Below are 60948 nucleotides of genomic sequence, written 5' to 3'. Positions count from 1 at the left end.
GTCATGCTGAGCAGATTTCAGAAAGAGAGTTGTTCGAATCAGCCATACACTTATTCACCGGGTCAGCCCTAAAGTGGTACATGACTCAAAGGTCCACGAACAGGCTTCTGAACTGGCAACACTTGGTGTTCGAACTTAGACATACATACATGCATCCTGATTTGGACGCGCTTATAAAGATGAAAATCTATCAGCGACGTCAGCAGAAACACGAGTCTTTCCACGAATTTTATTTCGAAATGGAAAAACTGTTTCGCAGTATGAGCGAACAGATTCCAGATTACGAAAAAATCCAAATCTTACAGCAGAATATGCGCGTTGACTATAAGCGACAGTTAGCGTTCATTCCGATTGTAGATTTGCAGACACTTGTGGCCTCGGGACAGAAGTTAGATTCGTTGAACTTCTCGGCCTACAACAAAGTTTTCGGGACCGAGAAGACGGTGAATACCGTTGAAGTACAAGAGAAGAAAGGAAAGAAGAAGGAAAAGAATAACCAGTTACAATCTCAGCCACAAGTGTCTGACGGAACTACATCAGCAGTTTCGCAACATCACAAACAAAATAGGAATAACAATACCCAGTCCTATACTCAAGATTCTTCGAATCGATCAGGTCCGTCTTCTGCTCAAAACCAGAGGTTTTCGAATTCCCACCAACCTTCAGGACCGTCGCATACTTCAAACCAGCCACAAGCGGGGCCGTCTGCTACTTCAGTTCGTCCCCAACTTACCCTAGAAGAGGTTATAAACCGACATAACCCTCCACCGATAAACACCTGCTTCAATTGCGGTAGGGTAGGCCATCACATGGCAATGTGTGACAAGCAGCGTGCTATTCTTTGCGCGAACTGTGGCCTTCGTGGATTCCCTACAAATTTCTGCCCGTTTTGTCTAAAAAACGGATCTCGAGCGAACGAAAATCGCCGTTCGCAACCCCCGAACGCGTAAATGTTTCGAAGTCTGGCTGGCGGAACCCTCCGACTTTCTAGGAGCCCGCAGTCTCGAAGTTGTACGTAAGGTCCGTCGATGTATGTCAAATTGTTTACCCATTCCCCAACGATAATCGACCTTACGCACGAGAAGTTTTTCTAGCGGCTGGTGACAGAGAATGCGAACGGGATTAGGTAACTGTTTGCTTGTTTTCGGATGTCATCATAACACAAAAGGGCCATAACGCTTTTATATCGTTTGTTTCGTAACACAAAGAAAAATACACTACATCCATCAGCATTTTTGTCCATGCAATAGAATTCCTTGGCGAACGCCGAGTGGTATCGAAAGACGGGAGACGCACTTTATTTTCATTGGCTCATTGCATTCATTGGAGAATTGCATTTTCCAACTGCTTCTGCTCTTCATTTGATTCCACCAGCTCTGTGTTCTTCGACGTAATTAGTTTTGCTTTCCTGGAACTATTTTTCATCGTCAATAACATGCATAAAAGTAAAGAAAAAATCATCATTAACAATATACTTGCCAAGAAAACGGTCCAAAATCGCCAGCACCAAACAGTCCGTGTCTACCTTAATTGTTTTTGTTATGTTTTTGTCTTACCATCAAATTCGTCATCATTGCCTTGCGACGTACTTGATCCAGTTTTGACAGATAGCAGCATACATGTTGAAGTATGTGTGCGTAGATCTGTGCGATATTATTACGCTTAGTTCGAATGAGTCAACTCTGGGTATTTTCTAGTGAAAAATTGCAATCGTGAACCGGTTGGATTTTGGAAAATACCGTTTCGAGTTACTCATTCGATTTTACTCAAATCGCTGACTCTCGTGTGAGAGTTACAGTTGATTATTAGTTATAGGGCGCCCTAGATTTAGTTGTACCGTGAATAGGTTAATAAAAGTAGAGTGTGTGAGAGTGTGTACGAGGATTTGAGTGATTGTGGGGGAGAATGAAAGGCATATAATGAATGAAAAAGTGTGTGAAAATTCTGTGGTCCGAGTAGGTACTTGAGACAGTACATGGAGTGGCGGAGATGAACAAGTTGATCTGATCTCCGTACTCATAGTAAACACTGTAGATTGCATTAATTGTGGTCAAAACTGGTTTTGACAGGATAAACTAGTTTGTGATTTCGTTCAACGCTTGTGATGATGGCTGAAACCTTTAATCTGACGCTACAAAAAAAAAATCACGATATTGACACTTGGCAGGACGTTTGATGTTTGATGGAAGGCACTATTCTTTCCGATTTTGACATTTATCCCTGCATATTGTCCGTGACAGAGAGTGGACAGGCTCACTCCTCTAAAGTCGCGTAACCAGGCCCGACGAGAGGGGGGGTCAGGGGGGGCAACTACCCTGGGGCCCGGGTCTGGTTTGGGGGCCCGCATTTTTAACTGAATTTAATTTATTTTAATTTAATTGTTGAAGTTTATTGTTTCTGTTGGCACTGCAAATATACCATAATCAACTACGTTCCAATCGTTCCAGTGGTTTTTTGAAGTACGTGAACGTAACCCTATTAGATTCATTTAACAGTGCAATTGAACCATTCTTGTTTCATTTATCGCAAGTGTTTTTAAAAGTGTTCGTAAAAAAAGGTTGAATACGCACAATACAGTATGAAGTTGTATACAATTTAACATATTCGTAGCTAACTGTTACTGATTAAAGTTGGGTATTTTCGGAATGGGATTGACGAGTAGATGACGAAAATCAATGTATGAAGCCATTTTGAAAACTAAGATGGCGAATTCCAGTTAAGATAGGGTAACCAACCAATTTTGGACCCCTAGAGAAAGTGAAATCACGTGAACGTCAAAAAAATATTTGCTTGCCTATGTTTTTAAATGCAATACATGCACGAGTCTGCTCCAAAATTACTTCTTGAAAGAAAACTGTCAATGTATGTTTTATACATTGACATAAACTCGAAAATGACATTTCTTCACAGCATGAATTTTTCACATTTCGGACCCTTCCACACTAATTTGGACAGTGTTCCAAGCATACTTTGGACACACTGAATGTGACTGAATATATTTTGGAAACAGTGAAGTTTTTTCTACTAAACTGACCTACTGACTCGTTCTCTTTGCAGTATATTTAATGCATGAAAGAAGAACATAAGCAAATCTGTGACTGCCAATCAAAAATGGTACATTAATCTTTATATGGAAGGCTGACTGCATGAAGTATTTTTTTAGTTCTATCATTTTGGGAAATAGAAAAACTTTCGGTACAATTAGGTTACTGCAAACTTAACAAAGCAGCAATAAATGTTATACAATAGAGTTAACAATAATATATTTCGTGAAACAATTCATCTGTAGCAGTATTATGGAGTAACATCCTCAAGTGAATGATAAATCAAGGTTCAAAGTTCGTCTGGAATCTTCTTGTACAATATATTATTATTTTTAATTCGTTTGTTTACGAGGTGGTTTCTTGTTATTCTTTCTAAGCTCCGTTTTTCTTTGTTTCTCTTCCTTTACTTTCCCTTTTTCTTCAGTTTTCGCCTTGTGGTATTCAACTGTTCGGCGCAATGTTAAAACAGCAGGACTACGTCGCTTGAATCGTGATGTTCCTGTTCGTGTGAGTGTTTCAGGCGATTCTAGGAATTTAGCAAGCACACTCTTATTATCATTATTTAGCTGTGATATGTCTCTTAGATTTGTCAACCTATAGCTCGTCGAATTCAACAAATTCGAACTACAAATTTTCATCAACATGGATTTCAGAAGTCCCCTCTTTGGTCATATTATAGTCTTCAATGAAATGTTCCTCAATCGTTTGATTTTCGACATCCTTTGGTTTGAACATTTCTAAATAATTTGACCAAAAAGAGCAGGCGACCTACCGTTACGAAATTTTTCACTTTGATTATTCTAACTCGATAAACAAATAGCTATCAAGAAAGAAAATCGAGAAGCGTCCAAAATAAGTTGATATAATTTTTTTAAGACATATTGTGGACACCATTTATTTAAGATGTTTTAGATAAAACATTGCGAAAAAACCTTTTCAAACACGTAACATGAATAATACCAAATCAGACAAACTAATTAAATCGATAAAAAATATTATAATTGTACATTTAAATCCAATTTGAAAATGAATCATTTCCACCGGTTCCTCTTGGTTATCGTTGAAACATGAAACGTTTTCGGTGATACTTTTGAAAACTGTGGATTCTGTTTAATTTTAAACAATTAGAGATGAACTAATGATATTGAAACTTAATAGACAACCCAAGGAATGTAATTGCTGCATCAAACCAAACAAATGCAGAGAAACTTGGCAGTGTAGGAGGCAAATACATTAACAGGGTCCAAAATATGTAGGGGTACGAATTAGGTTGGTTACCCTATCTGTATAACCTAAAATATTGACATTTTCGAAATAAAATAATCATAGCATAGACATAGATATAGTGATTTGGGATGCGGATGATATGATTATAGAAAACTTTTCTCAACCAGAAGGAACTATCTTGGCCTCCAAAAGGGCATCGCTCATTTATTCGTCAAACCCGCTTGAAAATACCTCATAGTTTATACAGAAATTGTTCGGAATAGCTCCAAGCTACCATTTCTATCATCTACTCGTCAAGCCCGTTTCAAAAATTCCCAAATTATTAGGGTTATCGAGATTATTGTTCAATCGGAAGTCTCCATCCTGGATTTCAAAAATGTACCAAATATCTATTTTCATCATATACTTGTCAAGCCCGTTTCGGAAATACCAATATTGTTGGGGCTATCGATAATGTCGCTCAACCAATGAATTTTAGTAAGAATGTAAAGCGAACTTTTTTTGCGATCTAAATCCCAAAAAACGAACACTTCCTTACGAACTAATTCAATTCACGAACCCTTGGCTTGGTTCGTAAATGGAGGTTCCAGTGTACACATTTGATGAAGAAAAATATGGGAATTTAACTAGATACTTATTCTACCCATTAGTATTCACCAAAAGTTGAAACTCTTTCTCTCACAACTCTCTGTCTCAGTCTTTTTAACAGCAGACTTCGCTGTTGGATCCCAGTCATCGCCTTCGTAATGTTTTTTCTCTGAATGTTAGCGCAAGTGTAACAACTGATTCCAAAACCGATTTTACCATGTTCAGAAACCGATAAAGAAAATTCGTTCAGGTCATAGTGACAACTGCAATAGCTGAATCCAGTACCTCAAAATCAACAGTATGTACCAACAACAAGAAACAAGGCAGCATCAGTGGTGCGAAATTTCACATTTAGTTGCTTATTTCTGATAAATTTGCCGAAACAATATTCAGTTTTAACGCTTCCCTCATTCATTCACTTCCAAACCAACTGAAATTTTATGAAGAATCGAATGGTTGAGTGCAGAGGAAATATAAATTCATTCACCAACCAAAGCATTTATTTTTTATTACATGGACAGTTTGAAGGCAGAAGTTTTTTTACATTTTCGAGCATAACTGAACTGCGAGCTAGCATAGAAACAATATTCAGTTTGCTCCTGAAACCGAACATATGCAAACATGAATGCGTTGTACCGAAAAATCGAAGGACAAGGGAAACAAACCAAACATTCGATTCATTGCGGCGGGCATGAATTGAATTTTGTTTCTCTTTCAAGCTCACGTAGGGATGTCAATTTCTCTAAGCTCTGATTCTGGACAGCATTAACGATGGTGGCATTAACGTGCGTCAAGGGAGCATGAACGATGGCGATATGGACTGTATGGCAACGCCGCAAAAAAGGATTCCAATTGCAATGGCAAGTTGGACGTAAGCCATTCTGATGGCCAGCCACAAATATTACTTTATTAATTTTTATTTTTTCCATTTATTACATGTTTATAATGCTGACGACTCTGTTAAGCCAACGTATTGAATCGTGTCAAATAAACAATTTTCATAATAAAAAAGTTTAATTGAAACGGTTGCATCCGTATAATTTCTTTAATCGATATTGAAATAAGAAGTCATATATGGTAGGGCCCGTCAGTACTTCAAACCCTGGGGCCCGGCGCGGCTGTCGACGGCCCTGCGCGTAACTCGTAGGAAAGAGATCCTCTGGCCTTTGGAAAAATCATTTTACGAGTTAAAACTGACATTGGAGGAGAAGTAGTCGCATTCAACGTCGGCAGTACAGGATGAAAAAAAACACTTCGTTTTTTTTTACCCCGACTCCGGGAAGATTGTGACCTGTGTTTCGTTGGTCACAATAAATCCGTGGTCACTGGGCCAGCTTAATATAGACCCCTAGAAATTTTGTTATATTTGTAAATATTGTCAGTAAATGTCTAAATGTGAAATAAATGTCATAGCTTCCATGTTTACATGTTTGATGGATGTTTATTTCATGTTTAGTAGTCTTCGGTTGGTGCCCGTCAGTATTTATTCATTTATTTATTTATTTATTTATTTATTTATTTATTTATTTATTTATTTATTTATTTATTTATTTATTCATATATTTATTTATTTATTTATTTATTTATTTGTTTGTTATTTATTTATTCCATATTCATTTATTTACACTATTTATTTACTCAATTATTTATATTATATGTCAGATAGTTTATTTACATTTTTTGTTCATTTGTTCATTTTGTGAAAATTATACAATGTAAAGGTTATGCATGCAACCAATCCGATCTAAAAATTCAAATAAACTTTTTATCGGGGCACCAACCCATACATGTTTGTAAATAATGTTTTGCTTTTGCTACGCGATACACGAGAAGAGGTCATCGATCGCGAGTGGAGATGGTTTCCGGGAGCACGGGGAAATAAAAAGGGCTTCCCGCGCCGAAAACGGGATCAATCACTAAAGTTCGGTCCGTGGAGTGAAGAACCGCGGCAGCGTCGTCCCATCGCAATACCGGGACTGTGCGTTTCATCCGTTTTGTAGTTTGCACAAAAAGTGGGATCAGACAGATCCGAAGAACGATCCCCCCGTTATTTTTCGGTACGGCTTAGGATCCCAGTATAGTGTTTTGCTGGCAAAGGCAAAAAAACCACAAGCGACGCGAGTGCACTATTGGTCAAAAGATGCCACAATAGGTGTCGAAAAGTGCGCGAAAGTGTAGAGCCATTGTACCACTCCCGGACCATTATCGAAACGCAGGCCACACGTTACACGGCCGAGTTGCCGCCGCATCTGGATCCCGACCGACGGAAGCACCCGGTCTGAACACTCGTCTGCAGTTCCAGTACCAGTTCGTAGTCCCCGGAAACCCATCGCAGCAGCAAGTCGACCAACGTTCGTCCTGGCCGCAACGATATTCCACACAGCTAAAGTGGAATTAATTGTATTATGCGCAAGTATTTTGTGTCTGTCTAAATAAAATGTAAGGTCTTGTCCATATAAGCTGTTTTTGTATAATTAGTGACGTCCTTGAAGTGAATTAGTCTGCTATTTTGTTCAGTTTGATAATTATACTTTGCCCAGAGACCATCGGTAGGGTTGAAAGTCCACCCGTGTGAAATTCTCCAGGAGACCGCGGTAAAACGACCCAAATGCTCGTGTTTTAGTGTACCGTTAAATATAGTGAAATGTGAGTCCGCGTAGAAGTCGTAAAACAAGTTGTAACAGTAGTGAAATTATTTAACTCAAAAACTGTCCTACTATAAATTTTTTGAACTTCATTTTCAGGTTCAGCATACGATTTAACATTGAAAATGATCACCAGCCTTTTAATTTCGAAAATACTCAAACATCAATAATTTTTAAAAAGTAACGCTGTTTTATTTACTGAAAAATGTACTATCAAAGAACTATAACTTTGATGTTATAAAATCGTTGCTACGTCCAAAAAAAACGTTCAAAACTTGAACATTAAAATTAAAATGGCTGAGAAACACAATGGCATAATAATTTTCAAAATAATAGTATAGGCATTGGGAGAAAAATGTCGTTTTAGTTTTAAATTGGAAATGGCAACACTGGAACTAAAAATATTATTCTGAAATGCATCTCACCGATTGTTTCTAGACGAAATAAAGCAGAAGATATCAATAAAAGATAATAATTAATGCTTTAATTTTGTCGATAATTTTCCATGCACAGTCATGACAAGTCGTACAAATTTTATCAATACACACCTATGACACGTGTTTGTGCGATTTTTGCTTACAAGTTAGTAAAAACTCTTAATATAGTCAACCGATATTCGTAATATTTGAGAGAAGCATCATTTGACTTCTTTGAATTGTTTCAACCTTTTATAAGTTTCAAGATATTTAACATCAAACTTTGAAAATCGTTTTTCTCGAAACGTGCTAAATGACGTTTGTCATAAGATAACACGACAGTGACGATGTGCCTACCGACTCAGCTCAACGATTTGGGACAGTGTGTTTGTGCGTGTGCTTACTTTACAGTAAGGTTTCAAAAGTTGTACATGCCTGTTATGTAGTGTGTTGGTACTCACTTTCGTGCGTAATCATTAAAATCAATCCTTACTTACTTCCCTGCCTTCTCCTCTCGGTATTGCTCCAATTGCGTTTTCACACTTCTTTTTATTGCTCAGGAATTTTCTCAGTTTCATCGTTTGATTTGTATTTTGCTTGTCATTCGTTACTTTCATATTGTTTAGCATATGTATTCATTTTTAACGATGGATACATTAAATCACGCAACTGCTAAGCCCAGAAATAGTGGGAAGTCAGAAGCATCCAACGAGAATCAAATCCAGCGCATCGCTCGAACTAACGCCAGCAATAACGATCGTTTTCAGGACCACCATCATTTTCTAAAAGAGTAATTTTAAAAATTACACTGTGTAACCCGTCAGGGTTACAATTTAGCACTGAGTGGAAATGTACCCGTTTAATTTGTAAATTTTTGTATAGTTGCGCTTTTGTGAACGGTTTTGTTCGTGCAGATAGGTTAGATAGTTTTTGTTGCGTGAATTTGTATGACATAGTGTTTAGATAGGTTGCCACAGACCACGGTGAAGAAAAGACGTCCCCGATACGCAGTTTTGGGACAGTTGACCGACACAACAATTGAGAGAAGTGCGCGTTTGTAACGGAAAGATATCCGTCGGAAAGTGCCGACCCGTGGTTTGGGCACTGATAGTGTTTCTGGTGCTGGATTGCCGTCGGGGGAAGCTGAAAAATGGCGTTTCCACTTCCCCGGCCAACCGCAAAAGATCCAGACGCACCAATCCGCCCCCGCTGGGAAGAATAAGCCGAACGAGCCTTGCTCTCCTTCCCAACTAATAGCCAAAGAGGACGAAGCATGGTGGACAAATTTCCCTCTGGGAAGTGCACTGCGGTGACTTCCGGGATCGCCTGCGGCGAGTAAGCGATCCGGTGATATATCACCACCGTCGCTAGAGAGGTTCCGACAAAGGAGCCTTGCTTTCCTCCCTAGCTAAAAGCTAAGGACCGCTGCCGTAGCAGCCAACGAAAACTGCAGGTGAACGCGGCCGTTGGGTACCCGGCCGGTCGGAAGTGGCAAGAATCCGCCAAACATTTCTGCCACCAGAAACATCCAGCAAAGATAGCAGAATGCAACGGAGGAGAGAGAAAATAAAAGTCGGTAAATCTAGTTTATTTTTTTCCTTTTTTGTTTGTTGTGTTACGAAAATCCGAAAGTCTTCGTAGAAACACCTAGGCCGCCCTGATAAGAAGGGTCCGCCGGGCAATCAGAACCCGAGTAGTGGGAAACCGCTACTTACAAATGTTCATCCGAAAATTCCGTTGATTACCAACGCATTTGAAGTATAGGCTCTTAATGTAACGAAGCATACATTAAATTAAGGACTTTAAGAAAAGTTTACTACAAGCGTACCTTCAAGTGAAATATTGAACGCATGAATTTTCCGAGTGAATCATGTTCAAATGTTCGTATGCAGTATTGGATTGAATCGGAATTTTGTATGCGACCGCACTCATAAACCCGTAACTGCAGAACCGGAAATCGGATCAGAACGAAACTCAATAGGAACGTTGTAACTTTTATTCGAGCTTAAGTTTTGTGAAAATCGGTTCATAACTTTCCAAAAAACTAATGTGAATGTCAATCTAAAATATTGCCATTTCCCCCGGGCCTCCGGTACCGTCAAACACGATCAATGTGTTCAAACAGACTTTTGTTAGCCATTATTAATCTAGACTACCATATTCAACTGCTGTTGCACCCATTTTAATAAATTTTGAATCACTTAGATATCAGTTCATATGAAATTTACAATAAGGCCGCTTTGTACCCGTAACACCGGAACCGGAAGTCGGATTGGAATGAAATTCAATAGCAGTTGATGGAAACAACGTACCTTTCATTTAAGACCCAGTTTGTTTAAATCGGTTCTACCGTCGTTGAGAAAATTGTGTGACTTTTTTTATTAACATCCATACCTACACAGCCTTTTTCCGCTCTGGACAAACTGAGTCGAATGATATCCCTAGTAACAATTGAGGTTTTATGGTAATTTTATAGCCACTCATTAAACTTAGATTGAACATATAGCGTACTATAAAACATCAAATATTACCTGGAATATGCCACGCGGCCCTCCGAGCCATGGTTGTTACTGGCTGGCATATGGCCAGCCTTTGAAAAGCCCCTATTCCCTGATCAAGCCACGGGGACCGTCTGGGGTGGACTCTCACGGTCTCTTCTCTGGCTTGCTCGATCGTGAAAGTACGAAGGCTTTCATGTTCGGCTCCGGGGCCTACTTTAGGATCAGTACCAAACCTAAGAGATCTGCTCCACATCCAGAACATAACCTTCCGGCACTCGCCCCCTTTTTATTTAGTGCAACACCTTCAGAAACTCATGCGAAATCTTCTTTCAGCACCAGCAGCTGCTCATTCGGGAGCCACTCGCGCGAGTGCCGGAAGGTTAAGAAAAATTCAAACTAGGAAATTCAATCACACGCTTGATTTCATCGACAGCTATTATCGATTGGTCAATCATATGCAGCGCGAATCCTCTGTCGGATCCCTTATATACTTTGAAAGAAATTCCAATTCTATCCGATTAAACTGCTCCAGTTTTAGATTGATGCAATGCTTGGGGGCTGGTCCGAACATCTGCCAATCATCCATCAAAAGGATAGAAGTTTAGTGTAGATTTAACGGTTGCTGTTATCATCCTAAGCTTTTCGATCTCTTCAGATTTTTTTTTTTTCGAGTGGAGAATTCAATAATGTAATTCAGAATATATTACCGGAAAGAAAATATACTTCGATGGATATCGTTTAAAAAACACGTCGAATAACACGATAAGTTAAGATTACATTATTATAGTATGTTCACACTACAGAATTGAAACAAGTTATAATAAAGTGTATTAAAGTGGGTAAATTAGAATAGTAAAAAAGTTTTTACTTGAAATCGCTTTATACAGATATTGAAAATACAACGAAAGATGCATATTTGAGCTAATTTTTAAATAAAATTCGAACCGGAACCAGTCGTACAAGTTGTCTAAATTTGCAACGTATTAAGGGGTTATATATGTTGAGAAAATTCAGGAGACCATTCATGGATATCTTTCCTATAGAACCACCCCAGTTCATACAAACTTTTAAACTGTGAAGGCCAATTCATTTTTTTTTTTCAAAAAATTCTTCACCAGAGGTTTCCTGAGACTCCAAACTATCGCCATTTTTTATCGATTTGCTCCCCGACCTTGTGTTGAACAGTACAAATCATAAAGTTCATGAGTGCTATTGAACATGAACACAAGTTATTAAATGTTACTATGGTCAAATCATGGAGCAACAATAGGCAACAATTGATTTAGTTCATGATAGGCAGAAATCTTCAGATTCACTTCAACTAAAATGATGCTTTTTTCGTTAAAAGGGTTCAAGTGTATTGGTGCCAGAGAATGATATAAATCAACCAATACGCGAGTGTGAGAGTATGAATTTGAAATCAAACGCGATGAAAAGGTTACTGTGAATCTTAGAGTGATGGTATCTTGACTTATCACGAGTGGTCCAACATGCGGCTAATAGAGTAGAATAGAGTCAAATAGGTATGGGGGTACAATAGGTAAAGGGTATTATCTTTGCTATGTTATTGCAGAGGTCGTAACCCTTTCATGCCCAACTTTTTCCTAGTGCATGTAGGGTTTCAAAATTATTTTCCCTGAAAACAGTGAGATTAAGAAACACAAAAAGCTTTTTTCATAAAGATAGGTGCTTCCCTTGCAGTTCTAGAAGCTGCTCAATTTTTACCTTCCAATGCTCAATACAATTCTCCTAGAATATTTAAATTAGTTCAATTGCCTGGAAAACGTAGCCAAAGAGAGTCTAAATTGATAAGTGTCATCAGTTTTCAAAAATATTGCACGATAACGAAGATATATGAAAAATCCATTTTCCGTCGTCAACGTAAATTGTCCCTGGCAGCACTGCTCCATAGGAATCCAATCAGACTAACTGCAATAACTTCAGTTGTAGAGCTGATCCTTATAACTGTTAATGCTCAAATACTCACAACTGACATTCAGAAATCATTACTCTCATGTTACAGCACAGGCAAATAGAAATCTCGGTTTCATTATAAGAATCGCCAAAGAGTTCACTGATCCATATTGTTTGCGGGCACTCTACTTTTCACTTGTGCGATCTGTCTTGGAAGCTTCAGCACCCATTTGGTGTCCTTACACAAGCATTTGGATCAACCGAATAGAAGCAGTGCAGGCAAGATTCCTCCGTTTTGCTCTCAGAACTCTGCCGTGGCGTAACCCAACAGAGCTACCACCGTACATCGATCGCTGTCGTCTGCTCGATATGGAAACCCTAGCCAAAAGGCGGAACACATTTAGAGCAGTATTTGTTGGGAAGATATTAACTGGCCAAATAGATGCTCCAGATATTCTCTCACAAATAAATGTCAATGTGCCCCCGAGAAGTCTCAGATCGCATAACTTTTTAAGACTCGAGTTTCAACGCACCGAGTACGGTCAAAACGAACCCATTAGGGCGATGTGTAATGTTTTTAATAGTGTTTATGGCCATTTTGACTTTTCTTTATCTTGTGATGTTTTCAAAAATAGACTAAGAAGGTTGACTTAGATTTTAAGATTCATTTTTTGTAATATTTGTATTTTTTATTTATGTAATGCTGTGTACTATGTTATTATATTTTTTTGTAGTGTGAATCCATTGTAATCAGGTGTGAATATATGAAAAGATAATGGGTTTTACGCCCATTTGAGGATTGCTTCTGAAGTATATCCTGAAATGGGCTTTTCCCATTCAACTACATTTTATGTAGACCAACATAGGTCAGATGAAAAATAAGAATAAATAAATAAATAAATAAATAAAAGGCAATAATCAACTTTCTTAGTCTTACTTGTTTTTGTGAGCAAATCTTATCTCAATCCAAAGTTATAGCTGAATAAAAACGTTGGGCATGAATGGGTTAATCAAAACCGACACGCAACCAGGAAACAGGAAAATAATCGAAGAGAAGAACGAAATTATTTGTTCCATCTAGAAAGAAAACAATAAATTGCGGTTGACGTAGGTGGTGTCAAGATACCCTAATAAAAAATATACACGAACTTTAACCCATATAGTCCTACCACAGAGAACAGACATATAAGCTAGAACAAACTTTCCCGAAAAACCTGTGTAAACATTTAAATGAAAATACGTTGAAATTCACCATCGCATACAGGTTCGCATGCGTGAATCACTATTGTACCCAAGTTTGCACACAAGTCCCGTATAGCGATTGCTGGCCGATCGAAGCGCCGTCCTGTGGCAAATTGCTACTTGCTGTTGTCATTTCAAAGCGACAGTTTTATTTCTTACACAAGTTGAAAAATTTACTTGTATGTCAGTTCTCAGTGGTCCTACGATTCCACATATTGTTTGGATGATACCCTGAACAGGTCGTTAGGCTCTTGAATCATAAGATGTTTATTAGGGTAATGTTCATCGTTGATACATGTGCAACTGAACAACAAATTGGTCGAGTTTTATATTCTATTGTATTCTATTCTCTTCTAACCCTTACACAGCCAGTATTGAAAAGCATTCTGGAAAACACTGCAGTTAGTCTGTAGTGTTTTTCTTGTCAATATTAATATTTGAAGCATATTTTCATATGTCACAAATATTAAAACGGCCAGGCCTACTGTGCAGAGTTGGGGTTTGAAGTTGATTCAAAACTAGACGGCAATTAAATTATTCATTTAATGAATAATTTAATTGATGAATTGTTTTGAATCTTAAAGGAGGAAGAGACGATGACAACCGTACCGACCGTTTCAGCTTAGAGGGAATATAATAAATCGTTGGAAGTGACTTGGCTAAGAAGGTTAATGTCATTCCGTTGGTTCTTTGGGATGGGACAGAGGTATTTACATCTTGCCCTGGCTATTAAGCCTAAGTTAAAGCGCCTTTACTCGCTCTCAAACTTATCGTGCTGTGTCAGATAATATTAACAATAATTTCATAATTCCGAAGAATTAGGAAGTAAGTGCAGATATTATTATCTTTTGACTAGAGACAGGCGATCCACGCACCTTATGGATATACTTCAGATAATGAAAATAAAAAGCAATGAAATACTTAGAAGGAATAAATCACCAGCCACTATACTGCCCATAATCGCAAATCAGTCCCATAAAGATAGAAAATCTCATAGAAAACGGAACAACTATGCGATAATGAGCAGCATAGAAAAAATGACAACAATTTGAAAGCAGAAACAATATAATCAGAAGGATCTCACCGGTAATTGCAGATACATCACACTGCGTTGTGCCCCTGTCGTAATACATTCGGACGTCTGCAGTGTCAGTTTTACTGCTGAAACTTGCTAGCCGCAAAGTATATTGCAGCCACAGCTGGGGTCTCCATCCGTACCACGCACCAGCACGCTCAATCTGCTCAAATGCCTTTCTAGTCTCCTGTACGAAGACCGCTGAGGTCACTTCTGAACATAGCCAGCAGCGGTAGACCGGCGAACGTTCCGTTCACAAGAGCAGCACAACGACGCCAAAATCGTTCCGGGAACTCTGAACTAGCTATTAACTGTATAGTACTCCGTGCTCCACAACCGAGAATTCGTCTGAAGTGGTCCAACTAATAAAAACTTCTGAAACTGCAGCAAAATAATGCAGAGAAAAAAACCGAAGGAAAAAACTGTCTCGAAAAAGACCTCGCCTACTATCCAACAAATTGGTCGAGTTTTATAGTTAAAATATTATTCGAATTTAAATTTAAAGTTAAAATATTTTTTTTTGAATTTAAAGTGCCTCTCTTTCTCGCACATGGTTAGAATAGGACATTTTCACAAATTTAGATTATCTTCGAAGATAAATAACTATCCGAATACCTGACGAACAAAGGAAAAGGAAAGCGTTGGGAGATATCAAAAGTAAGGCCAAATACAAATTACATATTTGTATTTGGTAAAGCTAAATATTCAAATATGGTGGTCATGTAGTTATTGAAAATACCACAAACGAAACAAATTGGCAACAAATTTCAATCCATATGTACTCTCATATGATGTTGAAAAGAATAAGAAAACGATTGAATATGAAAAACATGCCAACAGGAGTTGAGTAGGACAGGCATGTAAATCATTTAAAAAAACTTATTTTTTTTTTTAAATTGTAAAAGATTAAAATACTAATAAAACAAGGAAGAGATGTAGTGTCTGCAGATATGATCATTGATCATGTAGGCTAAGAAATGGATTGCTAGTCATCATTCATCGAATCACTCTGACGTCTTGAGTCAGGGCTATTACATACATCACAGACAATATCGTTGTTGGGCACAGCCTGATCAGGTCTCCTGGGTGGTCACCTCACCATGTTCCGGTTAATGTACAGAGAAAATTGATCCTTTGTTGACACTTCTGTTTCAGATACCTAATGTGGCATCCCCAGGTCATCGAACCATACACCGAAATATTTGAATATAAGGTTATAACAACCTGAGTAATAATTTGACCCGTTAATTGCAGCTGCAGTAGCGCTGGCTCACTCTTTCTTGAAAATACGACTAGTTCCATTCTTTCCGTGGAGAACTCGATACCCAACTGAAGAGCCCAAAAAGGCAAATTGTCTAAGGTATCTTGCAATGGTCCTTGCAAATCGACAGCTTTGAAACCTGTAATAGCGACCACACCGTCATCAGCAAGCTGCCTTAGCGAGCAGGAGTTGGCAAGACATTCGTCAATGTAATTCATGGGGCTTAGACATGAGCCCTGGGGAAGACCTATGTAGCTAATTCGTAATGTTGATAAATCCACATGCGAACATGCACGTGAAAACACGACAAATTTAGCAAAAAGACGGTTAAAATCGGTGAAAGACCATGTTGATGCAGGTTCTTAAAAAGAAATTTGATAGAAACTGAATCAAAAGTTCCCTTTATATCAAAAAAAAAACATGCCATCTGTTCTTTGCTACCATAGGTTATTTGAATTTCTGTTTGGAGCCACACAAGACAATCGTTCGTCCCTTTGCCTCTGCGGAAGACAAATTGTATATTTTATAGTAAACCATTTGTTTCAACACAATTGTTGAGGCGAGACAAGATCTTTTTCTCGAAAAATCCGGATACTGAACAGCACTGTAATCGACCGATACGAGTTCTGATCGGAGGCATGAGTTTTTGGATGGCGAAATTTATTAAATAAATTCAACAAGCGTCTTTTGGCAGGGTCTGACAGATTCAACAAGTTGAATTTGCTTCTGTCTCGCCCTGGGGCTTTATTGTTACATGATAAGAGAGCAAGCAGGAACTCCACCATCGAAAACGGTGTTTCGTTTGCGGTATCGGAGTGAGGTGCGACGCGATATGTCTTCTGTGCCGGGGCTGAATTCGGACAAATCTTATTGGCGAAATCGAATATCCAACGGTTTGAATATTTCACGCTCTCGTTAGTATTGTTTCGGTTTCGTATATTGGGCTGTGTCCCCAAGAGTGCTCATCGATGTTTCTCTCGTTGATCCGTCAACGAACTGAAGCCAGTAACTACGTTTCTTGGCTTTCATTAAACTTTTCATTCGCATTTCTAAAGTCACGTAGTGTCGATAGCTACCGGGTAACCCGTCTTCCCGAGAGGTCTTATATTTTACGACTTTTTCCTCGTACACGTTTGAGCCCTCTTTGCCCCAGTATGGTTTGGTCTGAGCTTGAATCGCGGTGTCGAAAATAAAGCCTGCCAGGAACCAACACTCTTTCGCCGAACGAAGCCTCTGGCCATTACAACGAAGCTTATGAGAGGAGATATTCCTCCTTTTTCTATTGCTTCTAGACACAGTAGATGTTCGCTCCTGGAGTTCATCACAGTCGCCTTCGTCAGTAGACAAGTTAGTGTAGATGTTCGTAGGATCCACTGGCGCAGCTACCTTTAGCATTTCTGTAATAGATCGCTTAGAACGTCTCTGAAGAGAACGCTTAAGTTCTCCTGGCGTTGTTTGTACGTCGGGAGATCTTGTGGACTGTCAAGGCCGTAGATCTGGGGTTGCAGCATTTGACGCTAGACGTAAAAAATGTTAAATATCTAAAAGAAACAAAAATCAGTGCGTGTCCTTTAGGTCCAATGTTCCACTTCACATGGTGATGGTTTTATTCAACATAAGATTACTGAACTGATTAAAAAACAAATGTAACATTATTACAGATTAAAATCACTTGCGAGACATGCAAAAATGGTAGGACACGATTTACAGCAAATTATTCGTTGTAGGTTTTGTTTTGAAATAATAATCACGCTTTTTATTGTATGATATTCAACCATAAGTCAATTATGCTTTCAATAGAAAATAAATTCTAATACCACTAGATTCAGAAGACACAGTTTTGTGTCATATTAACGTATCAATGAGATGAAGTTGGTTCTACAAAAAAATGAACGATTTAATGATGGAAAAATTGATTATTTCGACTATTCCGGCAAAGCAGTAGTTGGTAATAAACAGTTATTGATGATTTTTGCATCTCGGACTAGCGCCTTTACCAGGATTCTCCCGAATCATACCCGAAAAAGTATCCAAGCACTGTGATGTAGGCGATAACGTTACCGGCCAATGTTAGATAACACGCGCCCCCGTGGATCTACAAGGGATAAAACATTGTTACTAATGCTCACCGGTGGTCACACTCTCACCAATGAACTTACCACCATAGCCCGGGCCAATACAATCGGCAAAGCGAAACTGCTAATGACAATTCCGATTGTTGCAAACATGGAATGTGTGATCCGCGATTCATCGTCGTCTGATGGGTTTCGTTTGGCAATAAGTGTTGGAAGAGGGCAGATTAGATAGAACAGTACTACAAAAAAGGGCCACCAGACTCTGGAAAAAAATAACGCCAACGATGAGTCACCGAAAAATACACCATAATTCGATTAACAAAGCAGGCTCACTTGTAAGACGGAAGCGCACACGCCAAGATGATCATTGTCATTCCGATCGAGCCTAACATGGCAAGCATTACAATTCTGAAACAATTGTCAAATTATACATTATGCTTGATAGAGAAATCCTGAGAAATCAAAGTATACTTACACTGGTATTGGGTCGTCATTGGGAGTTGAAGGACAATGAAAAGAAAGCCACAATTAGTAGAGTACTAACAACATATTTTCTGATAGCATTCATAATATATATTATTAACCATCTTCTTTGGATGACTAGCTATAGGATATCCATTTCAAAACAGTGTTTACCTTTCAAAGATTCTGCCATTTTTTGCAAGTTTTCCGCAGTCTGGCGATGGCGATTGTTTTGAACTTTTTCCAATTCCTATGATCATTAACATTTGACAGTGACAAATGTCGTAATAAATAATAAAATATTTTTCCGTTGCTGTCAATGATGTGCCTAGCTGGCCAAAATTGATTTCGGCCGACAGAGCTGCCAGATGATCCAGTTGAAAACACGACTCACAGAAACGAGGCTTTCCGCATCCCTAATAAAAAAATATTATACACGAACTTTAACCCATATAGTCCAACGATTCCACATATTGTTAGGATGATACCCTGAACAGGTCGTTAGGCTCTTGAATGATAAGACGTTTATTAGGGATTGGCGATTCTACGTTGAAACCGGTCACAAATAACGCAGAAAGCAAAGTGTTGCTGATTTGATTCTGTTCTGTCATAGTGCATATATTTTCTGTAAATATTGGTAAAAAAATAACTTTTAAACACAAATCACCAATCAATTTGTTGATAATTGTTTATGAAAATGAAAGAAAACCATCATTTTATAAGATGATGAGTAAACATCTTGCGAAAAGGGTGTAAAACATAGTGGTTTCTAATATTAATCGCAGAAATGTGTGCTGTTCTGAAATGTAATTTGTTGAGCACGGTAGCCGCCGCAACATCATTTCCCGTTCCTCCTAAGTTAAGCTAAACCTTCATGAGATGGTGTAAATTCATGAAACTCTCCTGATAACGCGAGGAAAGAATATATCCGGCTAATAGGAAAGTGTTAGCTTTGTATCATACACAACGGATCCTTCTCTCTGATAAGCTTCAATGAATCTCCTACATAGTCCAAAATAGGAAGGAATTTGACATTGGTACTGATTAGGTCTCGGTTTCGAGTTGGAACTTTATTTATGGAACGATTTTTTATAACCACAATAATACCCCGATTACATTTCGAAGAAATGTATGAACCAACACGCAGAAAAAAGATTTGTAGGTTCAATAAAAATATGGATTAAATTCAATAAATAAAATTATTGGTCGGGAGACAATAAATTTATTTATTGAATTCAATAAAATTTATTTATTGTTCCAATAAAAAAGTTTATCGTTTTGATTTCTAATAAAATTTTTTATTGAAAATAAAAGAAAATTATTGAAATTAAAAATGTTTTTATTGAAAGTAAAAATACATTGTTTTTCTAATAAAAAAATATTGTTAAATTAATAATTTTGTTGGTTAAAGTGATAAACAATAATTGATTGAATTCAATAACGCATATTTTTGGTTTAAATATGCTAAATTTTTCTGCATGAAATAGTTGCCAATGGCTGTAATTTAAAAATAATTGCAAATAAAACTAAATTTCTTACTCGTTTCATTCATATTTTGGCAGTGGTAAGCTTTTTCCGAGCACAAAATGAAGTTTTTGTTGTAAGCAACGACACACTTGCGGGTGAAAAAAAGCAAACTGTATCACTTTGCCAGTTCATGAGCTGAATCATAATAATTTTGGTTTTGCCGCAAATCGCCAATAAACGAGTACAACAAATGGATTATTTTTATTATTGTTCTTGTGATTCGACAATAAACATATCATACCGTAAATTGTTTCTGTCATTTGGGGTATTGTTTTCAGCCGGATAACCATTTGGGGAATATGGCGTTAGATTATGTTACAATACAAAAACGACGATTTTTTTCGAATTTTTTTTTTCGTGAACTATACATAAATAGTCGCTTAGTTCCAAGTTTCTACTCTACTTTAGTTTTCTGGCGAAATACTATACAAATAAGAACATATAAATCTACGGTGGGATTTTGACGCATAATATTGGAAATTGATATAGTGTGTTTTTAGTATTATATGGACCATGTTAACCATAGGTTACTTTAATGCAGCAATAACACTTATTGTGAAAACATGAATGATCAATTTAGTAGAAGCGTGCAGAAACCACTTTATCGACGCTGTCAAAAGGGTAGGCAAAAATAAAGAACCTTACAATGTTGATATTTTGCGCATAGTTTATCACATTTGTAATGCTCGCGTGGGGTTTCAACTCTATCGATATTAATTAAACCCATCGATGGGACTTGATTACCTGCTATCTGGAAAGTGTCGAGTTGAATGTTGACATCAGTGGTACTGCCACTTTACCCAATTGAGCTATTTCCGCTATCGAGCAAAGAACACAATTGCTTCATATTATTATTCTGACCATTTATTTTAGCAACCCCGCATAGCTAAAAACCATTTGACACAGTCCGATGATAGTGTTGTGCCGATGCGGCATAGATTTCTGCCGATGAGGTATTGATAGGTATTGTAGGTAGGTATTGTAAAATAATAGAGCTCGAACATGACATCAATTATGTTATCATTTGTCTTAACTGTGCAAAACAACATTAACCATAACTGTCAGGAATAATGAAATTGCACGTGCCTGCGGCGCATTTTGCATATTTGTTTGTGTGCATCTACATCTACATGCATCTAAGTAACTTGTAAAATATGTTTTCCAAATACACCTTGTATACAGCCAGGATATTACGAAGCTACCCAGACACTGTCCATTTCAAGAAAATGAAAATCGTCTAGAAATGTCCGGTTCGCAACGACAGGCCATTGCCGGTTCGCGGTGACAGTTACTTTTTTCACTTTGCACGTCCAGTCCCAGGTAACCATTAGAGGTGTTGTTTTTGTATTGTTCCTACAATATAAACTTAGATTTTATTTCATGAGTATAACAATAGTTCTACAATATCCCCAATAGTAACGACGAATTGAATTGTTAAACTATAGTAAAACATTATCCAGTACCATATGTGATATTGTCCATGTTAATGGCGATGCTAATGATTCGAATGTTAAACAAACAATATCTGATATGGTTTCGCTATTGAATAAAACAGTAAATAGACATTTCGTGGAATTGTTGAGATATATTATAATGTACTAGAACATCCTCTCATGTAAACATTTAGAACATAAAGCTTATTATTTCTATTGCTATCATTTACATAAGGTTGGCCGAAATATTTTTGCAAATTGAGAGAACTACGTATTACCTGGGATTGAACTATTAGGTGAAATTGTAAATACATAGAGTACTCATGCAAATGGTTACAATAGAAATAATAAATTTATGTTCTAAATATTTACAAGAGATGGGTCCCTAACACATTATAATATATTGCAATAATTTCACATTAGGTCTATTTACTGTTTTGATAATAAATGAAACCATTTCAGATATTGTTTGTTTAACATTCGAACCATGAACATGACCATCAACATGTGCAATATCACATACGGTTACAGTACTGGATATTGTTCTTCTATAATTTAACCTATCAATTCGTCGTTATTATAGGGGATATTGTAGAACTATTGTTATATTTATTGAATAATGTCGAAGTTCAAATTGTAAGAACAATACAAAATATCAACTTAAATGGTTACTATATCCCATAGCATAGGTTTATTGTTCGGACTATGTCACAAATGGTTTTTAACTGCGGGAACCGAAATCTCTCTGGTCACCCTTTTCACCAGCTACGCGTTACCAGACTTTGGTCGATGAGGCCACTCATAGTTGTGAAACCCAACGCTCCACGGCGCTGATAGCTATGTAAATAAACAAAATTAAATAATCGATTTGTACTGACAGTTACTGTGTCTCATTTTTCTGTTGTGAATTTTCTGCTTTTGCAACTGATTTCACGTTTTTGATTTAGAAAATTTGTTCTGAGGATGGACGAGTCAACAAAGGTACTTGTACGATTAGTTTTTTTATTATTAACTACCAATAACGCCTGCTTTCGCATACAGAATCTCGACATATTGAAACGAGTGAGTGGCGTTGAGGTGGGTCGCCTTTGGCTTCTACACGATGAATCTTTTAAAGATTTTTTTGGTTGGTTTGGACAATCCGTCGACGAGGATAATTTAATAACGGACATCCTTCTAAGAGAGTGAGTAACACTAAATAATTTACCAAAGCTGATCTGCACAGGATTATAATTCAAGGTATACAGAGCTGGAGAGAACCGGCTGTGTTTTGACTGATGAAGAAGTACTAGCGGAACTCGAAATCCTCGAACAAGACTATCCAAACATTTTGGAATATAAAGAAACTGATGTCGATGATTACGAGGAACAGTTGGACCAGCTGGTAGCCATTGAAGAGCAGTACGAGAAGCTTTTAGCTGATGCGAAGAAAAGCGAAAACTGTTTGACCAGGGAACTCTCCGAGCTTGAAATGAAATTAATCGATGTCGAGTTTAATTACGGACGGGTTGCAGCTGAATGTTTGGAAAAAGCTACTTTTCTGGAAGAAATTCAGGCTGACACTCAGCAAAAGATTTTTGAAATGCACCAGTGCTATGTTCAAAGCGTAAGACACGAATGGTTTCAAAAATTGCATTTTTTTGAATATTTGTTTTTTCGTTTTCCAGCAAAACCCACCCCTTTTCATTTATCAGATGCCGATTGAACAGTTCAATATGAAATGTGACCAATTTCTTAAGTACTTGGAAATGTATATTAGGAAGCACTTTGCGGTTCGAAAAGTGGACGACTTTGATCACGATTCAGATCAGGATCATCGGGATGTGATTGTAAAACTGGAAAGCATTAAAAACCGTCTGGATGTTGGTGAAATGAAGCTGTTTGAAGTTAAGATAGAATACCACGGATTGAAGAAAATGATGGAACGTATACACGATCTCTGCTGGCAGCCGATGAAAATTCCTGCTATGAGGTGCATTTACCGATTCAGTTTCTATTGAACGAAGAAATTGAAAAGTTTTTTTTTTGTTTCAGAAAACTGTGCGCTGAGCTGGCCAGTGCCAATGAGCAAGACCGATTATGCATTGACGTGCTAAAGCAAGAGCTTGAAATGTACATGCGACAACTGAACGAGCAACGAATCGAGTGCATTCTTTATGAAAACAGCAAACTAAAAATGGATCGAGCCGTTAGCCGACTGGAATACATTAAAAAGCTGGCAGCGATAATTTCAAACACCCTTATGAATGCAGAAATGGTTTGGATTTTCATGCAACTAGATTTAGAGAAAATCAAAAACAAATTCGATAACAGCGATGAACTGAACACGGAATCGCAGCGATGCTTGAAACGAATAGAAACCTTGAAGGCCGTCGATCGTAACACTGCACAAGAAGATGCGTACGATGAATTCGTGACGCAATTTTCAGCGCTTCTAGGGTCGCTTAATTTGAATCACTCATCTGAAGATCGATCAATTAGTTTGAAAAATTGCATTCAAGACTTTGCAGACTACAAAAAGAGGGTTTTCAAAAATTTGCGCTCTGTCGTTAATGGGAAGTACTACAAAGGCATGGAGGAAACTATGACTGAACTGTAGGATTTATTTGAAGAGTGTTCAATTCAATGTACGCTATAATTTGTTTGTTTGCAGAAATCAAAACGAAAATCTGTTGAGAAAGTATGTTTACGATGGTCCGGTTAATGGACCGCAGTTTTTCGATCAACAGTATCAGGAGAGAATACAGCGACTGAATTTTGAGGTCAACCAAATTGAAAAGGAGCTGAAGGCTTTAAAGGCTGACTATCAGCAGAACATAAACGAACCGAAGGTGAGTGGCTGTTTTCTGAAATTCGACGTAAGAATTGCATAATCTAAATGATGAGGACTAATATTTCTATAATGCACTTCCGTTTTCGGTACTGACTCCGCGTTACGACTGCCTTGTACCTGCAGCACTGCCAGTCGTTTGTACTGTTGCTTGTCGGACACGTCGTTTCTCGAATCATTAACAGGATGCGTCCTCTAGTTCATCCTTTGCGCTGGTTCTCGTTGACAATCATCACCAAGTCATTCACTTTCGCCGGCTCTACTTTTCCGAACCATTTGGTTCTGTTCGCAATGGTTGGGAGGTACTCTATGATCCACCGTCTCCAAAACTGGTCCAGTAGTTATCTGGCCATGTTTCAATTTATACAAGTGATCTTCAGTGTCTCGGGTATAGGTCTGGGCGGTTGTGCGATCCCACTCTAGAGTTTACTATAGACTCCGCGATGACGCTCACTAACGTTTCCTCGCCAGGTTTCATTTGACGGTCCGCCTTGACCGATCTCACGAGACGCTCCCAAGAACCACCGAAATGGGGAGAGATGGCGGATTGAAAACCTACTTGGTGGTGCTTTCCGATCACATCGATTTCTTCCCTTAATTACCTGACGGCTCACAGGAAATTAGTCCTGTTGTCAGAGCTGATTTCAATTGGTGATCCACGGCGTGATACAAACCGATGAATGGCCATCTTGATGGAGTCTGTAGTCAGCGAATGGACAACTTTCAGATGTACGGCTCTCATCAAGAGGCACGTGCATAGAGCAATTGTTTGGCACAGCTGCGACAAACTCTAACCTGGGTCCGAAATAGTCTAAGCCGACATAAGAGGATGGATGCTCTTAAACAGCGAGACGAGATTCTGGTAGGGGTGCTATCCCTGGAACAGCTGATGTAGCTTTAGAAACCTTGCAGACTTGACACTTCTTTACTATTTTTCCAAACACTATGCAAACATAAGAAGCGTATGATTTCGTTGTACATCGTCGTGATGTTGGCGTGTGAATATCGGCGATGGTACCATCCGACGGGTAATTCGACGATCGAGAACTTGAAATTGTGCGTAACATAGAGAACGGTACGACACGAACGATACGACTGTAGACCCGCATCACATTATGCTCGTCCAGATATGGTGTCAGTTTGTAAACGGGACGTCGATGCTTAAGCTACTGCGGCTTGCACTTAACGCCAAAACGCCCTCTGTAATTCCTCTTGCTTCAGGATACCCGCCACTGGTGATTCCTCCTGGATCCGACGACAACAGTTAACAGCGAAGCGATAGACATAAGCTACCGCTCTCAACGAATGCTTCTATTTGGAGAAGTTGCTCCAACAAATGGCGTCATCAACGACCAGACTCGTTGTATTAAACTGGACCGCAGCTCCGTCTCTGACAGCTTCCTTGATGTCTGTTTCGGTCATTCCGATTCCGGCAAGTATAGGAAATCAGAACCGAGAAACCAACGTGAAGTGACATCCGTACTGGGACCTTTTCCCCACTTGGTGGTTTCATCGGCTACATTGTGTCGTGTAGGGATCCACCTCCACTCAATTGATTCCGTCTTGCTTAGGATTTCTTCTACTAGGAAGGCTACGAATTGCCAGTGTTGGTTCTAAATCCAAGCCAGGGTTGTTTCTGAGTCATTATTCAACGACAAATAGGAAACGTATGATATTCACAGACTGCCTTTGCCAGTCTTGCCCCTAGCAGAGCACCAATGAGCTCCAACTCCAGTACTGATAAAGCCTTCAATGGTTCCACCTTTGCTTTAGCCATCATTAGCGTGCCATATGCTTTACCGTTTATTACTGCCCGGAAGTAAGCTGTAGACGCGTAAGCTTCCTCGCTGGTGTCGGTGAAGACGTGTAGAATTGGCCCGATTCCTGCTACCGAAAACTCGGAAAAATAGGCCTTTTGGTGTCTGACCAGTAGAGATGCACCGAATAGTACTATTCGGCTTTCAGCCGAATACCGATTTTACCGGTTTTTATTATTCGGCGTACCGTATATTCGGCTTAAATTAAAATCGGCTGGTATTCGGCCCGAATATTCGGTCGAACGAATGCTACGTCATTTATGGATGGTCCCTAATTCATGAATTTGCGTTAAGGGGTTACATATGTTGAGGTTGGTCAAAAAATCTATATTTTTTTCAGGTGAAATTTTTTTTGTTGGAAAAATCGTTCCCGTTTCCAAAAAGAAGAAATTGTTTTTCAATCCATCGTTCAAGGACACCACAGATATGTACACTAAAGATTTTTTTAATTTTATGCTTCCAGTTGAGCTGTTGGACTGGAATCGTTGTCACGGCAAACCTCTTTGACAAAAAACGCGTTTTGCGGAAATTGCTATAACTTGGACAGTTATTAATATTTTTTTTATGTTTTTAAGAGGATTTTGCAAATTGGACATTGTACTACGCTATACGTATAACAAGTATTTCATAAAAATATGGCTCCATACCTTTACACAAATTCAAAATTTTCACTTTTTTCCCACATCTCAACATATATAACCCCAGAAATGATGTAAATTTTTACCAAATTTTTTATGGACATATCTACTAATTTTTTTTTATATAACTCATATACCATGTTAATCCTTCCATGTTAAACTTTTATAACTTTTGAAAAAGTAAATCATCAATTCTGAAAAAAAACGTCCTTGGAAAAATCAAACAGTTTCACTTCCACTGCTCCATCCTCCATTGTGATCCTCAGCTTGTACGTTTTGCCGTCGATCTCTGTTTCGTGTTTGTTGTCGTGTTCTTGAACGATGGTCTGTGCTATCGAAAGTTCACTGACCTCAAAATCGCTTGATGAATTGGAACCATTTGGTTCATCAGCTTAGAGCTATGTTCATCCACCCCGAATTGGATTCTATGATACACCTAAAATTAATGCAACGTCGACAACAAAGAAATGAAACTTTCCAATCCTACTATTTGGATATGGAGAAACTATTCCGGAATATGAACAAGCCGCTTCACGAAGACCTCCTTAAACGAAACTTGAGACTTGATTATAAACGAGCCATGATTGGAAAATCAGTGTGCACGATGGATTCTTTGATAGCCGTGTGCCATGAAATCGATGCAACTGCCCATTGTATACTCATGCTTTCACTCAACCACGAGAGGTAAGCTATGTTCAGTATGACTCACAATCCCTTCCAACCCACTCTACGAATAATCGAAATTTTCAACCCCATTCATTCCATGAATCAAAATCGAATGAGCAATGGGAAAATAAGTTCCAGCAACATCTCTCACCAAGCAACTCGCACTCACAAAAATTAGAACCGAAAGGAGAATGTTCCTACGCTAGTACAGCAAAAGCTTCGGACGCCAGAAGCCTGGATGGATTGGTTTCACTTGTTATAACTGTGGAAAATCACATCTCTATAATAGATGTCCAGATTCACTCAAAGTCTTCTGTACTATTTGCGCATTCAAAGGTTTCGAGAAAACACACTGCCCGTATTGTTTAAAAAACGGAATTCGGACCGCCTAAAGACGCGAGGTGTTCCGAACATAAGCGCATACCGTTCCACTAATCACATTTTTAAAATTATCGCTAGTGATGAATTAGATCAAAGACCATATATAAATCTAAAAATATTTGGAGTAAAAGTTACCGGGCTATTGGATAGCGGGAGTATGTGTACACTAATCGGACCTAAGGTCTATAAGAAATTTTTGTCATGGAAAATAACTGAGCCGAAGACGTCGATCGATCTGAGGACAGCGAGCGGAGACAGTTTACAAGTTTTAGGAGAAATGGAAATCCCGTTCGAAGTAGGGACACAGCTGCGCTTGGTTCGAACCCTCTTAGTACCACAACTACAAGTGGGCTGTATTTGCGGGGTCGATTTTTGGAAACTATTTGGTATTGAACCGAGGTTCGTTGATTGCGTAACAGAAGTAGAAGAAATGTCCGATAAGCTGACATTTCGACCTACGCACTTAACAGACGAACAACAACATCAAATGGATATGATAAAATTAGAATTTAAATCGGTGGTGCCAGGGAAACTGGATACCACACCACTGAGCGAACATAAAATTGTCATACTGGAGCAATTTTTAAAAGAGAAACCGGTGCGACAGTTTCCTTACAACTACTCTCCGTCCATGCAGACAGCAATTAGAGCGGAGGTAGACAGGATGCTAGCACGCGGAATAATAGAAAAGTCTGAATCCGATTGGTCACTGAATATAGTACCAATTAAAAAGACTAACGGAGACTTACGATTGTGCATAGACGCACGCAAGTTGAATGAACGCACGGTTAGAGATGCGTATGCTTTGCCTCATCAAGGGCGAATCTTGGCAAGCTTGGAGAAGGCGAACTATCTATCCATAATTGACCTCTCCGAAGCCTTTCTACAGATACCGCTGGAGAAGGAGTCGCGCAAATTCACTGCGTTTAACGTTGCAGGGCGAGGGATGTATCAATTCACCCGCTTGCCATTTGGGCTCATAAACAGTCCAGCTACGCTCTCCAGACTAATGGATGTAGTACTTGGGTTCGGCGAACTAGAACCAAGAATTTTCGTGTACCTGGATGACATTATGGTAATCTCAGATACCTTTGAGGAACATTTACAGTTGCTCAGAGAAGTCGCCAAGAGACTCCGATTAGCGAATCTGACGGTAAATTTATCCAAATCACGATTTTGTGTGTCAGAACTGCCATTTCTAGGGTACATATTGTCATCGGAGGGGTTACGCCCCAACCCAGATAAGGTACGACCTATAATGGAGTATGAGAAACCAAATACCATAACTAAGCTGCGCCGGTTCTTAGGAATGGCCAACTACTACCGCCGCTTTATTCCCAATTTTAGTGGAGTGGTATATCCATTGACGGACATGCTACAAACACAAGGGAAGACGGTGACCTGGAATAAGAAAGGAGAACTCGCGTTTGGAGAAATCAAAAGGTGGTTAGTTTCTGCACCTCTACTCGCTAGTCCAGACTTTACGCAAGAGTTTATTGTTAGCACGGACGCCAGTGATGTGGCAGTAGCAGCAGTTCTAACTCAAATTCAAGAGGGAGAGGAAAAAGTAATTTCCTACTTTTCCAACAAAACTTAACGGTGCACAACGAATCTATGCGGCCACCGAAAAGGAGACATTAGCTGCCCTATTGGCTATCGAGAATTTTAGAAGGTATTTAGAAGGAACCCACTTCACCCTAGTTACTGACGCATCCGCCTTGACGTTTATTCTACGCTCCAAGTGGCGAACTGCGTCGAGACTGAGCAGATGGAGTTTGACACTCCAACAATACGACCTGACAATAGTCCATCGTAAAGGTAAAACCAATATCGTACCGGATGCCCTCTCCAGAAGTGTTCCCGTGGTACACCTCTATGCGAAAGAGAGTACTAGATAACCCCGAGAAGTTTATGGACTTTAGGGTGACGGACGGACAACTTTACAAGATGGTGCGATCCCATGATTTTCCTTTTGATTCACGTTTTGACTGGAAATTGGTACCTCCGGAAGAGAGTCGAACTCAAATTTTAGTGGAATGTTGCCAAAGGTAAAACTCAATTATTACTGGCCTGGAATGGTCACTTCCATTCGCGATCACGTGAAACAGTGCACACTCTGCAAAGAGAATAAAGCACCTACGGTCGCCGTGGTTCCCTTAATGGATGAACAACGTTCCGCTCAGCATCCCTGGCAAACCATTGCCATCGACTACGTGGGCCCCCTACCTCGAAGTCGGAAAGGTAATAGTTACCTACTGGTCATACTGGATGTGTTTTCGAAATGGATCCAATTATATCCCGTTCGAAAACTTTGCGCGAAGTCATTGGTGGACGTTCTCCGAGATGGTTGGTTCCACCGTAATTCGGTACCGGAAAAAATCATCACGGATAACGCTTCAACCTTTACCAACAAAGATTTTTCGACAACGCTAGAAAACTTCGGGGTGAAGCATTGGTTCACTTCCGAGTATCACTCCCAGGCTAATCCTGTGGAGCGAGTAAATCGTTCAATTAATGCCGCGATAAGATCGTACGTGCGCCAAGATCAAACGAAGTGGGACACTAAAATTTCAGACATGGAATTCGTTTTCAACAACACGGTGCATGCCTCAACCGGGTTCACACCACACTACGTAATTTTTGGTCAGGAAACTGCCAGTCGCGGCTCTGATCACCGGAGAGAGGAAGTTGAAGAGTCAATTGGAAATAGAATTTCTAGAATGGGCACAATTTCTGGGGAGATACGTGCAACCGTGAGAAAAAAATTAAGAAAGGCGCATGAGAATACTAAAATCAAGTATGATCTGCGACGAAGAAACTTTGCTAAACCACACCACGTGGGAGACGTGGTCTATAGGAGAAACCCCAAACAATCCAGTGCCAGTGAACAATATAATAGTAAATATGGGCCGCAGTATCTACCATGCGTTATACTTGCGAGGCACGGCAGTTCATCATATGAATTAGTGGACGCTGATGGCAAACATCTTGGGATATGGCCGGGGCAATTATTGAAACCAGGTTAAATCCTGAAAAATAGACGAGAATAAATGAATTAGTAATTGTAGAATAAAGATGGTGACTGTTATAACAATACGCGACTTACCTGGGCAATAGATAGTGATTCACCCAGGGACCGGTATTGGAGGTGAACCTTGTACATCATCTACCATGATGTACGAGGGCTCATACGATCTGGACGATTAAAACTTTATAATAGAACCGCACCATGGACAATGGGGGTGACTATGAACCATCCTCAAACGATTACTTGTAATCACGCTGAAAATCACATTTGATGGTCCGATAAGTATCAGTTGGTAGTAACAAACGACCTAGCTAACGAATAGTCGATAAAGAAGGCAAAAGCGTTGCGTCAGTTTGTTTCAGGTTCAAATTGACCGGTAAAGAAATAATAGAAAATCGGCACAAATGGGGAATTCGCCCAATTTTTAGAAATTTCTTCATTTGAGAATAGCAAATACGTTGATACCGGCGGGGATCTGATAATTCGTCGGGAGTTGGTCTGGTCCCGTCAAGATAGATATTAGAGATAATGGGGTTCATTATCAAATATATAAATATATATAGTGACTTTTTTACCGAGGATAATGCTGAATGTGTTCACGTTGGTTGATTGAACGGGGAATGTGCGAGCGTCGAAGCTCTTTATATTTGGAAGTGTAATCGGTTCAGTGGGAACATTAAGAAGATATGAAAATGGAGATATTCTTGAAGTGTCCTCAATCAAATAATTTTTGTTGGATCGGTTCGAATAGTAGCATGTTGAGTCGTTATAACGGCGAAAAAGAAATGCTCTCATTGATATCGCATTTCTTTTTTCCCCGGGGTGTGGGGGACTGTGACCGAACGGTTTCAAAGGCCAGGTATAGATGGTTTGTTGATACGAGAAGTGGCGAATTTTTAATGAATTGCGAGATTATCTGTCACTAGAGTTGTAGGTGTTGTGGAGATTGTTAGATTAAATTGATTTTATAAAATATTTCAATTGAAGTTATAAAATATTGAAATGTAACGGTGAAATTGAAAATATAAATATGATAAGCATGCTAAGGGATAGGAAAGGAGGAAGGGAGTGGGAGTGATTTGCAGAAGATGCCGGATGGGGAGGATCGCAGCTTTGGGTGGATGGGGAGTGACAGGAAAGGGGGAAGAAGGTGCCAAGGAAGAATAGAGGAGTTCAGAAGGGTCTGACGCCCGAAGTAGTGCAGACGTGCTAAAAGTGCAAAATTAAGATTCCTAGTAAATCAGCCAAAGAAAAGCTTACACGATCGCTGGTTGCTGGCGACTGTAACGACAGCTAATCACAAAGGATCGGAAGGTTTCGCGAATGTCAGCTTCCCACTCAGGCCCGTCAAGCTCACGGAGCCCCTGAACAACCGGAGCATCAAGGAACCGTCACATAAACGCCGAACAGCTGAACAACCTCGAGCCATCCCCATCCACCACCACCACAGCCACCGACCACGTGCACGTGAAGGATGCGACCCTAATAATAGATCGATAGTTGATAGGCCAGCAATAAACAACAAATTAAAGGTAATCCACGTTTACGCTTTGTTACATTTGGAATCTCGAAGCCGTGTAAAGAAACCCTAAATATCCCCCACCTTACGGAACGACCGTGAGTTCGCGGTTCGTGCAGCCCTCTTAGAGAGTACTCACACACCCTAGACTTCTACTTGGCTGAATACGAACAACTTGCTCCTTCTGCAATCCGAGAATCATATTAACGAAGCTGTGGAGCTCTTCGTAAGATGGCTTCCGCGGAAGATGCGCATAGTCGATGTGGAACGTGTTTTCGCGTCGTCTTATCATGCTACTAGATGAAACGACCCGGATGTTGAACGAATATAGGGCCGGCGATGCCCATAAATCCCTCCGAGGGAAAAAAAACTTGGAATTGAAAATAGCCCGTGCAAGACTGCAAAGCGAAAGCAAAAACGTGTCTACTCATCTTGGAAGTTGAGCGCTAAATGTAAATTAAGGTTTGACCACTACTCGGGTTCTTGTTTGCCCGGCGTACTCTTCTTTTCAGGGCGGCCTAGGAGCCTCTACCGGAATTTTGGATTTTCGTAACAAAAAAAAGAGGAAAAACAAATAAACTAAATTTACCGACTTATATTTCCTCCTATTCTGCTTGCTACACAGTGCACTCTACGCTGCTTGTTGATCTGCTGCTGTTGACGAGAAGGCAGGCGGTTTCTTCCGACCGGCCGGGAACACAAGGGCCGCGTTCTCCCTGATCGTTTCTGTTTGCTGCTATCGCAGCGGTCCTTTTCAATTAGCCAGGGAGGTGAGCAAGTCTCTTTTGCTGGTACCTCCCTAGCCAGTCGTTGTTCAAGTTCAACTCAGGGGGGGGGCTTTCTAGTATTGCACAGAACTAGAAAAAAATCGTAAAAAATTACGTGAAAATGTTCTGCTCCTGACATACACGAGTATAAAAAATGTTTTAGATGTAATTGTAATTTCACATGACGATAAATTTCGTAAATCATGTTTGATTTATATGTCGATGAATGCAATTGTTAAATTGTGTCAAGTTTTTATTAACCAGTTGACAAGTTTTGATTGATAGGTTAGTAATGTTGATGGAATAGAAAAAAAATATTGTGTGACTTTCCATTTAACAAAATTTGAAAACATTTTTGGTTGCCTGGTTGCAAAAAAATCTCGACTAACTTAGAATAAAGGCATTAAAGTCAACTGTCAAGATTCATTTGGAGGATATTCCAAATAAAACTTTATTCGCCAAGCTCGGAATAATTGCAGCGAACTAATCTGTCCAGATCATTAAAGCATTAAAGCGGGATACTAATTTGTTCCCAAAAATTGAAAGGCATGTGTAGTTTTACTATTCCTGCTCAATTTTAGATAAAGTTCGAAGTAATTTTCTGATTATTAAATATTCCACAATATGCCGTACATTTTAAACACTCCGTTTGTAGGTATTATCCAATTTAATCAGGAGTCATAAATCTTGCTCATCAAATTTGTGCTTAATAATATAACAAATAACATATAACAAATATAATAATTTGTTAGCATTTAACCAGTCTGCACAACATTTAGGAAAAGAATGTAGTACATCATAGTTTGAAACAAACATTGTCCTTGTTAAATGCGAATAACTTATAACCAAACTTATAACCACTTCGTTTTGGTTCAATTTTTTTCCCCTCAAACCTGAACAGAATCAAATTAGCGGTACCTGTTGCCTAATGTCCCAATGAATTTTATATTCAGATTCAGCATTACACAAGTGGGGGGGAAGGGGAGGAGTTGCTTCTCTAATCTTCCGGTCATCACATCGCATGCTTTGGTATACTTAGTATGTATAACAAACATGAAGATGTGACACAAGGTGCCCAAGAGCGCACTAAAATCCTGTCAATCCTATTTCTCATTGGATTGTCTGCTCTAAATATATCACCAGGGGATCATTCATAAATGATGTTGGATATTGACAATAGGGAAGAGCGTCACGTAACGAGATAAAAAAAAAACTAAAAATGAATTTTAGACGTATCAGCGGATCAGGGATAAAAAAACGAACAACATTGCTTATGAATGGCCCCCACACAAAGAATATTCCATAACGAATATCACGTAACATCGGTGACAGAGCATTGGGATCAAGGCCAAGTCCCCCCTGGGTCGTGCAAAACTGAGAAGCAACATCAATTTAGGCACAGATAGCAGACGTCCATTTATTTTCATTTTGTTTTGTTTTGTCTTTTCATTTGTTTCTCCTGCTATGATGTCTAAATCGATCGAGCGTGACGACCAAGGAAACCGAAAGCCAGTGGCCCAAACAGACCAGGAACAGGAGGGAGGACTACGAACAAGGGAACGGACAACAGAGGAGAAATCGTTTACCTATTTTGCTTTTCTTGTTTCGTTTCAGCAAACCAAAATCTAAACGGACTAGCACATACGAACAGTTAGGCTTTGTAGGTTCTCATCTTGACAGAGTCTAGATGGGCGGATGAACGTCTGCCAGAGGGTGGGCTGAGAAATGACAATGACACTGTACGAGATGGCGCTGGGCCTGTGGCCTTCGACTGGCATGGTCCATTCTCATTGATTCGGAAGTCTTCTTGGCTGGTTGGTAGATATGTGCTCCTACTTGCAAGTTGATCAATTCGCTTGGGTGGGGGACATGTAGATCCTACTAGTTGTCGACTCTATTGATCGTGAGTATGAGGCTAGTTCAGGAAAGGAGTGCAGGACTGGCACCTAAGAGATAGTTAATGATTCAGGATTTGTTCTTATGATTATTAAACTCGATCAAGCACACCGGCTCTCAGAAATGATAAGCAACCCTTTCGGTGTGGTCTGTTCGAGTCGAACCAGGCGGACATTCGTTTCGAGCAAACTTCATGTGGAGAAATATTGCTTACGCCTTTATTGGCAGAGATTCTTTTAACGAAATCCTAAAATACCTTCACTGGTATAGCTACTCAGGATAATAATAATAGAAAAATTAAGGGTTTGCCTGGTCCATAATGTAATGAATATGTATATTGACTAGAACAGGGATAATCGAGTTATGTTATAAGATAGAGAAGAAACAGCACAGTTGAAGGAAAAGTATTCGCGAGTAAGGACTAATACTGCTAGTATGTTTACCGTTTCAATTAATAGTCGATTGATCTGCTTCGGACCTAGGAGACAAAAAGGAGATTAGGAAGAGACAGAAGCGGATTCAATGCGAAATTTGCCAATATGACGTTGACCCCAAGGCGATGGTAGGATGATTTTCCATAGGATGACAGACTAGATGACACGACATTACACGCTCTGAACTTGCGCCAAATAGTTTGTATTCGATTGATCCGCTTCTGACCTAGGGGACCCATGAGGAGATTATTAGGAGCAGGATACATTGGACCAGACAAAATAGAGAACTTGACGTTACGTTAAGCTGCAGTCCCATCTGCCCGATTAAAAAAAAAAAAACTAATCACAATTATTTTGCTTTTCTTGTCTCGTTTCAGCAAACCAAAATCTCTTTACTATCTCTTCATTTTCTGTCTCCAACTATCCTCTATGTAATGTATCTGAAACTTGTGGGACTGGTTAACAGCCGGCGCCTGCTTGTGGAAGAAACTGGTGTGCTATACGGACTAGCACATACGAACAGTTAGGCTTTGTAGGTCCTCATCTTGACAGAGTCTAGATGGGCGGATGAACGTCTGCCAGGGTGTGGGCTGAGAAATGACAATGACAATGACAGATTCAGCATTACACAAGTAATCTGAATGATTCAACAGCTTGTATGTTCGTGAACCAAATCCACCAAATAATCAACCAAGCAACAAGGGACCACTACTGAAGAGAGAAGAGAATACTGATATACTCTCTCTCTCTCTCTCTCTCTCTCAATGATACTCGCAACTGTTCATCATTATAATGATACGTGCTTATGCAAGCATGTGTGGAAATATTCGTTTCTGTTTCCTCATGTTGTTGCTTCGGTATCCATAACGGCAATTCATTCGGCTGGGGTGAAGACAAGCGTTTTACTGAACTGTATTGTGGTTCGTTCGGGTTGAATTTGAATGAATGGTGAAAGCTCTGCAGTGCATTCGAATCGCTTCAATCACTTCGTCGTCCCACTGGATTTCACTGCACCAAGTGTCCTAGATAATCATCCGATCTTCAACGCTAATGTGTTATAGCAGCCCTTGGGAGACGAACTAGCTCATAACACTCCACAAGATATTCCGCTTCGTCGGAGCAGTTCCGTTTAACTGCAGATCGGCTGTAAAAGCCAGGATATCTTCTTCCAGCAGCCACAGTAGACCCAGAATTCTTTCAACTTCACTCTCTGCGTCGACGCTTATAACCTTTGCTTGCGGCATGTGGCAAAGCTACTAATGTCAATCGCGAACGTACTCACCGGAAACTATGGGTATTACTGGTACTAAAAGCGCTGGTAGTGTACTGCCTATACTCACAAGTCAGTCCTATGTAGATAGGGAATCCCGTAGAATATGGGACTGACTTGCGATTATGGGCAGTGTACATCTTGGCGTATTCTGCACTAATGAAACATTTGTTTTAAATCTCTACAAACTGTTATCGAACGCTCCCAAAAGCCGCAGAGCTCCGCTGCGAGGGAAACTAGTAGATCCGAACATTTGAGAAGAATGTTGTTCAATGAAACTTCTCCGACTTTTGCTTTTTGACTGCTTATGTCCGACTTCTGGGTGTTTCTCACTACCCCAGTGGTAAATGCCACACCTTTCCTGAGTCAGTAGAATTCAGTTCCCAAGGAGTAACTTCGTGGATGTAGTGGCTCTTCAGATACTCGTCAATCTATCACTGCACGCTTTCTCGTAACCCAGGGTTTTTATGTAGGGTGTAGTTCGCTAAATTAGCTTCATCTACAGTATTTCTGTAGATTGACCAATCCATACGCGTCTTGGTCGCCAATGAATTGACAAGTTGACTCTCACGTACATTCAGCGTTGCAATTAAACCAGCACTATTCAATCCAATCAAGATGCCAGGTGACTGGTAAGCCTCATAGCTGCGCGTACTTCTGTGCTAGTTCTGCATACGTTAGCGTTTGCTTCATCGGGTTCAGTCTAGTTATTGTTCTAATGTCACTTAAGGAAAACAATTTGTTCTTTCCCATGATGGAAACATCTTTTTAAATACGCTGTGAGTTAGGCTCCTGACGAGTCACGTTACTGGTCCAAGCTAGACACAGGGGAGCTGTTTCTTCTTCATCAATACCCAAACTCGCCGCAATGCACTACTCGACTAACGTTATCGCTGATCCGTCATTAAGGAACGCGAGAGTTTCTACTGATCTCCCTTTCCAGAAAAGTTTTACTGGAAGTATGCGAAACAACGCTCACCTCTCGGTAGTAAAGTGCGCATCAACCCCGCGCTCGGTGTTCTTGTAATTACTGGACGCTTGCTGCACTTCTCTAGCCAGGTTTTGTTGTTTGACCTTCTGAGTGTAGGATCCGATGATGTCGCAGCTGACAGCCTTCTACTTACGCACCAAATTTGTAGCTTACACGGGCGCCTTCCGTGTTTCTCCAGACACGTCCTACAAAACCGATGATCGTGGACTATTTTCCAACATTTATCCGGATTCCATTTTCTAATTGTTTCACAATCCTTGATCTTGTAGTTAGTAGGCATGTGCTTTTTGTTGGACTCTTTCAGCGACTCGCTCAGTGAATGCGTATTTGGGAAGTTCCTTACTTTAACACGTTAACTTTTTTTTTCCGATCGTGACAGTTTACAATCAGTGAAGACCGTAACATCCAAAGCCGCGACAACAAGCGTGGACATGTAGGCTGCAAATATTTGCAAATCAACTGCGGCGAATTGACGTTTATACAGGGCCCAGTCCATCCTAACTGGAATCTTCTCCTGAACTAGAACCGGGTTACACAGGTGCGCCACCTATTCTGAGGCTTCGAGATATTCGCAAAGATTCTGAACGGTCATCCCAAAAGATATAAGTATATGTAGTCTGTCCGACTTTGAGGTCGAGGCCTCGCGAACTTTGCTTAGCAGTGTTTGGATGATCAGTTCAGGTCGTCCATAGAGCATGTAAAGCGTAGATATAACCTAAGGTACGCACGCATCGGTTGACTCTTAACCGATTCGAACGCCTTTCTCTGCAGCGTGAAGTTCGGACAAATTCTCAACGTCAGAATAACCGCACGCTGTTGTTGAGTTCATGTAAGCGCCATAAAAGAGAGGCCAATTCTCTGGGTCTCCCCTAAAAGGCCGAGGATTCTTTGGCATACCCTGCCTCGCCAGCAATTGCTGCTGAATGTCATACAGCATTTGAAGCTCTGGAACTGGGTTCCTCGACAATAACGCTCCTCCACCAAGCGTTCGTATCGGTTGTTGTCGCGATCGTCGACAAACCGGACCGTATAGCGGGAGAGTTATTGCGGAAATTTCTACCGCCGAAGTCGTATGTTCCAATGGACGAGGTAAACATTTTCCGCACAGCCAGGCGAGTCTTGTTAGGATATGGTGGGGTTTGGATTGGGCTCTGCTAACCTTCTAAAAAAACCATAACTCCGACAAAGCGAGTCAGTGCTGCTTCTGCTAAGATCCTAAGATTTCAGTAATCTAAGATCTTAGCAATAAAAGCTCTCTAGCCCAACCGGAGTGCCAACCGGCACATCAGGTTTGACGCCAGTAACATCCTGATTATGGAATACTGGCCATGGCGAACTTTAACGGACAGGACACCGACCACGAATTGGATGGCAACTTTGGGCGGAAAGCGTGTTGTTCTACTCTCTGAGGTCAACATCACCAGCAGCAGCTGAAGTCATTCAGGAAAACAGGAGGAGGGAAGCAGCAGCAGCCAGAGTAAAACGGGATGAGTTACATCCCACAGAAGCCAAAAGTAGTGGCAACGAAGTAGTTGTTGGAGGAGCTCCACAAATTTGTGGACGCGAGAAACAGTGTATTTAAGGACAATAAAGAGATGGTTCTCAGAATCCGAAAGGTGTTAGTGTCTGCGTAAAGGAATATGACACGGCAACGCGGGGGGCTTATGTAGCAGAGCGAGCATTGACGTCGGCTAAGGATACTATCTTCTTAACCCCAGCCTCCTACCCCCCCCCCCCCCCCCCCCCCCGAAGCAGATTGGAGTGGAGAACACGCAAGTTTCCCTGACTCCAAAGAGGACAAGAACCTCGCCAGGAGACGGAAGATCGGACAGGCCCAAAAAGCAGACGCTCGAGAACGCTGTTGAGTAAGCTGGAGTACTGTTGTAGGTCGGAAGGAGAAATAAGGTAAACAGCAAACGCAGAAGGAAGAGCGACAATGAGGGCAGAAAAGAAAGGGAAAACCTCCGGCTCGTCAGAAGGCGCCAAAGAGAGAAGCCGTGCTCGGCAAAGCCAATGACGCGACGACGTATGCAGCACTGCTCATGAAGGTTAGAGAGGACCTGGAGCTGAAGGATTTGGGGGAAAACGTGGTATGAAACAGGCTTATCCATAAAGGCGAGATGCCCTTCGAATTGAAGAAGGTCTCACGACTAGTAACTCTACCTTGCAGGAGACTATTACCAAATCAATGGGTGAAAGACATAAGTTAAAGCCTTAAACCCGGAGATAGTGATTGTGTGCAAGGATCTTGATGAAATCACGACGGAAGACGAGCTGAGAGGTGCAATGAAGCAACAGTGAAACCTGGGCTTGACGATCCGGTTAAAGAAGGGATAAGGAGGAACTAAGACAGCGATGATTCGTTTACCGGCAACCGCTTCCGATATGGCGATGGAGATAGGCAAAGCTACGGTTGGATGGTCGAGACACCCATTGAGAGCCGACCCACGAGTGAATAAACAAGCGGAGAAATGCTTCAAGTGTTTGGGCTTTGGACATTTGGCAGGGGTTTGTAAAAGCCCGGATAGATCCGGGATGTGCTGGAAATGCGGGTAGACGGGCCATCTTGCAAGAGACTGCACGCAGAAGCCAAAGTGCTTGCGGTCGGAAACGACCATCTGATGGGTGGCTTTAAATGCCCTGCCCACAAGAAGGCGACTGCAGGCCAACGGTAATGGAGATAACTTTGATCGCAAAGCCGTATCTGGTGCCCCTCTGATAACGGTAGCTGGGTGGTGAATAGATCGGAAGCGGCTGTGATACAAGTTATAGGTAGTTTCCCCATTCAAGAAGTGGTAGAAAGCTCACATGAGGGCTTCTCGATCGCCAAAATCAATGGCGTCTTTGTGTGTAGCTGTTACACTCCTCCAAGGTGGACAGTGGAGCAGTTTTGCATATTGCTGAAGCAGTTTATTAGTCGGAAGCCAGTAGTGGTAATGACTTCAACGCGTGGGAGTGGGACAATAGAGTAACTAACACAAGAAACTCTAGCGAAGTTAGACGTACGATTGTGCAAAGAAGGATATGTTGGCACATTTCGGAGAGACGGGAGGGAGTCTATCATCGACGTCACATTCTGTAGTCCTTCATTGATGGCGAACATGGATTGGAGAGTATGCGAAAAATATATGCATAGCGTCCACCAGGCGGTTCGCTTCCGTATCAGTCAACGGAACCCTGCTGCAACACGGAGTATGACCGGCAAGCCAAAGTGAAATACGATTTCAACAAAGACCTCTTAGTTGAGGCACTTTGGCCGAATGGCGGGACCGAGAACGTGGATGCGGCTGACCTAAAGAGAAGGATTGTGATGGCTTGTGACGCAACAATGCCATGAAAACTGGAACCACGCAATAGATGGCGTCCAGCTTACTGGTGGAACGAGACGCTTAGTATGCTACGCGCTGTTTGTCACAGAGCCAGAAGGCGGGCTCAGAGAGCAATATCAGAGCCAGATAGAAATGAGCGCAAGGCAGCGGGAAGCAAGACGCTTTAAAAAGGGAGATCGAGTTTAGCAAGTCAGATGGCCACAAGTAGCTGTGTCGAGAAGTAGACGTCAATGTCTGGGGCGTCGTGATGGCGAAAATAAAGGGCTCGACGACGCCAGCCGAAATGTACCCGGGTAAGCTGAAGATAATAGTCGAGGATCTTTTCCCGATGCACGATCCAACTATCTGGTCACCGACACCGTACAACGAAGAAGAAACAGACACGGACAATCAGCAAGTGCAAGACTAGTGATGAGCTCGCAGAAGCATCGAAGGACCTGAAATCAAAGAAAACCCTGGTCCGAATGGAATATCAAACGGCATATCCGGACATGTTCAGGATGTTGCTGCAGAAGTGTTTCAATGACGGCAACTTCCCCGATATGTGGAAAGTACAGAAGCTGGTGTAGCTGCCGAAGCCAGGGAAGTCACCGGGCCGTCAAACCTCGTATAGGCCTATATGTCTGCTGGAAACAGTCGGAAAACTCCTGGAAAGAATCATCTTTAACACGCTGACCAAATGCACACGGAAGGTGAGCGCGGACTGATGCAGATCGGATTCCGCAAAAGAAGTTCGACACTGGGTGCAATTCGGACAGTGCTCGAGAGTGTTGAGAAGGCATCTAAACGGAATCGAAGAGGAGATCGATACTGCGCTGTGGTCACGATAGATGCGAAGAATGCATATAACAGTGCCAGCTGCCATCGCTGCCGCGTTGCACAGAATGAGGGTTCCCGACTATCTATGCCAGGTCTTGAAGAGCTACTTCCAGAGCAGAATGCTGTTGTACGAGACGAACGAAAGGCAGAAATCAATGCGAGTCTCAGTGGGCGTTTCTAACGGCTCCATTCTTCATCCAACTCTTTGGAACGGGATGTACGATGGGGTTTTAACACTGCGGATTTTGAGATTGTGGGTTTTGCGGATGACGTGTCACTAATGGTAATGGGTGAGATACTTGAAGAAGTGGAAGTGTCGGTGACGGAGACAATAGATCGAGAGCTAGATGAACGGGGTCAAGCTGCATATAGTTCACCACAAGATGGAGGTGTTGTTGGCCAGAAACTGCAAAGCGGTTCAGCGGATGCGGATCGACGTCGGACGGCATGTGATTGTATCGAAGCGTACACTGAAGTAATTGGGAGTGATATTCGAAGACGGAGTTCCTGTCTGGGGTGCTACGCTGAAAACCAAGCAAAAAGCTGAACAGGACATTCCGGCTGATGACCATACGAGTCGCGAGTGCGTACAGAACAATATCGTCGGAAGCAGCATGCGTTATCGCCAGAATGATCCCCATCTGAATCACACTGGCTGAGGACGTGGAGCGGAGAACGACTACAGAGAACTACACGTAATTCGAGAGACTGGTCCAAACGAACTCGTTGGATAAGTGGCAGCAGGAGTGGGACAATGCGGAGGCAGGAAGGTGGACCCACCGACTCATCCCAAATGTGTCGGCTTAGGTTCATAGGAAACATGGAGAGGTGAACTTCCATTTGACGCAGTTTTTGTCCCGGCAGGGATGTTTCTGGAAGTACTTGCATCGGTTTGGACAAGCTTCGTCACCCCTTTTGCCCGGAGTGTGTGGACGTGCAAGAGATACCAGAACACGTGGTCTTCGAATGCCCTAGGTTCGAAAAAGTTCATAGGGGTATTCTGGTGCGACAGTTGACAATGTCGTCCAAGAAATGTGACACGACGAGCACATATATACGACGAGGGACGCTGTCAACAGAGTGGTTACGAGTATACTCTCCGCGCTGCAGAGGAAGTGGCGAAGGGACCAACAAATTAGCGCCATTGGCAATGAAGTCGTTGTGAAACCACAAATCGGATTTCAAGAGAAATTCCGCCACCGGCGAACTCTCCATCTGTGTAGACTAGGTCCACCGTCGGGGACCAGTTGAGTAGTACGCGACGTAGCATCTGATTCGGGTCGTCGGGACGCCAGCGAACCGGACGTCAGGCTTCACCGCAATCGCCGGACCTACCTCGACACCATACCGGGTAGCTCGTGAGTAGTCTAGATCCACCGCCCGGGATTAGTGAGTAGATCGCGTCGAATAGCTAGCAGTGGTTCGTTAGGGCCCAGTGAACTGCAAGCTAGGTTCCACCCGGAATTGCTAGATGGACCTCAGCAACTACTGGCTGGTCCGTTGATTAGGCTATGTCCACCGCCGGGGACTGGATCGAGTAGATCGGGACGAAACGGGAAACTAAAGGCGCACGGAAATGAACATCGGTATCGGGAGAAATCAACCGCTCAGGGAATTCTCCGTCGGAGTAGGCTAGATCCATCGTCGCGGAATAGACCTAATAGTTCGCGAACAAGATTTTAGTAAAGTCGGGAGCTGAATGACTTATCAGGGAAGTGGGGCGAATAGGAACGAGAGGGAAACCAAATGGCTTAAAGGAGTTGATGTGTTAAATGGCACCGGACAGGGAGCCAAAGGGTTCAAGAAGTTGTGGTGCTAAAACCAAAGAAGAATTGGTATCGGAAGAACTTCCTTCGCCGAGGAACTCTCCGTCGGTGTAAGGTAGATTCACCGCCGGCGACTAGACTGAGTAGACCGCGACGAGGCACCGCAAGTCGCGGGTCGTCGGGGCACCAGTAAACCGGACGCCGTGCTCCGCCGAACTGACCTCGACACCTGGTTGGTTGGCTCGGTTTCGGGAGAACTTCTTTCGTCGGGGATTTCTCCGTAGGGTAGACGCATTCAAGCTCAACGAGTAAGTGGTACTGAATGGAACGAGAAGAGAGAGGCGGTGCTGAGTGGCACAAGGGAGTCAAACGACTTGGTAAATTAGAAAATGTGAAGTTTGCCGCCCAGATTGTCTTCGTAGGGGAAGAGTACTAAGTCTAGACCCACAGCTAGCTTCCCGCTGTCAAGCAGAAATTGCCAGTCTGTGTGGAGTGCTGTAACCCTACTGAAGGAACTAACTACTAAGTAGTTCAATTAGAGTGGGTGCTATGCACATAAAAAAACCCTCCTCTAAGTAATGCCGTAAGGTACTGCTGGGGAGAAATCAGATTCTGGGCAAGAGCAGTGGTTTTTAGCGGGTCGGGTGGTGGCAGCCCAAACCCGTTCCCTGAGACGTTAGGGTTTTGTACATTTTTTTCTGCATTCTCAGGGTTTTTAGTTTTTTTTGCTCTCTAAAAACACAAACATTGTCCCAAATCGTCGAGCTGAGTCGATTGAAAAAACTTGAGGGTTCGAGCGAACTCTTTACATTTCTTTTATAAGACATGTAAAAATTAGCTTTATCAGCTGATAAAATATTTCTGTGCGACTTGAAGTGCTAAATAAAATTGATTACTCTTATCCATTTTCAATTTTGTCTCACCTAAAGTACCGGACGGATTTAAAATAAAGTAAATCGAACTCACGCATCAATTTCCGTCTCTTATAAACCGATGATATTAAAATAATAATCACCATCTAATTGTTTCTTTGCAGACCAACGACAAATTCTGGCGCTACAAGCAATATTTGTGGGTGTGGTTTCTGACCGAACCGAAGAAGGTGTCATTTGCCATCAAAGAAGTCACGGCCGCCGCATCCCAGATGGCGGCCTACAAAAGCATATCCGGTATCAAATGTAAGTCCATGGCTGACGAGATGAAGTACTGAACCAGTGTGTGGCTTATTCGTGTATGTAATACAAATCCTTCCATGCACTCCATGCAGCACTTATGAAATCACGAAAGAAACTTCGCCCTGTTTATAATGCAAGACTGACATTCCTTTGACAACGTAAGTGCTCACTAATTTAGCAGCCCATTCATTTACGTTCCTACAGCAGCTTCCGTGCACACCGGTGATGATGATAATGATTAAGGTACATTAGCGCATTCAACCAACCACCTCGGACAGTTGATTCGTGGTTGTAAAGCGGTAACGCCAGTCAGAACGAGCTACTCCACAGATCGCACTTTTGAGGATTAAAATTTTAAGCGCATTTTAATGCTCGGTAATGTACCGGTCCGTGTCCAGTTAACGCCCAAAACGGGGATGAGCCGTGGGTTTGCTGTGCACTCGGAAAAGTGCCCATTGTTGAGAGATTTGCTAGCCCTCGGTTGTGGTGGTTCTCCATCACGCACCTCATCCGCCCTATCCCAAAGGGATTAATTAAATAAAACTTACAAAAACATCACCAAAAGTCGGAGGTTTGGCTTGGATGGTGCTGAAATTACTGGAAGCTGCATTCGCGCTAAACAGTGCACCCCAAAGCCAAGCAAGCAGCAGCACACGGTGACAAAATAGTATTTTGGCTATGTGCGGGAGGGGAGGAGTTCCCGGGGGTAACATTGGAACTGTTTTGGGTTGGGATTGTTCTGTGAATTTTTCCTGGATAATGGCGAGCTGGGATGCATACGTGTGTAAATGTTCGTTTATTTGATTTTATAAAACATGTTTTATTCAGTACACGGTCGACGAAGGCAGAACGGGTAACCAACCATGACACTTGGTCGGAAAATGGAGTTTAGGTGGAATTGAGACGTTAACATTTTGTTGCCAAAATAACAAAAAATAATGCCAATAGTCGGTTACGTAGCAACACAAAACGTTTATTGACATATCAACACGTGGCCCATTTGAATACATATGCAATCCAGGTCAAATTTCACAGAAGCAGTAATGAGTGAAGGTAAGCTATTATTTTTTATTATTTATTATTTTCTAGTAATTGTGGCATATTGACCCTATTTTACAGTATTGGCAAATCGATCGCAAAAAACCCGCGGAACTTCTAGTTAGACCTTGCACAGAAGAGTGCGTGATTGGCCTTACTAGAAATAAGTTTAAACAAGGAGATTTGTAGAAAGGGAACTTAAAAAGAAAGTGCACATGTTTACGACGAAGTTGTTCGCTTTATGGACCAAGAACTTTCGAAATCGTGATCGTTTATTTTACAAAGATTCTACTTCGCTGCGAGGCGCAATGTAAATTGAAGAAGTTTCCAGTCATACTAGATAAGGCCATCCTACCACTCGAGCAGAAAAACAATACTGAGAAAAATTCAAATGATCTCTGACGAGTTCATGTTCGGAGCAACAAAAAGTGCAATGTCGTCTGGACATCGAACCGCAGGTCAGATCATAGAAGTCTTATCAGCGTAGAAACGTTTTGTCGAGCAACAATATTTCTATTTTAACAAAGGATCTAGTTCCACCCTTCATATCACAAAACTCTGGAGGCAAAGCATCTATGCTATCCTAAAGGTAATTAGTACCAGAATATGACATCAATTTGAATATATGAAGTGCACAATAAATCCGTCGATTGCTGAGTACTATTGATTGAGAGCCGGAAGGAATCGCTATCTGATGTGTTTTGTGCTTTCAAGGTAATCTACAAATTACGTTGTGATGGCAGTAGCAACCGTGCCCGTTACAGGCAAATGTTTCGTGATGAGGATGAAAACGAAGAAATTGGAACATACAACGACTCAAATATTTTTTTCGTTCGCGTTGGTACTACTTTGTCTGAACACTGTTACTTTAGAAGGGTAATCTAAGATTGGCTGGAACACCGTTCTCTGCGTCTTTATGCTGGCCAATAATGCTTCTATTTGTGAAGGAAGAAGCAAACTAGACACAGGCATTAGTTAGCAAAATGCTGGACGATTGTCTATTGTCGATTTAATGTGTTCTAGGTGATCGCAGAATTAAAGTGCAAACCAAAATGTCTTTAACTGTGATGGGTACCAAAATGATGAACGACCTTACACTCTGAATCTTTATACTGAATTTCTCGATGAAAACTAATCGGATGATCCTGAAAAGTGCGAATATGATTTTTCACCGCAGTACTGTTACATCAGAGTAATGGAATTATTAATGAACGTATCGTACCTTCTTTAGATGGACATACCTCAGTGGCGTGCGGAAAAGACAAATGAAAGCAAAAACCAACTGTAAATAGTCATGCGATAATCGTTGAAAGGAAGATTCAGGCCTTCGAAAATATGAGCCATTACTCAGCAGAGACAGTTTGCAGAAATCACGGGTTTAAATGCAGATTTATTGGAACACGATTGCATATCATTCTCGCTGTTATCAATAACAAAGCAAAAATGAACAATGCCCATGTTTTACAGGCTATTTGGAAGCAACCAGAAAAAAATACGTCATAAGCTTTAATCAATGGCTCGTCTATCATCAAGCGTGCCTTTCTTCCTGTTGGTATGTACATTGAAGAGGCAGGGATTGCCAATATTGAATTTTTATTCATAACATTGCTATTTACATCGGACCCTATGATCCCCTGGCGGTCTATGAATAGCTGTAACTCAAGGTGTAGTATTCCGATCTTAATAAAATTTTGAGAAAATTTTCCTCGGCGTATGTAATTCCGGAATACCTGATTTACAAAAATTTGATTGTTTTCATCCTGACAAAAATGTGTAACCAACTTGAATAAAAACTAACGGTGTAACCACTCTAACTTCTCTAAACGTATTCTGCAAAAGTATAGGAACAATTTTAACTCATTGATAATGCCAGCTCTGCGTTATTTCATTTATTTAGTTCAACATCAATTTTATGATAACACTGAATCAACAATTTACCTCCACAATACTCGATTTGTAGCTGCAGTTCTCCAACGGCGGTTACGCCCAACACTCGCCAAATCACGTTGCACCTGGTCCGCCCATCGTGCTCTCTGCGCTCCTCGCCTTCTTGTACCAACCGGATCATTAGCGAACACCATCTTTGCAGGATTGTTGTCCGGCATTCTTGCAACATGCCCTGCCCACCGTATCCTTCCAGCTTTGGCCACCTTTTGGATACTGGGTTCGCCATAGAGTGCAGCGAGCTCGTGGTTCATCCTTCGCCGCCACACACCGTTCTCCTGCACACCGCCGAAGATCGTTCTTAGCACTCGTCGCTCGAAAGCTCCTAGCGCTTGCAGGTCCTCCTTGAGCCCGTAGAGAACCACCGGTCTGATAAGCGTTTTGTACATGGTGCATTTGGTGCGGAGGTGAATCTTTGTTGACCGCAGTTTCTTCTGGAGCCCAGAGTAGGCATGACTTCCACTGATGATGCATCTTCGGATTACACGGCTCACGTTATTGTCAGCCGTTAATAAGGATCCTAGGTAGACAAAATCCTCCACTACCTCGAAGGTATCCCCGTCGATCGTAACGCTGTTTCCTAGCTGGATGCTGTCGTTTTCGGTTCCGCCTACCAGGATATACTTTGTTTTGGACGCATTTACCACCAGTCTGACCTTCGCTGCTTCGCGGTCTGCCACCGTTCCAAATGTTCGGGCGATAATGTCCATGTTGTCCGCGAAGCATACAAATTGGCCGGATTTCGCATAGATCGTGGCCCGGCTGTTGAGCCCGGCTCGTCGCATCACACCTTCCAGAGCGATGTTGAATAGTAGACACGAGTGTCCATCACCTTGTCTCAGTCCCCGTCGAGATTCGAATGGACTGGAAAGTTCACCCGAAATCCTTACGCTGTTTTGTACACCGTCCATCGTTGCTTTAATCAGTCGAGTCAGCTTCCTGGGAAAGCTGTTTTTGTCCATGATTTTCCATAGCTCTACGCGGTCGATACTGTCGTATGCCGCCTTGAAGTCGATGAACAGGTGATGCGTTGGGACCTGGTATTCACGGCATTTCTAGAGGATTTGCCGTACGGTGAAGATCTGGTTCGTTGTCGACCGGCCATCGATGAAGGCGGCTTGATAACTTTCCACGAACTCATTTACTTTAGGTGTTAGACGACGGAAGATGATCTGGGATAGCACTTTGTAGGCGGCATTCAAAATGGTGATCGCTCGGAGGTTCTCACACTCCAAATGGTCGCCTTTCTTGTGAATGGGGCAGATGACCCCTTCTTTCCACTCATCCGATAGCTGGTTTCCCAGATCCTTACTACTAACCGGTGCAGACAAGTGGCCAACTTTTCCGGGCCCAACTTGATGAGTTCTGCTGCGATACCATCTTTGCCAGCTGCTTTATTGTTCTTGAGCTGTTGGATGGCATCTTTAGCTTCCCTCAACGTGGGAGTTGGTTCATTCTCGTCCTCAACTGCACTGACGTAGTCAAATCCCCCGTTTCTTGGTCATCTGTACCTACATTCTCCTCGCCGTTTAGGTGCTCGTCGAAGTGCTGCTTCCACCTTTCGATCACCTCACGGTTGTCCGTAAGCAGGCTCCCGTTATTATCCCTACATACAGGGCCGTCGAGAGCCGCGCCGGGCCCCGGGGTTCGAAGTACTGACGGGCCGTACCATATATGACTTCTTATTTCAACATCGATTAGAGGAACTATACAAATGCAACCGTTTCAATTAAACTATTTTTTATGAAAATTGTTTATTTGATACGATTCAATGCGTTAGCTTACCAGAGTCGTCAGTATTTTAAATAAGTAATAGATGAAAAAAATAAAAATAATAAAGGAATATTTGTTTGTGGTTGGCCATTAGAATGACTTGCGTCCGATTTGCCATTGCAATTGGAAACCTTTTTTGCGACATTGCCATACAGTCCATATCGCCATCGTTCATGCTCCCTTGACGCACGTTAATGCTACCATCGTTAATGCTGCTCAGAATCCGAGCTTAGAAAAATTGACATCCCTTCGTGAGCTTGAAAGAGAAATAAAATTCTATTTATGCCCGCCGCGATGAATCGAAGGTTTGTTTGTTTTCCTCGTCCGGCCACTCTGAGATCATCAAGCAAAAGTGCACCAGATATAGATTATGCAGTTCAGTTATGCTCGAAAATGTAAAAGAACTTCTGCCTTCAAACTGTCCACATAATAACAAATGAATGCTTTGGTTTGTGAATGAATTTATATTTCCTCTGCACTCAACCATTCGATTCTGCATAAAATTTCAGTCAGTTTGGAAGTGAATGAATGAGGGAAGCATTGAAACTGAATATTGAATTCAGCAAATTAATCAGAAATAGGCAACTGAATGTAAAATTTCGCACCACTGATGCTGCCTTGTTTCTTATTGTTGGTACATGTTGATGATTTTGAGGCACTGGATGCAGCTATTGCAGTTGTCACTATGACCTGAACGAATTTTCTTTATTGGTTTCTGAACATGGTAAAATCGGTTTTGGAATCAGTTGTTACATTTGCGCTAACATTCAGAGAGAAAACATTCCGAATGCGATGAATGGGATCCAACAGCGAAGTCTGCTGTTAGAAAGACTGAGACAGAGAGTTGTGAGAGAAAGAGTTTCAACTTTTGGTGAATACTAATAGGTAGATTAAGTATCTAGTTCAATTCCCACATTTTTCTGCATCAAATGTGTACACTGGAACCTCTATTTACGGACCAAGCCAAGGGTTCGTAAATTGAATTAGTTCGTTTTTTGGGATTTAGATCGTAAAAAATTCGCTTCACATTCTTATCAAAATTCGTTGGTTGAGCAACATTATCGATAACCCTAACAATATGGGTATTTCCGGAACGGGCTTGACAAGTACATGATGAAAATGGATATTTGGCACCTTTTTGAAATCCAGGATGGAGACTTCCGATTGAACAATAATCTCGATAACCCTAACAATTTGGGAATTTTTGAAACGAATATAGAAATGATGATAGATGATAGAAATGGTACCTTGGAGCTATTTCAAACAATATCTGTATAAACTATGAGGGTATTTTTAAGCGGGTTTGCCGAGTAGATGAGCGATGCCCTTTTGAAGGCCAATATAGCGTCTTCTGGTTCAGAGAAGTTTTCTATAATCATATCATCCGCATCACAAATCAATATACCTATATCTATTCTATGATTATCTTTTTTCGAAAATGTCAATATTTTAGGTTATAGAGATGTCTTAACTGGAATTCGCCATCTTGGTTTTCAAAGTGGCTTCATTCATTGATTTTCGTCATCTACTCGTCAACCCCATTCCGAAAATATCCAACTTTTATTAGTAACATTAGCTAAGAATATGATAAATTGTAAACAACTTCATACTGTACACTTTGACAAACACTTGCGATAAATGAAACCAGAATGGTTCTATTGCACTGTTGAATGAATCTAATTGGGTTACGTTCACGTTCTTCAGAAAACCATTGGAACGATTGGAACGTAGTTATTATTATTGAGAGGGAAAAACCCGCGGGAGTGGATTTTCAAAAGCTCCTTCTCCCGTAGGCACAAAACCTCTATCTTTTAGGTATCAACATTTAACAAACAAACCAAATAATACAATGACTAACACTAAACACTGCTTAAAATAAACACTTCTTAAACTCTATCTTACATAGGTAAAGTACTAACATTAACATAAAAAATTGGCTAACACTATCAGGTTTGGGAAAGGGTGCGCGAAATTTTTTTTAATTTTTTTAAAGAAGTGCGAGACAAATTGAAGTCAAAGACATTGTAACATTGATTGAACACTCTACACATGCTACTGACGGGTTCATTTTTGCCATAATTAGTACGAGACACTGGAAGACGGACAAAAGAGTAGGAACGAAGGTTTCGGAGGCGAATATCAATGTTGAGAAGACGGAGTAAATCAGGGCAGTCAATGCGAGACAATAACAGATCAGAGACAAAAGACGCTTTGGTCACATTGCGGCGCAAAGACAGTGTTTCAAGACCAATGAGGTTGCAACGATCTTCGTATCTGGGCAGATTGTAGGGATCGCTCCAAGGCAGGTGGCGCAGCGCAAAACGCACAGATTTACGCTCAATACTCTCGATGCGTTGAATGCTGTTCTTGTAGAAAGGAGCCCAAACAACGGCGGCGTATTCCAGTGTGGAACGAACGAGCGAGCAGTACAACGTTTTTAAGCACTGTACGTTAGTGAAATGCTTAGTAACCCTATAAATAACTCCTAGATTACGCGAAGCCTTAGACGAGATAAAAGCAATGTGATCCTTAAATGTAAGCTTTGAATCCACAAGAACCACTAAATCTTTCACTGTAGTTTCTCTTTTTAATTTGTTTTGCAAGATAGTGTAGTCGAATGTTACGATGGAGCGTTTTCGTGCAAACGTAATCACAGAACACTTCGAGACATTCAAAACCATCCTGTTAGTCATGCACCAATTAGCGAAAATGTCTAACTGAGATTGCAAAAACAAAGCATCAGAGTAACTTTTAACTATATGGAATAACTTATAATCATCGGCATAAGACACCTTGAAGCACTTAATCAATGAATCCAGATCGTTTATGTATAGAAGGAAAATATAAGGACCGATATGGCTGCCTTGAGGTACGCCGGACGTTACGTCGAAGGATGAGGAAAAATGATTCCCGATTTTAACAGACATTTTACGGCCTGACAAGTAAGATGGAAGCCATTGGTTGATTTTATTGAAGGCGGCCGACAGATCGGTGTATATTACATCAGCCTGCAATCGATCCTGTAGCGAGCGAGCGATAAATGAGGTGTAGGCTACTAAATTAGTGCAAGTAGATCGCCTGGGAATGAAACCGTGTTGAGTTTCTGAGATGTATCTAGAACAACAATGTGTCAAAAACTCGAGAACGATGAGCTCCAATCATTTCGATAGTGCACATAAAGATGCGATTCCTCGGTAATTGGGAACTTCGCTTTTGAATCCTTTTTATAAACCGGAAAAACGTAAGATGATTTCCAGATGGTAGGAAACACTCCGGAACTTAACGATATATTGAAAACGACGGACAGAGGTAGGCAAAGCGACGACGAGAATTTTTTAATGATAGATGATGGGATTCCGTCAGGTCCAGGAGTGTTAGAACACTTGAGTTTTGTGCAAGCTTTTTGTACAATATCGGAAGATATCGTGAAATGAGGTCCAATACTAGTCCTACGGGGAATGTTGTCGGCTGCTGCGGAGACTTGTTGATTATTAAGAGTATCATTGGTAAAAACACTGCTGAATTGTTGGCGAAATAACTCACAGATGTCCGGCAATGAAGTCGCTTCTAAATCACCCAGCGACATAGAAGTGGGTAAACCTGACTCACGCCTCTGTTCATTAACGTAATTCCAAAACTTTTTTGGATTGTTACGAAGGTGGCTCTGAATACGATGAAGGTAGGAATTGATTTAAGAAGATTCTGATTCTTTAGCATATCGGTTCGGTATTTCGAAAACTTTTTTAGAGCTGACCTTTTGGCCAATTTAAACTTTTTTAGTGTACGATTCGACCATGGAGGATATTCACAGCCATGATTGAGTTTTTTAGGAGTAAACTGGTCGATAGCATAAATCAGTACGTTCGAAACAATTTCAGCCGCTGCGTTTGCATCAGATTGTGGCAAGATTTCATTCCAATTGATGCGAGACAAGAAAAGGTGCATTCCTCGAAAATCTGTCTTGCGATAGGCATATGTCAGTTTCTCAGTGGTATCTTCGAATGTACAAGGTACACATTTTCGGAGAAAACAATGAAGAGCAGGGTGGTGTTGGCATAGTTTAACGAGAGGAGCTGGAGCACGACAAACGGCAAAGTGATCGGAGAGCTCCTGGCTTCCAAAGCAAAGATCCAAAATACAGTTGTTGTCATTAGTGACGTCACATAGTTGAACTAGCCCCGCGGTGCTGTAACCGTCGAGTAGCTGAGTGATACACGTGTTAGTTGATGAGTGTGATGAGTCTGGGTACAGAAATGATGTATTATTGCGAACCCAATTAATGCCGCTAAAGTTGAAGTAGTTGATTGTAATATATTTGCAGTGTCGACAGAAACAATAAACTTCATCAATTAAATTAAAATAAATTTAATTCAGTTAAAAATGCGGGCCCCCAAAACAGACCCGGGCCCCAGGGTAGTTGCCCCCCCTGACCCCCCCTCTCGTCGGGCCTGCCTACATATTTCGGCTTGCGGCACGAAGCCTTTGCGGGATGCGTTGAGCTTCTGGTAGAACTTCCGTGTATCTTGAGAACGGCACAGCAGTTCCATTTCTTCGCACTCCGCTTCTTCTAGGCGGCGTTTTTTCTCCCGGATGAGGCGTGTCTGCTGCCTCCGCTTCTGTTTGTATCGTTCCACATTCTGTCGGGTTCCATGCTGCAGCATGACCGCTCGCGCTGAATTCTTCTCCTCCAAAACCGCTCTACCGTCTTCGTCGAACCAATCGTTCCGTCGTCTCCGTTCCTCGTATCCGACAATGTCCTCAGCTACGTTGTTGATGGCTGCTTTAGTTCTGCGTTATTACTTGAGTAATAGGAGTAGTTCTTAACACTTACTATATATTAGACTGGTTCAATTTTTGACTTTTAGCTCCACCAGGCTGTACTGATTCCTTTGAAGTCATGCTGCTTCTTTAGTTAATAACTTTTCTCAGCGAATTTTCACAATCTTACAATGATCCTCGAATGTGTTCAGTAGAAGAATACCTTTAGAAATATATAGTGTTCTCATGAATTGATTGATGAGGTGAGTTTTTAAGATTTTTTGTTCAATTTTAACCGATTTTCCATACTAATTTCCATATTAACTTTGAAATTTTTGGAGGGCCCGTAGACACAACCGATCGGTACCAAAATTTGCACAATTACTAAGGGCCATAAAAGGGATCAGTAGAGCCTGGTGGAGCTAAAAGTCAAAAATTGATCCAGTCTACTATATATAGTAGGTTGGGTAATAATGGGTTAAGAGTTATTCTTGATATAAAGACAGGATGGAATTCTATCTATTACATGATTGAAAGATATTTGAAACTGAGAGAACTTCTGGTTGAATTATGAATGAACGATATCGGTAGTCCTCAAATGGCAACTTCTGGTGAGATGAAAATTTTAAAACTGTATAATATACTGCTCAGACCGTTTGAGTTTGATACGAACACCTTAAAAAAAACTAAATTTAATTTTCATACTTGGGTCAGGCACTTTTGAAGCCACCCTCGTAGCTTTGGAAGCATCTCATTTCTAATTTTAATGTTACGAAAACAGCAATAGTTACTATTTTCTCAATTCTACCTTCATTATTCAATTTTGCTTCCTAGTTTTGTACCCAGTGCTCACGATTGCACCAGGTGGAATTCGCTAACATATTTCTCTCACTGAAATCTATGTAAGCGCATGGGTACCGACTGTAAAGTGCATGTTTTCGATGAGATTTAAATTTAAATTCTGACCATCACTTGGGTAAAACGGGGAAAATGCGCGGTCAACGTTGGGCGCTACATGGAAAGCAGTTACACAGACGACAGTAACAAAAGATTCAGATGAATATTCTGAAATTTCGCACCAAACGCAATTGTTTTTATTCAAATGGATTAGTATTATTGTGGTTGCGGTTTTTTCCTCTTCAGCAGCGGATTCTAAATGTATAAAATGCAAAAAAAAGTTTGGACCTTCTGTTTCTATAGACAAACGATAGTAGAACTAGTGCGATGTTCCTACTGACACTGAAAATTCTAATCGGTCGGGACTCGAACTTATAACGATTGGCTTATGAGATCAGAGTCTTAGCTTGGTTCCGTCAGACAAGGACGAAATAGTTTAGTTGTAAATCAATATTGAAACATCGGAATGCAATAATAAGTATTCTGTACACTCAGCAGTAATGTTTTAGAAGGCAGGTTGAGAGAGAGGTAGATGTAAAATAATGATGGTCTTTCACCTGTGCATTGAAATAACTATGCAATTGTTGCTTTGCAGTTCGAACAACTTCAATCTATTTTCCATGCAACACCCGAGCTTGAGTGGTGAGCATGTATGAAACAATTTATCACGAACCTGTCAAAGTGCTGACTGGTGGCACTAATGATAGTTATAAATCTCGATTGATGGGAGTAGCGAACGGGTGCAGTTTCATATAACTCACAGCAGTAGGTGTACATCAGGCAGGTGTGTGCAACAAGAAAATTTTGCTGACTTGATGGTAGGAAAAGTTCTTCACCAACCAGGTAGAGGCGCGTTTCTGGAAATGCTATTTTCAGTCCCGCTTGGAAGACAGTTTACTTGATGAGCATTTCCCCTTGGCAGATAGATACAGTCACGTCTAAGAGGATTTGGGAAGGGGAAGTGTAAGGCAAGGTAAGTGATGGACAACGGTTGTGGCAAACGCCAAAAGTCATCAACTCACTCAATCTCGCTCTGGCGTTGCAGAAGGGCGTTACATCTGAGGGTTCGTTCGCCATCGCCGAAGTGTAAATAGTTAAAAGTTGAAGTGGAAAAGTTTCCTGCTGACGGATGGTAACGGGTTGCTTTTAATTGGAATGAGCTTGGAATTTTCATTTTCTGTTTCAGTACCGGTGCACTGTTGCTGGGGATGGAATGCCGGTGCAACTTCTTTCTTCGTTTTTGCCACGGCTAGTCAACACTGGAAGAAAGTGGAAAGGACTTGATACCTATATTCTATCTATTGATTTTATGCAATGAGGAGCACTTGGTTCTTTTCAATTAATGTTACTGTTTCAAAGTATCGTTTCAGTTCATCCATCGAATGGAATCGGAGGCTATGATGAAATAGTATACTGTCTTCAATACTTAGTGGTTTATGATAGTTTGGATTTGGAGTAAGTTTCATTCTCGTCGGCAGACAGCACTTGCACTTACTGGGTTCGGTACTCGAAGTGTAACCAATTTGAAAGGACATAAATTCGGTTTGGAATATTATTTTTGTTTAATTCAAGGTACAAAATGTGTGAAAATAATCAAAAATTCAGAATCAATTCACTTTTAGTCGACATGACCACCTTTTACCTTGACTATGGCCTTGCGACGGTCGAACTTGAATCGCAAGCTGCTCCGGTATTTTGGCCCACTCTCAGTGAGAACAATTCATTGGATTCGCGTCTAGTGAATATCAGAGCCATTGTGTTGTCAAAATGAAGCTCTGAACGTTGGTTTTTAGCCATTCTTGGTTCATTCGCGCATTGTGAGATGGTGCCAAGTCTTGGTATAACGACCATGGTCTGCGACTGAAATGTTTGTCTACCCACGGCTTCAAAGTGGCTTGCGGAACACATTTTCTTTGACGCCAGGAACGATAAAAACGATTGGAGAGAGCCCATCTGCTGTTACAACGGTCCAAATAGTAGATACAGAACACTACATTAGGATTGTCGCTGGTGTTCCCATTGTTTTCGCTTCGAAACATGTTTGTTTTGTTTTCGCTATACATCTGTCAATGTACCGCACGTCTCTCTGGTAAAAGTATTTGGACCACATTCTTGGTACACGCAAAAAAAATTTGGCTTGTTTGTAACAACACACTGTTTAGTGGAGGTTCAAATTGGTAAAATGCAGAGTTTTGCATATTTTTTCTGTTTCTTTTATACTGCTGTGATTTTTATGCATTCAAGACCAAAAATCTTGAGCGTTTTTTCAAAACGGTATATCTGCAATGAGTTACTCTCTTTGTTCACTTTCTCTTCTGTTAATAATTCGGTCACTTTAACATTTATCCCTCAGCTCTTTGCATAATATGCTAGTTAAAACCACCGTCTTTCGATCTGTACTGTAAAATAAGTGAAAAGTGTTATAGTGACGCCGTAAAAATCGAAAGAGAAAGTAAACAAAGAGAGTAACTCATTGCAGATATGTCGTTTTGAAAAAACGCTCAAGAAATGTTCATTGCATAAAATTTTCAGCAGAAAAACGAGAGGCAGAGAGAAAAGTGATATGAAATTTGCTATGAATCAAATTTCTGTGTGGCATACTATTATAATTTTGATGCACAGTACATGAATTTCAATAGTTGTCACTTGATATTTATGTGTGACAGATAATTTTTATGTGCAGAAAAAAATTTCAAAAAATCATCTGTGAAATCAATAGATTCAATATAGCGATTTTTCTCGGTGTAAATTTTTGGCTGTTATTTTTATGAAATGAAAGAGTTTGTATATGCCACACAAAGAAATAAAAACTAAATAAAATTCAGTACAGGTTTAGAGAATTTGTGCAATCTAATTAATGAAAATACACCAGCCAAGAATGGCTATTGCTTTCGCTGGATAAAAGACACAAAAATGATTAGTCGCTATGAAACGACGATAGAGGAATTTTTTTGCTTTTGTCTATTTGGCCCATTTGGCAGATATATACCGGAATCAAAATAATGATGTTCCTACCACTGATGCCAGCGACAATCCGTATCTAGTGTTCTGTATCTACTGTCCAAACCATTATTTGTGGTGGATGCTGCCTTCTGGTGGACAACCTTTGACTCAAATTCTCATATGAATGGTGGGTCAAGTAAGGCTATTGTTTTGAGAGTTTACGAATTGTTCAATTTGAAACAAAAAAATGTCAGAAAACACAGTGTTCGGAATGTGACCACTTTCGGCCAAGCAAGTCACTTCTTCCACTAGCCACTAAGTAGAATTGGAAATAAAGAAAATTAAACAATTTGTCAAGTTAGTGGCTACGGTAGGGTATTCAAATGAATGGTGTCAAGATTACATAATTTCGAAACAATCAGCTTTGAAAGGTTTAGCATCATCGAAGAATTTTCCAACGTAAAAGGTAAAATGTTTTTGTTGATTAATCATTCCAGATGAATGCATTAACACTTCAAACGAATTTAGTTAGAGACTTGGTGTCTTCGGCAAAGTTTTCGAGAATGTTATAGCATATAACTTGGTTGAAAATATGAATTCTCCAAGTGTTCCGGGTATCGAGATATGTTGCGGTATTTGCAAAAGAGAAATACTTTCAAAACAAGTTATTCTGTTATTACTGCATATGAACAATCTCATCTGCTATTTAAAAAAATTAAAATGTAAATTTTATCCAAGTTATGTGTCTGAAGCATACAGTTATATTGGGAAAACCGGATATAAGAAATGTTCGTAAATATTGTTTTATATCTCGATATGATGCATACATATCTTCAATAAAGATGTGTTAAATGAAATTCCCAACAACTTTGCTGAAGACACCACGTATTACGAGTATTGCTAGGAGAATTTATCACTAAAATGGCAGCTCTCGTAGACATGCTCCAGATGCGCATAACATGCATCTTTCCTCGGGTCTCGCCTCTCGAAGGCAGTGCACATTGGTAATGTTGTAGTTGAAGTAATGGTCTTTCATCTACATTACATATCCTTTCACTGATCGCCTGCAACGTGTTCATACGTTGGCGCATCTTGCCTTGCTCGTTTGTTGTGCCGTCGCTTGATGCCCGTTTTTCTACACCTTTTGTACCCGTAATAAAAGTCCTACAATGCCACGGCTTCGAAGTTGCAAGTTTTCAGCTCGTCATTTTCTTCCTGATTGTTCGTAACATGGTGTTCTGAATCACTTGTTGGGGTTGACCCAATCTCCTGTCTCGTTGTCCGGTATTTAGTTCGCCCTGCGGTAGGGTTACTACTGCAGAAGGCGATAGTACCCAGTCGATGCCGGCCTACAGATTAAATGCCATCAATGGACGCGCCAACATTTTTGAAAAATCTACGATTTTCGTCAAAACCCTCTCCAAACCAAATTTCTGGCTACGCCACTGCCTTCAAGTAAAAGTTGAACCGCTGGTTTTCTAGACGTGTACATTGTTTTATTTATAGTGACCTATCGTACCCCAGATTTAAAAAAAAGCAGCAGCTAGCTACAATCTAAAAAGTACCTTCGTTTTATTGGATTTAGCTTGAAAAATATTTAGCCAGGCATAAAATCATTATTGCCAAAATGTTGCCAGATGTATAACCTTTCCAACGAGTGCTTGTTTGTCAAAATCAATGCGAAAACACCATCGCATATGCTCGCCAAAAAAACTGACCTGATTGACCCCACTCTACTCTACTTCTATCTTTTGGTACTCAGATTGTGTTTATTGGGGCATCGAAAAGCGGTGGTATCCAGATATCCGCAAATGTGCCAGAAAACTGTTTTTTTACTCATCACATTCTCGCCACATGTGTCCTGTTTGGTGGCAGTTCCAGCACAGTGTATTATTTGATCCCGAATACGTATTATGGGACCGACGATCGGCGTATCGATTCTCGCTCGTACGCGACGGTTTTCTGAAGCGATTTTGCAATGCATAAACCATCTCCGTATCTTCATTATCTTCCTCTTCCGGTTCTCCATCATCCGCGGCACTTGGTGGACCGATGGTTTCTGTGGATTCCCAGCATACAAATTGGTTTCTAAGGCGTCAAACTTGAAACAGTTGAGCAAGATGTTCTACTGAATAAATTGGCTCGAGATCCAGGCGATGTTTATAGCTCATCTTCATATTTTCGACGATCAAATCAAACTTCCCTCTTTCCGACATCTTCTGAATCATTCGCTGCGCCAAGGTCTCAATGTCCATAAGAAAAGCACTAAACAATTCGTTTGGTCGTTGTCTTCGGTTCCGTAACTCCTCACGTATAATCCGGTCTCGATTGGGATTGTCGTATCTCATCCGTAGGTACGTTTCCAACGTCTCCCAGGTGTAAAATTTTTCCTCGTAGGTCGTGTACCACACATAAGCACTATCCTTAAACAGAAGATGTGCATGCATCCTTAACTCCTGTTTGCTAATAGCATACGATCAACAAAGGATGTCGACTTGACGTAAAAAATCGGTAACTGGAACTAGATTCGAGTCCACACTAAACTTTGACCACTTCTCGATTATGTTACATTGTTGGTGTGGCAATCGTCTGGCGAAGAAGGACGGATCAAGATTTCCCATTGGAGTTTGAACATTTCTTACATGCGGATCTTGACTACCCGGGTTGGGAATAAACCTGGGCATTGGGCTGGCAAAGAAGGTTCCGGTGCCGGAAGCTGTGTTGAATTGAACATCGGCCGGCCCTGTGTAATTCGTGATAAATCCTGATCTTTCAAACCAACGTTAGCGATTTGGTCCGCCAAGCGACTTACGGCCGCCTCGCTGGTACTTCCGGCTGCGAGGCTCTACCCTCGCCAAC

General features: G+C 40.9%; 2 protein-coding genes and 1 long non-coding RNA gene across 4 annotated transcripts; 2 read left to right on the top strand and 1 right to left on the bottom strand.

Annotated features, from left to right (window-relative positions):
- Nucleotides 1-17641: 17641 nt before the first annotated feature.
- On the bottom strand, nucleotides 17642-18725 carry LOC131681407 (leptin receptor gene-related protein). Of its 2 annotated transcripts, none has more exons than XM_058962166.1 (4): nucleotides 18625-18725; nucleotides 18322-18396; nucleotides 18073-18250; nucleotides 17642-18008 (listed from the first exon to the last, which is right to left on the bottom strand). In XM_058962166.1, exons 1-4 carry the CDS (start codon nucleotides 18714-18716, stop codon nucleotides 17907-17909), a joined length of 447 nt encoding a protein of 148 aa, XP_058818149.1. In that variant the 5' UTR covers nucleotides 18717-18725; the 3' UTR covers nucleotides 17642-17906. The 2 variants fall into 2 exon arrangements, with proteins under 2 accessions (XP_058818149.1, XP_058818151.1); XM_058962168.1 differs by lacking the exon at nucleotides 18625-18725 and adding an exon at nucleotides 18464-18517.
- Nucleotides 18726-22272: 3547 nt separating this feature from the next.
- LOC131681406 (augmin complex subunit dgt3) lies at nucleotides 22273-44807 on the top strand. The gene is made up of 7 exons (XM_058962165.1): nucleotides 22273-22391; nucleotides 22452-22594; nucleotides 22650-23016; nucleotides 23078-23382; nucleotides 23445-24005; nucleotides 24064-24241; nucleotides 44598-44807. Exons 1-7 carry the CDS (start codon nucleotides 22374-22376, stop codon nucleotides 44769-44771), a joined length of 1746 nt encoding a protein of 581 aa, XP_058818148.1. The 5' UTR covers nucleotides 22273-22373; the 3' UTR covers nucleotides 44772-44807.
- An 11175-nt stretch (nucleotides 44808-55982) lies between these two features.
- Nucleotides 55983-56727, top strand: LOC131678942 (uncharacterized). Its single transcript, XR_009303764.1, has 3 exons — nucleotides 55983-56119; nucleotides 56192-56278; nucleotides 56333-56727. It is a non-coding gene; the product is annotated as an uncharacterized LOC131678942 (long non-coding RNA).
- Nucleotides 56728-60948: the final 4221 nt, after the last annotated feature.

This window comes from Topomyia yanbarensis, chromosome 2 (genome assembly GCF_030247195.1).
Source record: "Topomyia yanbarensis strain Yona2022 chromosome 2, ASM3024719v1, whole genome shotgun sequence".
Classification (NCBI taxonomy): domain Eukaryota; kingdom Metazoa; phylum Arthropoda; class Insecta; order Diptera; family Culicidae; genus Topomyia; species Topomyia yanbarensis.
The sequence above is the reverse complement of the archived record's forward strand: the minus strand, read 5'-3'. Positions and strand labels throughout refer to the sequence as shown.

Bases quoted from the DNA above. Each gene is read 5' to 3' on its own strand.
- LOC131681406 (XM_058962165.1), top strand. The intron at 23,017-23,077 runs GTAAGACACGAA...TTCGTTTTCCAG, and splicing joins ACCAGTGCTATGTTCAAAGC to CAAAACCCACCCCTTTTCAT. The intron at 23,383-23,444 runs GTGCATTTACCG...TTTTTGTTTCAG, and splicing joins ATGAAAATTCCTGCTATGAG to AAAACTGTGCGCTGAGCTGG.
- LOC131681407 (XM_058962166.1), bottom strand. From the start codon at position 18,716: ATGTTAATGATCATAGGAATTGGAAAAAGTTCAAAACAATCGCCATCG. The intron at 18,251-18,321 runs GTGAGCCTGCTT...ATTTTTTTCCAG, and splicing joins TGTGCGCTTCCGTCTTACAA to AGTCTGGTGGCCCTTTTTTG. The intron at 18,009-18,072 runs GTAAGTTCATTG...TATCCCTTGTAG, and splicing joins TATTGGCCCGGGCTATGGTG to ATCCACGGGGGCGCGTGTTA.